The following is a 55,093-nucleotide window of genomic DNA, read 5'->3' on the forward strand; positions in this document are numbered from 1 at the left end:
TCCAGATTAAACGGCTACATTTTTTCCCTTTTGAGGATAACTGCCTGCCCTCTGCATCTGTCTTTATAATAATACATCCTATACTCTATGCAGTTTTCAGGGTGCTTTAGTCTAGAAATGATTAAGAAATCCTTGGCAAGGCGTGATGGCTCATGCCTGTAATCCCAGCACTTTGGGAGGCTGAGGCAGGTGAATTATGAGGTCAAGAGATCGAGACCATCCTCGTCAACATGATGAACCCCTGTCTCTACTAAAAATACAAAAATTAGCTGGGCGTGGTGGTGTGAGCCTGTAGTTCCAGCTACTCGGGAAGCTGAGGCAGGAAAATTGCTTGAACCTGGGAGGTGGAGGTTGCAGTGAGCCAAGATCACACTGAACTCCACCATACTGAGAGAGACTCCTTGCGGCCCCAAGGGCACGGGTGGCTCACGGTAATCCCAGCACTTTGGGAGGCCGAGCAGGTGATCCACAGGAATGTGAGTTCGGAGAGGACTAGCCTTAACCAAGATGGTGAGACCCCTGGCCTCTAATAAAATAAGAAAAATTGGCTGGGCTGCGGTGGTGGCCTGTAATCCCAGTCATCTGAGGTTGGCGGCAGGAGAATTACTTTGAACCTGGGAGGTGGAGGCTGCAGCATTCCCGAGATCATGCCACGTTCCAGCCTGGTGTGACAGGCGGAGATCCTGCCCCAAAAGGAAAAAAAAAACAAATCCTTACATGACAGCCAGATGTGGCAGGGAAATGATGAACACTCGCACTGCATAGGAAAAGCCTGAGAGTCACAGCAGTGAAGTGACTCGGCTTGAGGCCAAAGTGATCTAAAGTGACTAGTCATAGGAGTGCCAACCCCAGCTCATGAAATTCCAAGTGGGATGTTCCTTCTGCTGATACACACTAACGTGTATTGTGCAAAAATAGGTTCTGGTCCTTTAAGATGTAACAATGGGGTTCATAGTTCTGGCATAACATATTCCCTTTTACAACTATGGCAGGAACGAACAGGTACAGTAGTCCCCCCAACCCACAAGGGTGGATTCCAAGACCCCCAGTGGATGTATGAAACCACGGACAGTCTAGAACCCTAGATATGCTGTTTTTTTCTATATGTACACACCTATAAGACAGCTTAGTTTATGACTTAGGCACAGTAAGAGATTAACAACAATAATAATAAAATAAAACGGGGCCAGGCACCGTGGCTCACACCTGTAATCCCAGCACTCTGGGAAGCCGAGGCGGGCGGATCACTTGAACTCAGGAGTTCAAGACCAGCCTGGCCTGTTACCGAGCCAGCTGCTGACTGACTCATGGGCAGGTGGTGTCTCCAGCAGGGATACACAGAGGAAAGGGCGAATCACATCCCGGGTGGGATACAGCGGGACCGCGTGTAATCTCATCACGCTACTCAGAGCGGTGCATGATCTCAAATGTATGAATTATTTCTGGAATTTTCCATTTAATACTTTCAGACCTCAGGTAACTGAAACTACAGAAAGTGAAACCTCGGATAAGTTTGTAAAATGGAGCCCCCTGGACGGCTTCTCTCATTTCTTTTTTTCTTTTCTTCTTTTTTTTTTTTTTTTGGAGACAGGGTCTTGCTCGGTTGCCCAGGCTGGAGTGCAGTGGCACGACCTCGGCTCACTGTAAGCTCCGCCTCCTGGGTTCAAATGGTTCTCCTGCCTCAGCCTCTTGAGTAGCTGGGACTAAGGCAGGTGCCAACATGCCTGGCTAATTTTTTTTGTATTTTTATTATTTTATTTTATTTTTGAGAGAGAGTCTCACTCTGTCACCCAGGCTGGAGTGCAGTGGTGCGATCTTGGCTCACTGCAACCTCCGCCTTCCAGGTTCAAGCAATTCTCCTGCCTCAGCCTCCCATGTAACTGGGACTACAGGTGCCCGCCACCACGCCAAGCTAATTTTTTGTATTTTTAGTACAGGCGGGGTTTCACTGTGTTAGCCAGGATGGTCTCAATCTCCTGACCTCGTGATCCACCCGCCTCAGCCTCCCAAAGTGCTGGGATTACAGGTGTGAGCCATAGCGCCCGGCTTTCTTTTGTATTTTTAGTAGAGACGGGGTTTCACCATGTTGGCCAGGCTAGTCTCAAACTCCTGACCTGAGGTGATCCACCTGCCTCAGCCTCCCAAAGTGCTGGGGTTACAGGCATGAGCTGCCACGTCTGTCAAGGTTGTTCCACTCTTGTCACACACAGCAGAGACAAGGGTTGAGACTTGCCCACTGGGTTTGGCAACTACAGCCTGCAGTGACATCAGGACAGGAGGTGGCGGGGCAGGCATCAGGCTGCAGCGGGTGAAGGAAGAAGTCAGCCCCGGAGCGCTGGAGGCAATCACAGCCTGCCTGCCTCTCCTGGGGCCTCTGCCCTTGCTGTTCACTCCTCCAGGAGGTTCTTTCAACAGGGAACAGTGTGGCTCCTTCCCTCCTCTCCTTCAGGGCTCTATGGAATGTCGCCTCCTCCCAGAGACCTTTCCTGACTGCTCTGAAACAGCCTCCTTGGCAGTCTGCCACGTGACGGGGGCTTTACTCATGCCTCTCACCCCTACCTGATTTCACAATACTTCTCTGGGGCCAGGCGGGGTGATTCACACCTGTAATCCCAGCACTTTGGGAGGTGGAGGCAGGTGGATCACTTGAGGTCAGGAGTTCGAGACCAGCCTGGCCAACATGGTGAAACCTCGTCTCTACCAAAAATACAAAAACTAGCCGGCTGTGGTGGTGGGCACCTGTAGTCCCAGCTACTTGGGAGGCTGAGGCTGGAGAATCGCTTGAACCTGGGAGGCTGAGGTTGCGGTGAGCTGAGATCGTGCCATTTCACTACAGCCTGGGGGACAGAGCGAAACTCTGCCTCAAAACAAAAACAAAAGTAAAAAACAAAAAAACAGTAATTCTCTGGGTGTTTTTGTTTGCCTCTCGGGCAGGCAGGAACCACCTCTGTGCTGTTCACTGTTGTGCCCCTGGGAACACAGGTGAGCGCAACACACATTCGGTGAAGGAAGGCTCAAAGGAAGGAGTGGGTGAAGAGGGTTAATAGTCATCTCTCCGGCTTTAGGTGCCCCTGCAGCCTTGGCAAGGGCATTCCACTTCCTGACCTGTGTTCATTCAAGCAGTCCCCCCGGGAGGTACGCTGGGCGGGGACAGTTCTTCCTGTTGAGAGCCCAAGTGGTGGAGGGGGCCTTCGTCAAGGTCAGAGACAAGCACCCTGTGAGCCAGAGGCCAACCAGTCCCCAAGGTCAGCTGCCTGCCAGGCCATTCTAAAAGCACCAGTTCTTCCAGGAAGCTGTCCCCAGCCTTCCCAGCTGGGAATTAACCTCTGGGCCTCAGTTTCCTCATCTGTGAAATGGAGATGCGAAAAGTGAGTGAGCCTTGATGACAGTAATAATAAAGATGTTTAGTATCGACTCTCTCTCTCTCATATAAAAGTCACGGTCTAGGCCGGGCGCCGTGGCTCATGCTTGTAATCCCAGCACTTTGGGAGGCTGAGGCGGGCGGATCACCAGAGGTCAGGAGTTCGAGACCAGCCTGACCAACATGGAGAAATCCGTCTCTACTAAAAATACAAAAATTAGCTGGGCGTGGTGGCACATGCCTGTAATCCTAGCTACTTGGGAGGCTGAGGCAGGAGAATCACTTGAGCTAGGGAGGCAGAGGTTGCAGTGAGCTGAGATCAAACCACTACACTCCAGTCTGGGCAACAGAGTGAGACTCTGCCTCGGAAAAAAAAAAAAAAAGGGTTTTGTTCTGTTGCCCAGGCTGGAGCGCAGTGGTGTGATCACAGCTCACTCCAGCCTCAATCTCCTGGGCTCAAGCCATCCTCCTGCCTCAGCCTCCCGAGGAGCTGGGGCTGCAGGAGTGGACCACTGTGATTCTGGCAGCACCTATCCATGAAGGCTTCTGTGTTATATGCCAGGTCTAGCCCGAAGCCATTCACCTGGATTAACTCATCTTTCCCCCAAAAACCCTACAAGGTAGACACTATTGTTGGCCTCATTTTACAGGCTGAGAAACGGAAGCATAGAGAGCTGGAGTGACTTGCCCCAGGCCACACAGTTAAGGGGAAGCTTTGTAAATAACAGAGGACCCTGCTGGGGTATTTTTTTTTTCTTAGCCTACCCCAGAAAACAGAAGGAATCCTCACCCTACTTGTCCCAGTCCTGACCAGGTGAGGAAAAATGTCAGCCCTCTCAAGAAAGAGGGCCTCTGGGAAGGGAGAGGCAGCCAGCTCTGACTCCAGCGCCTCCTCCAGGTTGCCGTCCTGGCTTGACTCTGCCCAGCCCAGCCTTCCCTAGAATTCAGTGTGGGCCTTTGGGGCATGGGGGGTTGGGGAGAGCAGGCCTGCAGAGGATGTACTTCCGTGTGCACCAATCCCATGCCCACTTGGGGATGGGGGAGTGTACTGTTAATAAATATCTTCTCTCATATGAGTCGGGGGTCAGGTTCCATTCACTCATGCACATTCTGGGCGGGACTGTTCAGGGCAGCCTCCACATCTCGAATTGACGCCCACATTTCCCTCTCTGGGTGTCAATTTCCTTATCTGGGAGAGGGGGTGATAACAGTGATAACCCCACCCCTAATCTGGAAGGTGAAAGCCCAGGAGAAGGGAGGCAACACTTGGAGCTTGGAGCTTGGAGCTTGGAGCTTGGAGCTTGGAGCTTGGAGCTTGGAGCCGGAGCGGTGCCGGTGCCGGTGCCGGGCCGGGGGTGGGGGCAGAGTCGGGGGCAGTGCTGGGAGGCAGGAAGAAGGCTATTGGGTTACTCTTGAAACAGAAACTTCCAGGAGAAGTTAATAGCCTGGCATGGTGGGGGGTCAGAACCTCCAGAATCTTTGGACCCAGAAGCTTTAGGGGCCTCCCAGCCACCAGGTGATACCATTACCCTCTACATTCTACAAAAATGATCCTGGGGCTGAAAGGGTCCATGTCACCTGCCCGTAGTCACAGGGGGGCCCATCCAGCCACTGCAGATGGGCTTAGAGATTAAAACAGCCCAGGAGGCCGGGCGCGGTGGCTCAAGCCTGTAATCCTAGCACTTTGGGAGGCCAAGACGGGCGGATCACAAGGTCAGGAGATTGAGACCATCCGTGCTAACATGGTGAAACCCCGTCTCTACTAAAAAAAAAAATACAAAAAACTAGCCGGGCGAGGTGGCGGACGCCTGTAGTCCCAGCTACTCGGGAGGCTGAGGCAGGAGAATGGCTTAAACCCGGGAGGCGGAGCTTGCAGTGAGCTGAGATCCGGCCACTGCGCTCCAGCCTGGGCGACAGAGCGAGACTCCGTCTCAAAAAAAAACAAAAAAAAAACAAAAAAAAACCCAAAAAAAAAACAGCCCAGGAGACCAGGCATGGTGGCTCACACCTGTAATCCCAGCACTTTGGGAGGCTGAGGTGAGAGGACCACTTGAGCCCAAGAGGCTGAGGCTGCAGTGAGTTATGATCATGCTACAGACTCCAGCCTGGGTGACAGAGCGAGACCCTGTCTCTAACCACAGCCCCCACCCACCAAAAAAAACCAAAAACCAAAAAACAAAAAAACCCAGGAATTATACGCAAAGGATGCACGTGCTTCTGGTGAGGAAGTCTCTAGGCCCGTGAAGCCGCCCATCGTCCTGACGTACACTTGGGCGGTGCTGAGGCAGGGCTGGGGGAAGGGAGGCTCATGCCGCACACAGGGCTATTTTCTTGGTGGGATGAGGCTTTGCCAAGGCAGTCCTGCTTCCAGGGCCAGGGGTCTCTAAGGCCCAGGGCAGAGTTAAGGAGAGAAGACCTCAAATCTTCAGGAGGACACACAGGGCAGGTGGCCCCCAGCTCCAGCTGGGGCGTTGGTCAGGGAGGGGTGCTGGCAGCGTGAGAAGGGAAGAGGAACCCACTTTTACTCACTCTGCTGGGGCCACGGGTGCTTCCCCAGGAAGACAGGGGCTGCGCAGCCCCAGCTGGGAGTTGAGACCACCTTCTGGGTGACCCCAGCCTTGGCTCAGCCCAGGCCTCCGGTGCTTCTGGGGCTCACGACGCCCACCTGTCCCTGGTTCCTTGTCTTAGCAACTCCTACTCCATTGCCCGCCAATTTTCTTTCTGTTCCCATCTCAGGCTGAGAAGGGGACCACTGCTCCCAGGGCAACCCCCACCCCATTCTGTGCCCCTCCAACCCTGGACCCCACACCTTGGCCCCGATAAGCTCAGTCTCCCATCTGCGTCTTCACAGCCCACCTCACCCCGCCTCTCCCTGCCCAGGAAACTTCAGACTTCACCGCAGCTTCCTGCCTCAGAGGATGTCGGGGCCCGGGTGAGGCCAACAGAGCAGTGGGTGCCACGGCCCCCGCCCCTTCCCCTCTGAGCCCTGAGAGCCCTGTCACCCCATCTGCCCACCCTCCGCTGTGGTGTCCGTAACTACTTCCTCAGGATGGAGACAGCCAGACAGGCCTTCCACCAGGGCTCCTGTGGGCAGGTCTGGGTGTGGAGAAATTCAGCCTCCGAGAGCCACCCCTGTCTCACAGCTCTGGTGGCCACCAGTTGGGAAGACGCCCCTTCCGCCACTGGGTGTAGCCCATTGGGTTCTAGAACTTTCTACAACTACGTTTACTAGACTCATTTCTGGCTTGGCCATTCCTTCACCCTCTTGGCCTTTTGCCTCTCTCTATGTGACCTCCTGGCCATGGCTTTCTGTCATGTTCTCCCGAGAGCCGTCCACCTGCAGGCAGAGATAAATCATCTCCGGCATTCGGATCTATTACCCATTCATTCCATCACCTTCCAAGCCTTGCTCCATGACAAGCACTGGGACCTGGGCTCTCCCTGGTGGCACTCACTGACCAGGGGATTTCCTCCTGTGAGCAGGCCTTCCCCGGTCATGGGGGGACACCCCCTACAGGGAGCAGCCAGATTTCTTCTCCCTGGGTACCCCTCCTTGGTCTGTCAGACTATGAGGCCAACCTCCTCCCATGAGCCCTGCTTCTCTGCTGCTTGGAAGAGACTTGCCAGGGAAGATAGATCTCCCCACTGCAGCAGGGGCTGGGGGCCACTCAGGGCATGGCACTGTAGATTCCAAAGCACAGGATCGAGCTAGGGCTGGGCAGGGATGGTAGAAGGGTCTTTTTAATTTTTTTTAATTTTAATTTTTTGAAACAGGGTCATGCTCTGTTGCCCAGGCTGGAATGCAGTGGCGTGATCTTAACTCACTGCAACTTCTGCCTCCTGGGTTCAAGCAATTCTCCTGTGTCAGCCTTCCAAGTAGCTGGGACTATAGGCGTGTGCCACTATGCCTGGCTAATTTTTGTATTTTTTGTATTTTTAGTAGAGATGGGGTTTCGTCATGTTGCCCAGGCTGGTCTTGAACTCCTGGCTTCAAGCAATCCTCCTGCCTCAGCCTCCCAAAGTGCTAGGAAACGGAGTCTCGCCCTGTCGCCCAGGCTGGAGTGCAATGGCACAATCTCGGCTCACTGCAAGCTCCACCTCCTGGGTTCAAATGATTCTCCTGCCTCAGCCTCCCGAGTAGCTGGGATTACAGGTGCCCGCCATCATGCCCAGCTAATTTTTGGATTTTTAGTAGAGATGGGGTTTCACCATGTCGGGCAGGTTGGTGGACATAATATATTAATCTGATTTAATCCTCATGACCCTCTTAGTGCTCATGACAGATCAGGAAACTGAGGCCCAGACATCCCCAATGATACGTAGCCAATAGAGCTGCGGTCAAAGCCCAGATCTGACTCCAAAGAGGGTGGCAGGAACAGGATGGGACCGTGGATGGGATCCCCATAGTGCCGGTGGTCGCCTGCTCCTGGTAACTGTAGCAGGGGACGCTCCTCCATCCCTCCGGTAGCAGCTCTTTGCACAAGTTCTTCCTACATCACCTTGCAGCTTTCCAGAATCTCCACACCACAATCTACTCTGACATGTTCCTTGAGCATCGCTCTCTGGGCAAGGCCAGAAAGGCCATCCCTGTTCTCATGATGTGGAGGCTGCCCTGAACAGTGAACCCCGGGACCTGATAGGGGTGGCCCTGAGGGCAGAGGAGGAGGAAAGAAAAAGCCTCCTGGCTCTTGCAGGGCAGTGGGCTGCTGTAAATGTCTCCACTCAGGAGCACTTGACTCAAAAAGTGGGGTTAATGACCTTGCCCCTCCCTGGCTCCTGGACAAGAAACATGAAAGTAAAAGTGTCCCAGACCATGACTCTTACTACCCTCTGGGCCACGCCTCGGGAATTCCTCTGATGTCTCAGCTCTCCCAGCTCACCAGGGGCTAGAGACAGGCCCTGTTTTGGGGGTGGCCCTACAGGGCCCACATCCCACAAAGACAGGTTTCTCAGAGACCATGATAGGACCTGCTGAAGTCGGAATGGAGGGGGCTCTGAGCTAGAACAGCCCCTTTTCGGGTCCTCTCCAAGGTCTACCTGGGGGTGGAGGTGTCTGGATTTTGGTTCCATCCTACGTCAGTGTCTGACCTCACCTCACACATACAAGGCTTGGCTGGCAGGAGAGGGCCACCTGGTGACGTGGTTGCCTGCAGGTCACTAAACACTGAGTCACAGAGGTGGGGTGAGGCCTCACCTGGGGATGTCAACCTTTGGTCCCCAATGTTGATGAAGCCCAGAAGGGAGTCAGGGTCCTCCCACTGACTGCGTTTCTCCCGTCCCCACCCCTCACAACACCGACTCCCAAGCAATTGCACATAAATCCGTAGACCACCCACGGGGGGCTGCAGGTGGCAGGCAGAGCCCGGTGTGGGACCCCTGCCCCCAGTGCTCTGTTCCTTCCTCAGTTCATTTTCTACACTGTCTGGTTTTGTCCCAGGGAACTGGGAAAGCACAGAAATAATTGTAGCCACACAATTCCAGAACCACCAACTGCAAGCCGTGGAATCCTGGGAGTTGCAGACACAGAACTCGCATCCACAGGACCCCAGAGCCTCAGGCTGCAGAGCGCAGGCCACAGAGCCCTGGAGCCACAGGCTGATTTGCAGCCAGGAGCGTCCCAGAACCACAGGACCCAGACACACAGCCCAGGCAATCCGAGCACCAGAGGGCTCAAATCTGCAGCCCACAGAGTCTGCAGAGACCACAGCAGGCAGCGCAGCAATCCTGGAACCATGGGAGGCCCAAGAGCAGCCCACTGCTTTCTAGAACCACAAGAGAGGAACGAGCTGTGGGCTCTCAGCACAGAGCTGGGAGGGTGGCCCCGGAGTTCACCTCCTCCTCCACACTCTCCACTTACATATAGGGCTTGGCCTCTAGGGTCGCGCAGCCAGCGCCCCTGAGCGGCCTCCAGGAGTGAAGAGCCGGCCAGGACCCTGGCAAGGCTGCTGGGCGGGGACGCCCGGTGGGGGACGCCCGGGAGGGGAAACCCTTCGGGCGGGCGGACCCCCGGGACCCCGGGGGCGCAGGCGCACTCACCGGCCGTGTCGTAGAGATTCAGGGTGACCTCCTTGCTGCCAACGGTCACGCTGGCCGTGTACTTCTCGAACACCGACGGGGCATAGTGCTGCGGGAGAGGGGGTCGGTTGGTCCTTAGTGGGGCCTGCGGGGGCCAAGGTTCTAGCTAAACCCACTGTCCACCCCTCTCACTCGTCCCGGATCAGCACCCCCTCACCCCGCTGGGCTCTGGAATTCCCGAGGGGCGCCCCGGGGTGGCGGCCGCCTCTCCGTACTCGCGACGCCGGGGACCGAGGGTCAGGGCTCTGGGCTCAGGCTGAGGGGCGTCCATCGCCCCCACCCCAGCCCCGCTGCGGGCCTCACCTCGGGGAAGGAGCCCTGGCTGTACACCATGAGCAGCGAGGTCTTGCCGCAGCCGCCGTCACCCACGATCACGATCTTCAGCTCCTTCCTGCCCGGACCGGGGGCGGCGGTCGGGGCCGGGGCCCCGGGGGCATCCATAGCCCGGAGCCCGCAGCACTGGCGGCTGCGCGCCCGGCACTAGCGGAGCCAAGAGGTCGGGGGCGGGGCGGGGCCGGAACTAGCCCCGCCCACTCAGAGCGGCGCCACCTCCGCCAGGCAGCCTCCCGGCCGACCTCCCAGCCTCAGTTTCCTTTCTGCTAAGGTCCCAGCCCTGGGTGTGGGTATTCAGCTCTCAGTCCCAGGGATACTGCGGCACCGGAGAAACAGGGCTCAGCTGCGAGAGAAGCTCCCACCCCCATCCCACCGCCACCCTCTGCGCGTCACGGCGCGCCCCTCGCCGGCGAGACCCGATCGTGGCTGCCCAGCGACTCCAGGTGCCCCTGATTGGCAGGCTCCGCCTACGGCAGGGACCCTCTGATTGGCCGGCGCAGCCAGACAGGACCTCCCGGATTGGCTGGCTGTGCACCTGGTGCGAGGAGCCCCAGGCCTCGAGCTCCGGGAAGAGCTCAACTTTGCACTGCCCCAGCGGCGTGGCTTGGCGCATGTCCGCCTCTGGCCTCAGTTTCCCCACAGGAGGTAGCTGCGGTGGCACCAGGGAAGATGCTGACGCGAGGGTCGTGTCTGCCCACCTCGCCTGGGCTAGGGACGCCTGCGTGTACGCGGGTTCGGGGTGTGGAACTAGGCTCCGCTTACCCGCACCCCGACCCCGGGCTGCAGGGTGGACGTCCAGCGCCCTCTGCCGGGCAATCGTCTCGGCGCCGGCTGCAGGTTGGCCCCAAACCACGAAGGGCGGGCGCCTCCTTCCGACAGGAGCCAGAGGCGTGAACCACGCAAGACGCCGTCAGGGAGGGGCAGGTTGGAGTAGCTCTAGTTGAAGTCAGCTTGATCCCTCTCCTTGAGCTTTGGAGACTAACCCCACACCCATCAAGAAATGTAAGAAAATGCGTTTCCTTGCCAGCAGCCACATGTCCTTCATCTCAGGAATCCCCCCAACTCTCCCGTCCCATGATGAAAACAGCTTTTGTTGAGCACTTACTGTAGGCAGTGCTATCAGGGCTGCTGGCTGAATCACCTGTAACCCCCACCCCTCGTCTTACCCCTCACCCCGGGCAGGATGACTGCCCTCTGCACCAGCCAGGTGAGTGTACAGGGTGGCAGAGGGACCTCCCTGGAGCTGCTCCACGGCAGATAGGCACGGGAGCATGGCCGAGAGTTGGATCCTACCAGCTGGGGTAGAAGAGCCCATTTCTAACAAAACCTCAACAGCAGCATAGTTGGGGGCAAGTGACCTTCCGTAGTTTCCGCAGATAGGGGCTGGCAGGACTCAAGATCTTTTTGCTGGCGACCCCACCCCAAAGACTCCCAGTTTTCAAGATCCCGGCAAGGCTCATGTAAACCTCACTTTCGTGGAGGAAAACCGCCAACCTGGCAGTTCCATGGTCAAGGTTCTCAGCCGCTGCAAGGAAGGCACGGTCTGACCACCAGAGGGCAGCAGCGACCGCCCACAGAATCCCAAGACCACGGCAGAGCTGGGAAGGGGAGGCCAGAAGGCACCCCAGATTCTCAGTGGACGCCCTCTCCGGGCACTGGGCAAAGGGGAGTCTCTTGGGTCAAGCACCCCCTAGACAAATGCACAGCAACTCATCCACTCCTTTTTCGCAACACGTTTATTGAGAGGCAGTTATGCTCCAGCTTTCCAGGAGGTCAGGTTGGGAGAGGGGAACCCTTTACAGAAGGCTGAGTGCTGGCTGGCACACTGGGCTTGGCAGCACTGGAGGGCAGGCAGGAAAAGTAGGGTGGGTAACCCGGCCTGACAAACGCACGGCAGCTAGAAAACCTCTTCAGGTTCTGGGGTGGCTGGGCCATGAGAGGGGAGGCCAGGCAGGGCTGTCAAGGTAACCGGGTTCAGATCATGGAGGAGTTGCCTGCCAGGCTCCATAGGACTGGGGGACAGAAGGAGAGGAGCACAGCCACCAGCCGGGCCCTGAGGTCCCCAGGGTGACCAGGGAGGAGCTGTGACTGGCTGGGGAGGCAGGGCTGGGGCCGAGGTTCCCTAGGACCACAGGAGGTAGCCAAGGCATTCCAGGTGGTGGAGGAAGGGGACCAGAAGCTGGTGAGTGCGTCACTCGAGCCCAAAGGGGGGCTCCTGACTGTCCTCAAAAGCCTCAGACCTCAGTGTCCACTTTTTCCATCCAAGAAATGGGGCTGTGAATCTCTGCTTATGACAGCACAAGCTGGCACGAAAGTGGAGGCGGGAAATGAGAGCAAGTGTGCTTTCCCAGCCCGGCCTGGGCCCAGGCAGAACAGCCGATACTGGCCCCAGTCTGCCTACCCACCCCTGCTGGCCAGGAGGCTGGCAGAACCCCAGTCCCACCTGCCTGGAGCGCGTTTGATTTGGACTCGACTGTTGTGGTGATGGAAGGGGCTGGATCTGTAGCTAAAAATACCTCGGAGCTAGGCCAGCTGCTCGGAGCTTCCTCGGAGGCTGGGCCCCGCTGGGCCCGCTGAGGAACTGGGCACGCCCACCCAGGAGGCAGCTCCCTTACCTGCTAGAGGTTGAGGACCCGTGTCACTCCCCTTCCAGTCACCAGGAATTCCTGGAGAGTTTGAGAAGGCAAGAAAGATTCTTTAAGCTGGTTCTTCACACAAGGGCTCTTGGGTCACTGAAGCCTGGGGGAGCGGCCGAATGGTATTTGTGGGGGGGGGTCAGCTCATCGGTGTCCACACCGGGGCCTACACCATAGTGCGGCCAACAGGGAAACCGAGCCCCGGAGAGCTGCAGGGGCCTAGCCACTGCTGTGTTGTCAGAGCAAAGCCCAGCCAGCCCCAGTGAGGCTGTGGCACCCACTTCCCTGGGTGCCTGAGAACCCTGCAGAGGGGCCACCCACATGAGGCAGGAGACACTGAGCCTTCAGGGATGAAGCTACTCCCTGAGGTCCCCGGGACGGGAGCTGGCCTGGCAAGTACATCTACCAAGCCCGAGCAGTCCCCCGGCCTTGGCTGCCCATGAGCACTTGGGGACGGGCCAGAGGCAAGGCCACTCCTTGAGTGCTAAAAGTTCCCCTCACAAAAGCCAGACTCAGCAACAACTCAGAACGTTATTGTCTGCCGGGCGCGGTGGCTCACGCCTGGAATCCAGCACTTCGGGAGGCCGAGGCGGGCGGATCACCTGAGGTCAGTTCGAGACCAGCCTGACCAACATGGAGAAACCCTGTCTCTACTAAAAATACAAAATTAGCCGGGCATGGTGGCACATGCCTGTAATCCCAGCTACTCTGAGGCTGAGGCTAAGAATCGCTTGAACTCTGGAGGCGGAGGCTGCGGTGAGCCCAGATGCACCATTGCCTGGTCAACAAGAGTGAAACTCTATCTCAAAAAAAAAAAAAAAAATTATTGCCTATTGCCAGACCTGCTCCTCCCAGCACTCAGGTGCAGGAGTTTGCTGGAGGTCACATGCCAGCTAGAGACCCACTGGGCCAGGCGACTTGAGATGGTGGGGCTGCCTCACTGCACAGCCTAGGCAGAGGCTGTGTCTCCACCCAGAGGGTCCGAAAGGTCACGTTCCGCACTAGGGTTCCGGGCGGAGGGACCGGAAGAGGCGGGGACGCCAGCGACTCAGTAGTAAAGCAAGTCCTGCCACCTCCTGGCCGGCCCTTCCGCTGGCGTGGCCCTCTCTCTGCAGGCCTCAGGGCCAGGCGCCAGGAGCAGCCCCGCCCTACGTTCGCTGGGTGACCGGTGGGCGGGGCGCCCTCGAGGGACCAGCAGGAACAGCAGCAAGAGGACAAACTGCCCCACCCTCCCTGCCCCAGGAGGTGATGGTGGGGGGACAAAGAAAAGGGACCAAAGCACAGGGAGAGGGGTACAGTCCAGCCAGGTGGGTCCCGACACCGCGCTGAGAACCACATCCAGACCACAGCTGAGCACCCAACAGCTCCCTGATTGGATCCAGGGAGAGGAGAAACTGGCTGGAGCCCTCCAGGGTGCAGCTGGGAGACAGACGTAAGTCAATTACTTAATTATCCAAAGCAGGTGGGGAGTAAAGACCCCACCCAGAGAGCAGCGAAGACTCTGCAGAGCCAAATGTAAAACAGGTTTCACGGAGTATAGAAGAGGCTTTTGAGACATTAACAATGTGAACCTCAATTTTTATCAGGTGCTTTCGCCCTCTTGCTGTACTTGTGCAGAGGGGAGTCTGGGCAGGAACACCCTTCCCTCCCAGCTGGACCCAGGACAGCTCATCGGGGATTGAAGACCCAGCCCTGGCCCTCAGAGGAGGAGCCAACAGCACCACGCCGGTTACTTCCAACCAGACAGTCCTGGGCAGGGATGCCAGCAGACAGCTGGCACGGGAGGAAGCCCAAAATAACCCAGACAGCTGGGGTGAGGGGGTGCCATGGGCACAGGCGCTGGCTGCCAAGTCAAGCCACCTGGAACCCCATCCTGGCTCTACTGGTGGTGGCCTTGTGACCTTGGGCGAGTCACTTCTCCCCGGATCATGGGTGTGTGACCCAAATCTTGACCCCACCATGGAACAGCCTGTGCGGCTGGGGAAAGGCCTCTACCTCCAGCTGGACTCAACCACTCGAGAGGAGAACCGCATGGGCTGCCTTCCCGGGGAGCGGGAACGCTAGATTCCCCTTTGCCCTGAGGCAGGGACACGTGCTTCCGCAGGTGGACTGGTGGGGCGGGGGAGCTCTGAGGCAGCCCAGCGCCCACCCCCTGCAGCCACTCCCAGCAATAACCACAATCACAAGGAAGGCCAACTAAAAGTTTGGGAGGGCCTCCTTAAGGCACTTAATCCTCCCACCCACCCTTTCCAGCAGGCATCCTTATCATTTTAAAGGGGGACACTCACCCAAGGTCACCAGCACTATCGAGATCCTAGCTCACGGCGAACTATCTCCCTTAGCACCAAGATACCTTTAGCAAGGTCTCCCTGTTTATCCCCACAGGTCCCTAGAGCTCAGTGTAGCCCTCACAGCAGGAGTAGGGCACACCTCCCAAATAGGGGAGTGGTGTGATCTGGAGCACCTGGACGCAAATGGTTCATCAACGCAATCACAAAGCAGAGATCACATGGGGGGGTCCGAGACCAAGGGCCGCCATCTCCAGCTGTGGAGCTTCTCAAACACTGAGATGGGAAACTATTCAGTATGTGAAGTCGGCTAGTGTTAGAATGAAATCAATTACTATGTGCCAAGCGTGGAACTTGGCACTTCTGCGTCAAAACCCCAGGTGTTACCAGGCTGGGGTCTCAAAACGTGTTCTGACCACAGCATCAGCCTCACCTGGGAACTTGTTAGAAATGCCAGTCCTCAGGACTCACCCACTGAATCAGACACTCAGGCACCAGGCCCGGTGGTCCATTTTCAATGAGTCCCCCTTCGGGTGTGATTCTGATGCCGGTTCCAGACTAAGAATCACTGATCTAGCCCTGTTTTTGGAAATGGAGAAACAGGCTTGGAGGCTATGCCGCTTACGCAAGGCCATAGCTGTTCAATGGCTCGCCAGGTTTCAAATCCAGCTTTGTCCGGTTCTAAACACAAGGCTTATATACAGGCCTGCCCATCTGGGGACTGGAGAAGAAAACAAGAATCCCAGGAAGGTGGTGAAGCGTCAAGGAAGGCCCTTTCATAAAGAAAGCTGGCTGGGACCCCGGATCTCTGTTCTTTGCCTCCCTAGCAGCCAGACATCCGAGGATGGCTCACACTGTCACCCCAAATGCCCCACGGGGACGGCTGGGAGGCCACAGCACAGTTGGGCTTTCTGGCAGTGACCTGTGTCTTTTAGAAGTAGGAGGCACCCAGGGCCCTCCCCCCGCCGAAAAACACACAACTGGGAAATACTTGCAAGTGGAGCCTCTCGTATGCTGCTAAATTCGGCAGAGAATTGCACGCCCCAAATGCCTGACAACAGAAGCTGACAGGCGGGGATGGATGGCCCTGGCGGCCCAGCAGGCGGCCCTAAGCGCTCGCAGCTGGGGGGGCGGGGCCGCAGAACCAGCCCGGCGGGTTTGGGGTTCCGCCCTCCCTGGGCTGCAGGCCAGAGCCCCCCAAATCTCCCTCACGGTCTGGGCAAGGACTCACACCTACCTTAATGGGAGGACTGTCAGGGTCAAACTAGGCCTGCCCCTGCCGTCGACAGAAGGAAAAATTGTCCATTCGGGGGGTGCCCGGCTGTCGCCCCTTCTCTGGCCCAGAACCTGGAGGGGAGGAAGGTGGAGGGCGGATCAGGGCGTGGCGGGAGAGAGATGTGACCGGCCGAAGGCACAGTGGACGGGGGCTCCGGGGCTGAAAGGGAGCCCCCCAGACATCGCCCCACCCCCAGCGGCCCGGGCGGCCGGGGGCGGCTGAGTCAGACGGTTCAGCCCGGGCCCGGGCGGCGGCTCATCTGCATTTCCAAAGGCCCGCCCCGCCCGCACTCTCCCCGGGAAGGGCCGGAGATCTGAGGCTTCGCCCGGAGCCCCGCGCCTCGGCGGATCCGGGGGGCCCCCCTCCGTTTTCCCAGGCTTCCCCCACCTCCTGCCTGGAGACCTGGGCAGGAGAGCTGCGCCCTGGGCGACCCAACGGGGCGTCTCTGGCCACCCCGAGGGCCTCACGACCTGAGTGGGGACAAAGGGGGCGACCCCCCGTCCCGCGCCGGTTCGGATCTCAAAGGGCGACTGGGAGGTCGGGCCCGGGCGCCCAGAGCAGGGTGGGCAGCGGGGGCGGCCTGGGGTCAGGGCCAGGCCGGGCCGCGGCTTCCGGAGGAGTCGGTGGGACCCGGGGCGGCCTCGAGGCCCTGCCGACCCCGTGGCCCTCGGCTGCGGGCGCCCGCGCGGGACAAAGAGGAAAGGGGGAAGCGGCCCGGGCGAGGCCTCCTGGTGCCCGCGTGGGCCTCCGGGTCGCCCAGCCCCCCTCCCCCGGCCGCTTCTCCCGCCTGGCGCGCGGCGGCCGCCACCGCCCCAGCCACGGGCAGCGCGCGAAATGGCGCCCGTCAGGCCGCCGCGCCGGGCTGAGGCGAGCGCGGGAGACGCGGCGCGCGACGCCCCCGAGGCCCACGGCCTCCGAAACGGCTCCCGAGACCGGGTCGCCACCGCTGCGCTCCGCGGGCTCTCGGGGCCCGACCTGGCCGCGGGCCCGCCTCCTGCTCCGGGCTCCCCACGACCGGGGGGACGGAGGGAAGGAGGAAGGAGGGAGAGCCGCCGCCATTAGCACCGCAGCCCTGCCCGGCCGGGCCCGCCCGCCAGTCCAGCCCAGCCCAGCCGCGACGGGCTCGAAGCCTGTAAAGAAAACTGGTGTTTGGGAGGAGGAGCGAGCGCGGCCAGGAGGACAGGAGCGCCGGGCTGCAGGCGGAGATGCTGCGTCATGGTGCCAACATGGACGCCGGCCTTTTGTCCTCCTTCGCGTTGCCAGCGCAGGCGCACCCCGGAGCTCCGAGAAGCCGGCTTCGGGGTGCGGAATCCTCACGATCGAAAGGGAAAGAGGACCAAAGGCTGGGCAATGAGGCTCCCTCGTCTTTTAAGCCCCCCGTCTCCAAAGCACTTCAATTTCTTCTCCCCATCCAGGCTCAGACCTGGGAAGAGCGAGGGGGGCGAAGGCAGGCGGCTCCATGAGCCCCCGAGGGTCGCTGCGGAGCCCCTCTTCTCGCCCTTGGGGCAGAAGAGGCACAGGGGTCCAAAGAGCCCTCCGTGTCCCAACCCCCCGCCCACTGCCCGCTCCGGCTGCCAAATACAATGCTCCAGAATCCTCCTTCTCCCCTCAGCTCCCAAACACTCGCAGCCCTTGCTTGGCCTGCAAAAGGGTTTCCTCGAAGGGGCAAAAGGCACTTTTATTTTTCTTACTTACCCGCTCAGCCCGGTGCCATGGAGTCTAGAAGATCAAGCTGGGCGGTGGTTTTGGAGACGTTATTGTAAAAACATATATATTTTTTGATTTAGTTGGGAAATTTGGGAGTTATGGTGGTGTCTTTGTTCTTGTTACCTTTTTGTAAGTTACACCCTCACGTTCTGCTCCTTCCACTTCTGCAAACTTTCCAGGGTTGGGTAGGCAAAAAGGCAGCTTCGCTGAGGACTGTTTACTGCTCTGGATATAGCAATGGTGTGATCGTCATTAAGAGACAAAAGGCGAAAATACACAGTCAAATCAAACAAAAGGCAAAAGACACACCAGCCGCCCAACCACCATAGAAAATACCCCCCACTTAACGTTGAACGTGTTTGCTGGAACCAGTTAGGACTTGTTTTCCAGTTTTAATCTAGTTTCCTGTGACGGCTTTAGTCTCTCGACACAAAGAGAAGGTCTTCCTTTCCCTCACCCACCAGCTCCCCCCAACCCCCAACCCCAAAGACGAGAAAAACAGGGCTGTTTTTCTTCAAATAGATCGATTTTCAAAGAAAGTGTACAAGCTACGGGGAAGAAAGCTGACTAGCATTTAGTGCTGTAAGCATTTTCAAAAGCATAAAGCTAGAACCTTAGCTTTATAAAAGCAAGATCGTCTCAAAGCATCTTAACTGGCTTATATTAGACAAGAGAGACAAAGACATACATGCAGATGAAGGTTCGGAAAATTAAGGACATCTCAGCAACATTAACATAAAAACTGTACTGCGTCAGGACAGAATGGATTGGGTACTTACAATGTAAAAGGATTTTTAAAAACTAAGAGTAACAACTGCTCACAATTTTTTGTTGCTGCCATTTCGCTAGTCCTAAAGCTATATACATTTAAAACATTACCTTGTTAAAAAGAGAGAAGGAGTTAATAAGATGGCCAGGTTTAAGTGTTTAATAGAGGAAACTAGATATATTTAAAAATTTATTGTTCAGTCAAGAGAATACAGATTAAGACAGCTCCAAGCTCCCCCCACCCACCCAAAGAACAAAAAGGAAAAAAATATGTCATTTACTTAGGTTTTTTTGGAATTCAAAACTGTTAACTGCTGACATGAATGGTGTGCTATGACCTAGTTATACAAGACAAAGATGGATTCCAAGTCATAAGGAAAAATCCAGATCTTTTTAAAAAGTCTTCTCCAGTCTTCCAACTGTGAGTCCTTGGGCCTGTTGACAAATGTTAAACACACTGAGACGTCCTGAACTGGATGGTAGAGTCAAAGGAAAAACATTCCCCATTTGCAACAAAGGAAAAACCCACTTGGCCATTTAATTCCATTGCAGAAAAATGGCTTCCCTCATCTGTTGGCCTCTCCTTCGTGTCTGATGAAGGATGTTTTGAGATCAGCGTCTAATAACTCAAGCCCTATAGAAGCCGCGCGCTGATTGGCTGCCGCGCCCTGCCGCCCTGCTCCAGCCAATTACCTACCCACGGCCAAATTACAAACCCCGAAAAGAGCCCCAATATGAGCTACACCAGCTCCGAGCCCCGGCGAGGCGGCTGCTGCGCCTCGGCCGCCAGAGAGGAGCGGCAGAGGGGGCTGCAAACGCGTCCTCGCGAAGCCCGGGAGCCTCGGAGTTGAACTCACAAAATGGAAGCCGCGCGCTGATTGGCCGCCGCCACTCCCGGACCTTTAATAAAGAAAGGGGAAGGAAAAGATAAATGCAAAAAAGGGGGACTCTCTCCTCCGCGGGTGGCTGGAGGAAGGGGGGGAAGCATGTGTTCAGGACAATTACAGGGCGATCCCCTCCAAAAATAAAAACAGAAGAAGGCTTCTATCGCCCAGGTCCAGGCGAGGGCTACATCCTCCCAGGAATGCGAATGCTAACGTGGTGAACCCTGGTCTCCCCTCCCCAGCTCAGCTCCGGGGAGGGGGTCGCGGGCCGGAGGAGGAAGCTGGAGCGCAGATACCTCGATTGCAACTCCTCTGAGTCGACGCCGGCCTCCCCGCGCGGTTCCCAGCGTCCACACACACCCTCGGCCCCCTAGACCCCAGCCCTCTCCCCGGGTCCCCGCGCGCCCGCCTCCGGCCCGGGCAGTTTGGAAACAGTTTTGCAGGCCCGGGACGCACGCCGCGGCGGCCGCGGCTCGGAGGGTAGTCCCGGCAGCGGGAGGTAGAGCCCGGGGAGACCCCCTCCCCCGCCAGCCAAGACCCCCACCCCAGTCCCAGAAGAATAAATAAATTAAAAGGCCTTCCCCCGGGGAGGGGGAGGCAGTGTGGGAGCGCGCGAGTGAGGGGTGGGGGGCCGCTGGGGCCCGGGGCTTTGGCGGCGCAGCTGCCGCCGCCGGGAGAGTGCCTGGGGAAGCGGCGAGGAAGGAGAGGGGAGGAGGAAGAGGAGGAGGAGGAGGAAGAGGAGGAGGGTGAGCGCTCGGGTCGGGCTCCTTAGCGGTGTATTGTGGGATGTGCGGCTACTGGGAGCCGAGCCTCCGCCGCCAGCCGCCTCCCGGGCAGCAGCAGCGGCGGCGGCAGCTCCGGGCCCGGCAGCCGCGGCGGCGGCGCCCAGCCCCGGTCGGCGCCCCGGCCTCAAACTCCCGCGGGGACACCATGCTGGCTGGCGGCGCGGGGCCGCCCGGCGAGGGACAAGCGCGGCTCGGGGGGAGGGAGAGGCGGCCGGCGGCCAGGCGCGGCGAGCCCCGGCCCCGGCCCTGGCCCGAGCGGGCGGGCGGGCGGTGGCGGCGCGCCGCCGCCGCCGAGCCACCGCGAGCCCGCACCAGCCGGGCCGAGCGGCGAGCGAGCGCCACGCCGGGCGGCCGGGCGGGCACCATGGGCCGGAGCCCGCGTCCTCCGGGCGCCCCGGGCCCCGCCAGCCCGCCCCGAGGACCCCCGGGAGCCCCTCGCAGCCGCTCCGAGACGGTGGCCGAGCGGGCGGGCGCATGTGGGAGGGGTTGGTGCCTGCGCTCCATTCTTGTTTTGGGGGGAGCCAGCGAGACAGCTCCTTTCGGGGCGCTGGCAGGTGGGAGGGTGGGGCCGTGATTTGGTTCTTTCGCGTGTGTGTAGAAGCGGCCGCCGCCGCCGCGGCGGAGACGACAACAACTTGCTGGTTTTCAGGTTGGGTTAACGGCATGGAGAACAGTCACCCCCCCCACCACCACCACCAGCAGCCCCCGCCGCAGCCCGGCCCTTCGGGCGAGAGGAGGAACCACCATTGGAGAAGTTACAAGTTGATGATTGACCCGGCTCTGAAAAAGGGGCATCATAAACTGTACCGCTACGATGGGCAGCATTTCAGCCTGGCGGTGAGTAGCCGGCGTGCCCCCCCAGCCGTGTCCCCCGCCGCGTCCGGGGGAGACGCGCCTAGCGGCTGGGGACCCCCCGCCCGACCCCCCGGCCAACTGTCAGACGGGGCCCCAGCCCTGGAGTTTGACAAGTGCCTGGAGAAAGGGGTCTGCCCCTGGGGAGGGCGACCAGCCCTCCCATCCCGGCCCCCCAATTTCTCCCTACAGATGTCCAGCAACCGCCCGGTGGAAATTGTCGAAGATCCCCGGGTCGTCGGGATCTGGACCAAAAACAAGGAGCTGGAGCTGTCGGTGCCCAAATTCAAAGTAGGACCCCTCCCCACTGCCCCGCCGTCCCTCCCCCACCTCCCCGAGTTCGAAAATAACGCCAGTCCTGACCGAGCCCGGCCGGATTCCCAGTTCCCGCCGTCCGGGGCCAGGGAAGTTTTGGCGGGGAGGGGTAGAGCGCTGGCGAGAGGGTGTCCCCTCTCAGCTACTGTAAACAAAATAACACTGGGTGAAACTGTAATCACGGCGTAGATACAGTGTCCTGCACGCCCCGCGGGGGGCTCCAGTCCGCCCGGGGGCTTGGCCCCGAGACTCCCCCCTCTCGCCAGCCCCCTAAAAGACAACTTCCTAAGCCCGAGGGGTCACCCCTGACCCGGCAGCAGGAAGAGGAGGCCAGAATGGGGGGTGGGGAAAGAGAAACTGTTTCTTTTTCCCCTTTCCTTCCGAACCCAGAGGACTTCCACGTTCCAAACGATTTAATCCTCCGCTTCCCGGGCCCGCCCGCGTGCATTTTTCTCCCCCCCCAAAATTTTTTTTTTTTTTTTTAGTTTTTTTTACCCTTTATTGTTTTCAACGGGCGGGCGAGTTGCGGGGGCGGGGGGGAATGTTGTGTTTTCCCTTAGGTTTAAACGTTCTCCAAACTCCCTTCCCCCTCGGCCCCTGCCAGATCGATGAGTTCTACGTGGGCCCGGTGCCTCCGAAGCAGGTGACATTTGCCAAGCTGAATGATAACATCCGCGAAAACTTCCTGAGGGACATGTGCAAGAAGTATGGGGAGGTGGAGGAGGTGGAGATTTTGTACAACCCGAAGACCAAGAAGCACCTGGGCATCGCCAAGGTGGTCTTTGCCACTGTCCGGGGAGCCAAGGATGCCGTTCAGCACTTGCACAGCACTTCCGTCATGGGCAATATTATCCACGTGGAGCTGGACACCAAAGGTGAGCCCGGCAGGGGAGGAGCGCGGGGAGACCTGTCAGGCCGACCCTTTCCCTCCCCGTCCCTCCTGCAGCGTGGGGAGGACCACCCCCACTCTTCCTTGGAATCCCCCCCACCCCCGACGCCCCACAACCTTATTTATTTTCTTAGCCCCCTCCTGAGGGTAGAGTCGCGTGGAGCTAAATGTGTTGTCTGTTGCTAGGAGACAGTCTGTAATTTACCAACTGTGCCGGTCCTTGGCCACCGCACCCCTAGGGACCACCCAGAGGCTTCCCCACCGCTGACACCCCCGCAGGCCCCCTCTCTGAGCCCTGGTGGCCTGGGTTTAGACAGTCCCCAGCGTTGCCTGTGTTAGGGGAAGAGGCAGAGTTTGTTTACTTGTGGGGGACTGAGGGAGTGCCACTAGGATGCCTTTAAATACATCGAGAGAAGGTCTGGAAACTAAAAAGAGAGTCCTCTAAGGATCCAGGGCGTCCCCCGCTCCCTTGCCGCCCCTTCCCCCCTGGAAGTGGCAGCCAATCTGGGGCCGGGAGTGTTGTTTCATTGATAAGGTTCCCGATAGAGCCGCCAGGGAAGAGCAGAGCCGGGAAGAGCCGGGTGGGCGGCTCTGGGTGCTCAAGGGTTGACACTGTGTCTTTCCTCCGCTCTCTTAAAGAGACCGCAGCACCTCCCCTGCTCTGGAATCAGCTGGGTGCTCTCTGGAGCTGGCTGGGGAGGCCATACCTTTCACCCTGTGGGTCTTTGGTGGCCCCTGCAGGACCAAGGGGCTTGTAGGACTCCAGGGCATTCCCCAAAGTGTGCCTGAGGCCTCTTTAGGGCAGCTCCCATCAATAAAAGAAGGTGCTGAGCGCTTTGAGGGCCAACCGGCTAAGTGGGGAGATGCCATTCAGTCCCCAGCCCACCCGGGTCCCCTGGGAAACCCTGCTTGGGAGGGCAAAAGTGCAGCTTCCAGGAATTTTGTGAGCATGGGGTTCAGGGGCAACTGGGACACACCAAACCCAAGGCAGGAAAATCAGAACTTTTCTTTTTTTGCGTTTAATGATTAAAATGTATTGACCCAGCTGTAAGCCGGTGCCGGGGGTGGTGGTGATTATTCCACGCACACTTGCCGAGCCTGTGCCTGGTTCTGTTTCTCCTCTCAGGGCACAGCCCTCTTTTTTGTCCAGTCCACAGTCCCTTCCGCCTCTTTCCCTAGCTTCTCAGTCTCTGGGGTTGGGGGGCAGTGAGGACCTTGGGTGGTTGCAGCATGATTTCTTCCTGATAATCGAATTGAATGTGGCACCCCCTTCCCTATCACGTGCCCACATTTTAAGGAGCAGCCAGGTCTCAACAAAATTTCATTTTTGCAAAACAAACAAACAAAAAACACAGAAGCCCTCAGAGACTGCCAACTAAGTTTGTATTTCAAGAAAGAGACCAGTAAAGTGTAGCTCCAGGAACGTGTCTTTTTTGCATATGTAAGCAGCTGCCTCTGAGGCTCTATAAATATCGATAACCCCCGGGCCCTGGTCTATAAAAGCCTCCTTCTGCTGAGGGGTGGAGGGTTCAAGCCCAAGGTTGTCCCCAGGCCACCCTGGGGCCCTCAGCCTGGTCAGGGCCTGTGGAGTTCATAGTAATGTGCTACTAGAGTGTGTTGCAAACTCTGCTGCCCACCTGGCCCCAGATATTTAACAAACTGGGCTTCCCCTCCTCTCACTGCAAACCCCTGGGTATTGAGCAGAAAGGGGAAGATGTGGCTCTTTGGGCACCATGGCCCAGGTAATGCAGGGGTTGGGGGGCTTGGTGTCGCGGGTGGCAGTTCTGGGTTTGGCTTTGGGGGAGTCTCAGCCCCAGGAGGCATTAGCTTCTGGATCTCAGGATCAGAAAAATGGTGCAGCTCAGCAGCTTTCTTAAAGAGGTGGGAACCCTGAGTGAGGTGCAGAGGGGTGGGAACTCAGGGCCACACAGCCTCCCTAGGACTGGGGTCTGGGGCACGAGGGACCCACCGGGGTGCCACACAGGTTGGAATCCCTGTGGGGGCTCCTCTATCCTGGAACCTCACTGAGTCCCCTCTTTCCTGCTCATCCACAGGGGAAACCCGAATGCGGTTCTATGAACTGTTGGTCACTGGCCGATATACCCCCCAGACTCTCCCAGTGGGCGAGCTGGACGCTGTCTCTCCAATCGTGAATGAGACCCTGCAGGTGGGTTTATGGCCGTCAGTCTGCCCCATTGCCAGCTCTTTGATGTGCCCCCCTCCTCTGGAAAGCCTCACCAACTCTCTGATAGGACCCCCAGCCTACCCCCACCTCACTGTCTCCAGCTTTGGAGACCAAGGCCTAGGAGGGTGTGAAACCCAGCCACACCCCCCACAATTGGGAGCAGGGCCTAGAGCCCCATTTTCCCAAGCTCTCCTGCAGTGGGGCTCTGAGGGATTGGTTCTGTTTCCTGTGGCTTCTCCCCTCCCAGCACAGGCTGTGATTCCCACAGACCCAGAGCTTGCCCGGGCCCGCTTTTCCACGTTGATGCCAAACATTGCTGTTTGTTAGTGGGTCCTTAGTGTCTGGTGTCCTGGGCATGCCACTACCCCTAAACCCAGAAACCAGAGTTCATGCTCTGCCTTCCGGAGCAAGACTGACTCCTTCCAGACCACTGCCTCCCAGGACCCAGGGACGGTTCTCGCATGGGGCGAGTCTCATGCCAGCTCCTCTCTGGCATCAAGCTGACTAGCTGCCACTGGCCTGTTTATCACTTTATTTTTATTTTATTTACTTTTTTGAGACGGAGTCTCGCTCTGTCCCCAGGCTGGAGTGCAGTGGCAGGCTCTTGGCTCACTGCAACCTTTGCCCCCGGGGCTCAAGTGATTCTCTTGCCTCAGCCTCTTGAGTAGCTGGGATTACAGGCACCCACCACCACACCTGGCTAATTTTTGTATTTTGGTTTAGTAGAGATGGGGTTTCACCATGTTGACCCAGGCTGGTCTTGAACTCCTGACCTCAAGTGATCCACCCGCCTCGGCTTCCCAAAGTGCTGGGATTACAGGCATGAGCCACCGTGCCTGGCCTCTGTTTATCACTTTAAATCCTAAAACACTGGGTGGCTAGGAGGATAAAGCCCTTGGCCATCCTCTCGTGCACAAGATTTTAGTTCTTGGTCATAATCCTGCCTGGAAAGTCTTTGATTTCTGACAGCCTGAGGCAAAAAGAAAATCCCAGCCTAAACCAAGATGTTATGGTCTTCTCTTTTATCTGTCTCCTCTGGGATTAGGAAAAACCCTCAAGGTTCCCTGAACATATTTCGCTACCCCTAAGATTAGAGAAAAAGTTAGTACCATCATGACACTCCTTCTCAATCTCCCCTTCTTCCATTCCTTATGCTGCCGTTCTAGAGCAGTTGGGCTCTGAGCTCCCCAGCAGCCAGAGTGAGAAGGGAAAACAGCCCTGTTCCATTGCACGTTTTCCCCCAGTGGTCTCACATCTCTGTTTCTCCTTAGCTGTCAGATGCCCTGAAGCGCCTCAAGGATGGAGGCCTATCTGCAGGCTGTGGCTCCGGCTCCTCCTCTGTCACCCCCAATAGTGGTGGGACACCCTTCTCCCAGGACACTGCTTACTCCAGCTGCCGCCTGGACACACCCAACTCCTATGGACAGGGCACTCCGCTCACACCGCGCCTGGGCACCCCTTTCTCACAGGACTCTAGCTACTCCAGCCGCCAGCCCACACCCTCATACCTCTTCAGCCAGGACCCGGCAGTCACCTTCAAGGCCCGGCGCCATGAGAGCAAGTTCACCGACGCCTACAACCGCCGCCATGAACATCATTATGTCCACAATTCTCCCGCGGTCACTGCGGTGGCTGGGGCCACAGCCGCCTTCCGGGGTTCCTCAGACCTCCCGTTCGGAGCAGTCAGCGGCACTGGGGGCAGCAGTGGCCCCCCCTTCAAGGCCCAACCACAGGATTCGGCCACATTTGCCCACACTCCACCACCCGCCCAGGCAACCTCTGCTCCTGGATTCAAGTCTGCTTTCTCTCCATATCAGACCCCAGTGGCCCACTTCCCTCCACCCCCAGAAGAGCCCACAGCCACAGCCACAGCCACCTTTGGGGCCCGCGACAGCGGGGAGTTCCGGAGGGCACCGGCGCCCCCACCCCTGCCACCTGCTGAGCCTCTGGCCAAGGAGAGGCCAGGCACGCCACCCGGCCCTCCGCCCCCCGACACCAACAGCATGGAGCTGGGGGGCCGGCCCACCTTCGGCTGGAGCCCTGAGCCCTGTGACAGCCCCGGCACGCCCACGCTGGAGTCATCCCCTGCAGGGCCAGAGAAGCCCCACGACAGCCTGGACTCGCGCATTGAGATGCTGCTGAAGGAGCAGCGCACCAAGCTGCTCTTCCTGCGGGAGCCAGACTCGGACACTGAGCTGCAGATGGAGGGCAGCCCCATCTCCTCCTCCTCCTCCCAGCTCTCCCCACTGGCCCCCTTTGGCACCAACTCCCAGCCAGGCTTCCGAGGCCCCACGCCCCCCTCCTCACGCCCCTCCAGCACCGGCCTGGAGGACATCAGCCCAACACCCCTGCCAGACTCCGATGAGGACGAGGAGCTCGACTTGGGCCTTGGGCCTCGGCCTCCACCCGAGCCAGGCCCCCCGGACCCTGCTGGGCTTCTGGGCCAGACAGCTGAGGTGGCCTTGGACCTGGTTGGAGACAGAACGCCGACCTCAGAGAAGATGGATGAGGTACCACCGTGTCTGTCCATCTGTCTGGGACTGGTTTTGTCTATCTTGTATGACCCTTTCCCCCCTCAAGCATTTAGCATGACTAGCTAAGATGCAGAAGCAATGGGGCTAGGAAAGCCAATGTAACAGGTGGAACTTAGAGAATAAAAAGGGGATGCAAAAAACACCAAGGGCTGTGATTGAGCAATTGGTTTGGCAGTGAGCTCCCTAGCAGCCATGGAGAGAAGGAAAGCATGGCCTAGTTCTGATGCTCTCCTTGTTAGGTAAGAAGTCAGCTTCTCCTAGGGATAAATTCTGGCTTGAGCCTCTTTGGTAGGAGTTTGCTGAGGTTTCAGAGAGTATGAGCTGTGGGGATGGCTCTTGGTCCCCTTGTCTGTTGCATGACTTGGGAATAATCAGGGAGAGTCTTGGCAGGCAGAGGGGAGGAGAGAAATTGGCCAGAGTACTGTGCTGACCTAAGTGGGGTGAAGCCCCGGAGCACTGTCTCCTAGAGTCTGGTGCCCTTTGAGGAGGGAGAAACCATGGCAGACAGGGAGGGTGCTGAAGTTTCCCTCCTTCTCCCACTGGCTCCAGGGAGGAAGGAGTTAAGAGCTAACTTGGGGTGGGGGTGGGGCGCCATTTTGCGAGAAACAGGCAAAGTTGACCATCCCCCACCCTCTCCTCAGGTCTTGGGGTCTCACTGCCTAAACCGCCAGCCTTAGGTAGTCCTGTCCAGGGATTGGGTTGGGGTGAAGGTGCCACGTGCCACGTTCCCTTGGGAGGGTGCTGGGTCATCCTCCTTGCTCCACTCCTCCTCCTCGGTCCAGTCACCTGCTTTGGAGCCGCAGCCCCGGTGGGCATGGGCAGCCAGGGGCTTAGACAGAGCTCTGTGTCCCTGTGGGCGGAGGGGAGGAGGACTGCCCCCTTCTTGGGCCCTTTGATTAGGCGGGTCTGGCTGCCTCAGGGAGGAACGAGAGGAACTTGGCTTGCCTGGGAGGGTGCCGCAGGTGGCTGGGGCTCCAGGGGGCCTCCAGGCAGTTCTGGGGAAGTGGTTTCTGGCATCAAGGGGTCCAGGCAGGGGGCCTTGGCAGGGGGCGTTGACAGGTGTGCAGCTGTAGGGGGGCCGCCGGCCCTGGCATCCTCCTTCTCCGCTTCGTCCAGGCTGCCTGGGGTGAGGAGTGTTTACCATGCTGACCATGGTCCAGGGCTGAGAGGCCCGGAGTGGCTGGAGCGAAAGGCACTCAGAGGCCCCGGGAGCGGGGGTCTGGGACTGCCCGGCCGCCAGCGCAGGCAGCCGCCGAGTCCTGGGAAGCTTCAGGCCGGCCCGCGGGCGCCCCCTGCTGGCACCGGGGACTAGTACCTGGGCTTCTTGCGGCTGAGCGCAGTGCGGGGAGCTGGACCCTGTCCCAGCCTAGGCTGAGGTTGAGGTGGGGGAGCGGCGCAGGCGGGGCCAGTCGGGGGTGCAGGGGGAGCTTTTCTACTAAACAGTGGCTGGTCGTTAAAAGTTCAGGCTCAAGTCCTTGAGTCCCGCTAAGCCACCTACTGGTTATGTGACCCTGGGGAAGGCACTTTGCCTTTCTGAGTCTCAGTTTCGTCATCTGCCAAATGGGCCTCTGAGAGTCCCTGCAGCACAGGGCCTCAGCTTAAGTGAGGTGCCGCACGGGATGCTCCAGACACCGCCAGGCCTGCTGGGCTCCCGGTGCTCAGCAAATTCCTGCCACTTCTCACCCCGGGACTGCTGGGCGGAGGGAGGGGCAGGGCCGGCCAGGGCTGGAGTGCAGGATCCGCCTCCCTGTGATTGGCTGGCGGCGGCGGCGGCGGCGGCGGCGGCGGCGGCCCTGGTTAACCCTCTGCGTGCCGTGGCGCGCTGTGCTCGGCGCTGTCCAGGACTGATCTGGGGAGTGCTCTTTGAGGATCCACCCGAGCCTGCCTGTCTCTTCTTGATGTGCATGGGGATCCTGAGAAGCAGAATGTGTGCGTGCATATGTGTGTATGTGTGTGTGTGCACACAGAGGGGACCCAGTAAAGTCCAGAGCTTCCTGCCGCTGCCTGAGTTTTAGTAGTCCCCCTCCTCCTACTCTCGCACCTGCAGTTGCCTTCTGAGGCCTTCCTCACCTGTAGTCTGACCTCTGATCCTGCAATTTGTACACATTTCACCTCCACCCCCATTCCCCCTCACTGGGCAGGTCCCGGGCTCCAGCTCTTCTTCTGACTGGCTGTGCCGTGGGCTCTGAGTGTGTTTACTAACTGTCAAAGGGGGTCAGAGCAGAGACCCCACCCCCCCCCCCCCCCTGTGAGGTTATCTTTGGGATAAGAAATGAAACAGCCGTCTGCAGCGCTTAGCCCCACGCGGGCCCATACTGAGTGTGCAGTCACGAGACTAGGTGAAAGGAGTAATCAAGGAAAAATAAATAACAACATACTTCCTGTTTATGGGCCTTAGTGCTGCTAAATCCCCTGCTCCAATGTCACCTTTTCTGCCTGGCCGTCTGCTGTAGAGTGAGGACAGCAGGCTCACCGAGAGCACAGGCCGTGGAACCACTTCCTGGTTCAAATCCCAGCTCCATCTCTTCTTGGCTGTGTGGCCTTGGGCAGGTTACTTAAATTCTCTGTGCCCCAGTTTCCTTGTGGGGCAAAAATAGAGTTGAAAATAGGGCTGTTCTGAGGTTTAGCTGAGTTAATAAATGTGGAGTGTTTAGAAAGGCCCTGGCACATAAGAGATGCTGTGGAAGTGGCAACTATTTCTGCATACAAGTTGCAACAGAATCTCTGAAATTGCAACAGTGTCATCCTCTGTGCCCCACCCCTCTCCTTGCCTTCTTTCTCTCCCTCACGTTTCGCATCTTCACCCTCATCATCCTTTGTCTCTTCCTGCTGGCTCTGCTCCCTGAGAGTAAGATGTTTGTCTGCCTCTTCATCTCTGTGTCCCCAGCACCTAGACCAGTGCCTGGCACACAGGTACTGAGCAAATGTTTGTTGAATTGGAATGAATGAATGAATTCTAGTGCTAACTCCACGCGGCAGGGACTGTCATGCCCATTTTGCAAATGAAGAAGCTGAGGCTTGGAGAGGCTGAATGGCTTGCACTGGGTCACACAGCTGGGAGTGCCACTGATTGCTAGTCTTGAAGAGGGGACTCCGAGAGCCACTTGGCCTTCCAGACTCACCTTATTGTCTCTCCTTGCTCTCTCTGCAGGGCCAGCAGTCCTCAGGCGAGGACATGGAGATCTCGGATGACGAGATGCCCTCAGCCCCCATCACCAGCGCCGATTGCCCCAAGCCCATGGTGGTGACCCCAGGAGCGGCAGCTGTGGCAGCCCCTTCCGTGCTGGCCCCAACCCTGCCGCTGCCCCCGCCACCCGGCTTCCCCCCGCTCCCCCCACCCCCACCACCACCCCCACCGCAGCCTGGCTTCCCCATGCCCCCACCGCTGCCCCCACCCCCACCCCCACCCCCTCCAGCCCACCCTGCTGTGACAGTGCCCCCACCACCCCTGCCAGCGCCACCTGGAGTCCCGCCCCCTCCCATCCTGCCACCACTGCCCCCCTTTCCGCCGGGCCTGTTCCCTGTGATGCAGGTGGACATGAGCCACGTGCTGGGTGGCCAGTGGGGTGGCATGCCCATGTCCTTCCAGATGCAAACGCAGGTGCTCAGTCGGCTGATGACGGGCCAGGGTGCCTGCCCCTACCCGCCCTTCATGGCCGCTGCAGCCGCTGCTGCCTCAGCTGGGCTCCAGTTCGTCAACCTGCCGCCCTACCGGGGCCCCTTCTCCCTGAGCAACTCCGGCCCAGGCCGCGGGCAGCACTGGCCACCACTGCCCAAATTTGACCCATCAGTGCCTCCACCAGGCTACATGCCGCGCCAGGAGGACCCGCACAAAGCCACGGTGGATGGCGTCCTGCTGGTGGTCCTCAAAGAGCTCAAGGCCATCATGAAGCGTGACCTGAATCGCAAGATGGTGGAAGTGGTGGCTTTCCGGGCCTTCGACGAGTGGTGGGACAAGAAGGAGCGGATGGCCAAGGTGGGTGGGTGGGTGTGGATGGGGGCAGGACCCCAGCTGGGCACCTCCTGTTTCCCTGAGACTGTTAACTGGAAACACTGCCATTGACCCCAGTATGGGAGCTGCAGTTCATGTGGCTACTTTCAAAGTTCCGCAAACTGTGCTCCGCTTTAGCAGCCGCTGGATGCATGTGGCTCTTTGAATTTAAATTAATGGTCAGGCATGGTGGCTTACACCTTTAATCCCAGCACTTTGGGAGGCTGAGGTGGGAGGATTGCTTGAGCCTAGGAGTTCAAGACCAGCCTAGGCAGTATAGCAAGAGCCCATCTCTAAAAATAAATGTGTAAATTAATTTAATTAATTAATTAAAAAAGAGTAAAATTAAAACTCCTCCTTTGTCCCGCCACATTTCAAGTGCTCAGGAGCCACAGGTGCCTAGTGGCCGCACACAGGACACCTGGTGCAGGCTGTCCCCACCATCGCAGACAGCTCACAGCTGCGACACCCTTTGAACTTGACTCCCCTCACCTCCCCTCATGCCGCCTTTTAGACGGAGCCCTGCCTTGGCTTGGACCACTTTTTTCCTTTTTTTTTTTTTTTTTGAGACGGTCTCGCTGTGTCATCCAGGCCGGAGTGTAGTGGTGCAATCATAGCTCACTGCACCCTCAACCTCCCTGTGCTCAAGGGATCCTCCCACCTCAGCCTCAAGTAGCTGGGACTACAAGCATGCGCCACTGCACCCAGCTAATTTTTGTGTTTTTCTGTAGAGACAGACTTTCACCATGTTGCCCGGCCTGTTTTTGAACTCCTAGGCTCAAGTGATTCTCTGCCTTTTGGGCTGGGATTATATGTGTCAGCCACTGCTCCTGGCCTACTTACTATTTTCTTTTTTTTTTTTGGAGATGGAGTCTCACTGTGTCACCCTGGCTGGAGTGCAATGGCGTGATCTCAGCCCTCTGCAGCCTCCACCTCCTGGGTTCAAGCGATTCTCCTGCCTCAGTGTCCTGAGTAGCTGGGACTATAGGCACCCACCACCATGTCTGGCTAGTTTTTGTATTTTTAGTAAAGACGGGCTTTCACCATGTTGGCCAGGCTGGTCTCGAACTCCTGACCTCAAGTTATCCACGTGCTTCAGCCTACCAAAGTGCTGGGATTACAGGTGTGAGCCACCGCGCCTGGCTTCTTTTTTTCTTTTTAACATATTATTTGCCTATTTGTAATCTTACAAATAATCTAAAATGACTTCCTTTCTCTATAAGAGAGAACTTTTTCTTGAGTACTTTAAACTCCCCTCAATCACTACACTCCACACCATTCCCCCTGCTCCCCTCCCCCCAAGGGGTGACCATGGTTATGAGTTTGAGTGTCCCCTGGAGCCAGCTTTGGGAAATGCTTGCTCTCTGCCACACAGGTAAGCGACCCCATGTCAGAGCCTGTTTGTCGTCGTATAACTGGGTAGTAAAATTAGAATGAACCGTCTGAAGTCACTGATACACAGCTCTTTATGGTTCAACCAATTTATACTGACCCTACAGTAACAGCTAATAGCTATTCCATTCACAATTTGAATAAAAAGAGCCACCAGACCTCATGTGCCCTGCACCTTGCAAAGCTCTTCATGTGGCTCGTTTTGTTAATTCTCACAGCATCCCTTTGAAGGCAGAGCATTTCAGAACCGCAGGGGCAACCCCTTAGGGAGCAGTGACATAAAGCCAGCGGGTCCTGTTTTTAATACATGGGAAGAGAGAGTGGGGATAGTGTAAATCTTACCTTGTGAAGGTGGTGGTGCAGCTGTGGCACAGATGTGTCTCTATGGTGTCGTTTTTGGATTGTCTGCAAAGTACAAAGGCCACTGTTGTAAGGAAGGCAGCTGCATTAGTCCTATTTTACAGGGGAGGACGTTGAGGATCTGTGAGGTAGAGCGGTGCTCTGGAGCCTCCTGGGTAACGGCATAGTGTGGCCAGGTGTGTAGGGAATGAGGACGCAGTTACCTGTGGTGGCTGTTACTGCCGAGCGGAAGGTAGCCCTGGGAGGGCTCCCTGCAAGGTTTGCTGGTGCCAGAAGCGGTAACGGGCCTCTCCTATCTCCACCCCAGGCCTCACTGACCCCGGTGAAGTCCGGCGAGCACAAGGACGAGGACAGGCCGAAGCCCAAGGACCGCATCGCCTCATGCCTGTTGGAGTCATGGGGCAAGGGTGAGGGCCTGGGCTACGAGGGCCTGGGCCTTGGCATTGGGCTTCGTGGGGCCATTCGCCTGCCCTCCTTCAAGGTTAAGAGGAAGGAGCCACCAGACACCACCTCATCTGGCGACCAGAAGCGGCTGCGGCCCTCGACCTCTGTGGATGAGGAAGATGAAGGTTGGTGCTCTGGGTGTTGGGGTCCCCTTCTTCTGCATCCCCCCAGCCCAGCTCTGACTTCCCTCCCTCCCTGCAGAGTCTGAGCGAGAGCGAGACCGGGACATGGCAGACACCCCCTGTGAGCTCGCCAAGCGGGATCCCAAGGGCGTGGGTGTGCGGCGGCGGCCGGCGCGGCCTCTGGAGCTGGACAGTGGCGGGGAGGAGGACGAGAAGGAGTCCTTGTCGGCGTCCTCCTCCTCATCAGCGTCATCATCCTCGGGGTCCTCAACCACCTCACCCTCGTCTTCGGCCTCCGACAAGGAGGAGGAACAGGAGAGCACCGAGGAGGAGGAAGAGGAGGCAGAGGAGGAGGAGGAGGAAGGCCCCAGGAGCCAGCTCTCCTCCTCCTCAACCTCATCCACATCAGATAAGGTACCTAACAGGCCAGGAAGCCTCAGGGGGCTGGGCCAGGCAACGAGGGCCAGGCCCTTCGGCTCACCTGTCCCCACCCTTCCCTCTCCTCCAGGATGACGACGATGATGACAGTGATGACCGGGACGAGTCTGAGAATGATGACGAAGACACAGCCCTGTCAGAGGCGAGTGAGAAGGACGAAGGGGACTCGGATGAAGGTGAGCAGGGAGGCCGCAGCTGTCTGGCCCTCCTGGGGTCCCTCTTTCCCCAGGGCAGAGCCTGAGGAATTGTCAGAAATACTTTTGAGCCAAAATGTTGTGCTTTTGAGACGTTACCTTGTTAAAACACACACATAGGGTGGCGTATGGTTCCATCTTCAGGGAGTGTCCTGAACAGAATGGCATGTCCATAGAGACAGAAAGCAGGTCTGTGCTCCTTAGGGCTAGAGAGCCTGGCGTTCAGCGGGGCGTGCTCAGCCTGCGTGACTTCTTTTTCAGCTGATGAAAATACTTAGGAACCAGATGTACTAAATGCTGCTGGAATTATCACTTTAAAACGAGCAGTTGGCCAGGCGCAGTGGCTCACACCTGTAATCCCAGCACTTTGGGAGGCCTAGGCTGGTGGATCACCTGAGGAGTAGAGTTCAAGACCAGCCTGGCCAACATGAAACCCGTCTCTACTAAAAATACAAAAATTAGCCGAAGTGGGCTGAGCCTGTAGTCAGCAGCTACTGGGAGGCTGAGGCAGGAGAATGGCATGAACCTGGGAGGTGGGCTTGCAGTGAGCAGTGCGCCACACACACACTCCAGCCTAGGCGACAGAAACTCCGTCTCAAAAAACAAAAAACAACAACAAAAAGCCGAGCAGTTTTTCTGTTATGTTAATTTTACCTCAGTTTTATTTTTTAATTATTATTTATTTATTTATTTTTTTTTGAGATGGAGCACTTGTGTGCGCTTGAGACTTTAGTGCCACCACGCCGATACCACCTCAGCCTCCAAGCAACCTGGAGACTGCTCCTCTAGTTTTAACTTTTAGTAGAAGATGAGGCCTCACCGTGTCCAGGATGGTGGTCACCGATCTCCTGACCTGCGTGATCCGCCCGTCTAGGCCTCCCAAAGTGCTGGGATTACAGGCTTGAGCCACCGCGCCCGGCTACCTCAGTTTTTAAAAGTGACTACTGGTGGCTGGGTGTGGTTCACTCCTGTAATCCCAGCACTTTGGGAGCCGAGGCAAATGGATCATCTGAGGTCAGGAGTTTGAGACCAGCCTGGCCAACATGGTGAAACCCCGTCTCTACTAAAAGTACAAAATTAGCCGGGCGTGGTGGCGCATGCCTGTAATCCCAGCTACTTGGGAGGCTGAGGCAGGAGAATCACTTGAACACAGGAAGTGGAGGTTACAGTGAGCTGAGATCGTGCCACTGCACTCTAGCCTGGGCAACAAGAGTAAAACTCCATCTCAAAAAAAAACAAAAACAAAAAACTACTAGTGAATACACTCCCCACACACATATCTGAGGGTCATGTTCAACCTGGGTGCCGCCAGTTTGAGGCCATTGGTGAGGGGTCTGGGTGGGGCAGGGGCACAGTGGGTCCTCAGCAGCCCCTCCTCTGTGTCCCCCATCTAGAGGAGACAGTGAGCATTGTAACCTCCAAGGCTGAAGCCACGTCATCCAGCGAGAGTTCCGAGTCTTCTGAGTTTGAGTCAAGCTCCGAGTCCTCACCCTCATCCTCAGAGGATGAAGAGGAGGTAGCGACCAGGGAAGAGGAGGAAGAAGAAGAGGAGGAGGCGGCGATGGTGGCAGAGGAAAGCATGGCTTCTGCAGGCCCTGAGGACTTTGAGCAGGACGGGGCGGAAGCTTCTCTGGCCCTGGGGGCACCAGCAGTGGACTCGTTGGGCATGGAAGAGGAGGTGGACATCAAGACTGAGGCTGCGGCCCCTGAGGAGCGGCCCCCCATGCTGGATGAGCCCCCGTTGCCTGTGGGTGTTGAAGAGCCAGTGGACTCCAGGGAGCCCCCTGAGGAGCCAGGCCTGAGCCAGGAAGGGGCCATGTTGCTGTCTCCAGAGCCCCCTGCCAGGGAGGTGGAGGCCCGACCCCCATTGTCCCCTGAGCGAGCTCCAGGTAACACTTGCAACCCCTTGGGAGGGTGGTGGGAGGGAGGCAGGAAGTCCTCACAGTCAGAATCAGCCCAGGCTTCCTTGGGTAGATCGCTGACCGTCCCCAGCCTCAGTTTCCCCTGTAAAATGAGATCAGTCAGTTGTGCCTCCCTTGAGCGAGATGAGGTGTTGGGTGCCAGCACGGAGCCTGGCACTGAGTAGATCAACCCAAAGGGGAACCACTGCTATTTTTCAGTACTCACTGCCAGCGTTTCCCTAGTGGCTTGGTCCTTGGACCATCATTCCCATGAGATGCTCCCCAAAAGGAGGATGGGTGTCCATGGTTACATTAGTGACAGGTGGGTGCTGGGCCAGGTGAGGGCTGCGGGCGTCGCCCCCTCCAGCATTGTGATGAAGCTGCACAGAGCACACGAGAGGCTCTAACTGCATGGCCAGTAGAACTTCACACAGTGATGGCGGCATTCTGGAGCTGTGCTGTCCAGCACTGTAGCCTTCAGACACAGTGTTGTTACCACACTCTTGAAACATGGCCAGTGGCACAGTGGAACTAAGTTTGTAATAGTGTTCAATTTATTTTGGCTTACATAGCTGCATGTGGTTAGCACCTACCTTTTTTTATGAGATGGAGTCTTGCTCTGTTGCCCAGGCTGGAGTGCAGTGGCGCGATCTCGGCTCACTGCAAGCTCCGCTTCCCAGGTTCATGCCATTCTCCTGCCTCAGCCTCCTGAGTAGCTGGGACTACAGGCGCCCGCCACCACGCCCGGCTAATTTTTTGTATTTTTGGTAGAGATGGGGTTTCACGGTGTTGGCCAGGATGGTCTCGATCTCCTGACTTTGTGATCTGCCCGCCTCAGCCTCCCAAAATGCTGGGATTGCAGGCTTGAGCCACCGCGCCTGGCCTAGCACCTACCTTTAATAAGTCCCTCAGGAAAGGATTACAGCTGCTCCTGTTGTACATTGAACATATGGCTAGCGCCCACTGACATGCAGTTTTCAATCAAACATGGACAGGAAAGACCGGTGGGATGCTAAACCCACCTATATGGAGGGCGACCGCCTGCCTATCCATGGGTTCTGCAAGACGGACTACAAGCTTTGAGTATGTGCAGATTTTGGTATACCAGGGAGTGCTGGAACCAATTCCCTGTGTGTATTGAGGGACGACTGTGTTTTGTTTTGTTTATTCCACCATTAACCACAGTCTTTGAGCATTGACTCAATGTTAAGCCTCCATTGTGTCCCTGCTATTATTTTGAGCAGTAGCAATATAACAGTGGACCAAATAGACAAAAATATCTGCTCCCACGGAGCAGGGGAACAGATGACAACAGATCAATTAGAAAATGAAAAACAGGTGGCAGGCTCTTGTAATCCCAGCTACTTGGGAGGCTAAGGAAGAATTGCTTGAACCTGGGTGGCAGAGGTTGCAGTGACCCGAGATCGTGCCACACTGCACTTCAGCCTGGGCTATAGAGTGAGATTCTGTCTCAAAAAAAAAGAAAGGAAAAAAGAAAAAGAAATGGGCCTGGCACGGTGTCTCACACTTGTAATCCCAGCACTGTGGGAAGCCGAGGTGGGCAGATCAGCTGAGGTCAGGAGTTTGAGACCAGCCTGGCCAACATGGCCAAACCCCGTCTGTACTAAAAATACAAAAAATTAGCAGGGCGTTGTGGCACTGCCTGTAACCCCAGCGGCTCAGGAGGCTGAGGAAGGAGAATAGCTTGGACCTGGGAGGCAGAGGTAGCTTGCAGTGAGCCGAGATTGCTCTCCAGCCTGTGCAACAGAGTGAGACTCTGTCTCAAAAATAAAATAAAATAAAATGATATAAAAATATAAAATGAAAAAAATGTATTTTGTGGTCAGGCATGGTGACTCACATCTGTAATTCCAGCACTTTGGGAGGCCAAGGCTGGTGGATCACTTGAGACCAGGGGTTCAAGACCAGCCTAGGCAGCATAGTGAGAACCCATCCCCACAAAACATTTCAAAATTAGCTGGGTGTGGTGGCACATGCCTGTAGTCCCAGCTACTCAGGAGCCTTAGGCAGGAGGAGCCCTTGAGCCCTGGCGGTTTAGGCTACAATGACTAAACCATCATGCCACTGCATTCCACCCGTCTCAAAAATAAAAAGTAAATTAGTTAAAAAATTAAGAAGTGTATCCCGTGACAGTGGAGGTAAGTGCTAGGAAAAAAATCCTTGAAGGCTCCGACAAGTCCTGCAGAAAAGAGACTTGTTTAATTTTATTCAGTCATAGAGCAGATTTTCTTGGGCCACAGGGACTTCAGACTTTGTTCTGAAGACACAGTGTGAAAGGCTGGGATACATGTCTCCTGCATCTGTGATTTAGCCTACCAACATAGATAAAGGATATACTGTGTGCCTAACACTGGGTTGGGCCCTGAGCAGTCCTTGAGAGGTTTAGCTGGAGATGGACAGGTCCTGTGCTCAGACTCAGCTGTGAGCTGGCCAGGTATGGAGCACAGAGTAAGGCACTGAGAGACGTTTGGATTGAATGGTAACTGTCTCGTGTTTGCTCCCCTCTCTGCAGAGCATGACCTGCAAGTGGAGCCAGAGCCCCCTATGATGCTCCCCTTGCCCCTGCAACCACCATTGCCGCCCCCACGACCACCCCGGCCACCCAGCCCCCCGCCGGAGCCCGAGACCACAGACGCCTCACATCCATCTGTCCCTCCGGAGCACCCTGCTGAAGACCACCCCCCACATACTCCAGGCCTCTGTGGCAGCCTGGCCAAGTCGCAGAGCACAGAGACGGTGCCAGCCACACCAGGCGGGGAGCCCCCGCTATCAGGGGGCAGCAGTGGCCTGTCCTTGAGCTCTCCGCAAGTGCCCGGCAGCCCCTTCTCCTACCCAGCCCCGTCCCCTGGCTTGAACAGTGGGGGCCTCCCTCGGACACCTGGCCGGGACTTCAGCTTCACACCCACCTTCTCCGAGCCCAGTGGGCCGTTGCTTCTGCCCGTCTGCCCCCTCCCCACTGGCCGACGTGATGAACGCTCCGGGCCCCTGGCCTCCCCGGTGCTCCTGGAGACGGGCCTGCCCCTCCCTCTGCCCCTGCCCCTGCCCTTGCCCTTGGCATTACCCGCTGTCTTGCGGGCCCAGGCTCGTACCCCCACCCCGCTGCCGCCCTTGCTGCCCGCCCCCCTGGCCTCTTGCCCACCCCCAATGAAGAGAAAGCCGGGCCGGCCCCGGCGATCCCCACCATCTATGCTCTCCTTGGATGGGCCCTTGGTCCGGCCACCAGCAGGGGCCGCCCTTGGAAGGGAACTCCTGCTCCTGCCGGGCCAGCCGCAGACCCCCGTCTTCCCCAGCACTCACGACCCCCGGACAGTGACCCTGGATTTCCGGAACGCGGGGATCCCAGCCCCTCCACCACCCCTTCCCCCCCAGCCACCCCCACCCCCACCTCCCCCACCTGTAGAGCCCACCAAGCTGCCCTTTAAGGAGCTAGACAACCAGTGGCCCTCCGAGGCCATCCCTCCAGGCCCCCGTGGGCGTGATGAGGTCACTGAGGAGTACATGGAGTTGGCCAAGAGTCGGGGGCCATGGCGCCGGCCACCTAAGAAGCGCCATGAGGACCTGGTGCCACCTGCGGGCTCGCCCGAACTCTCGCCACCCCAGCCCCTCTTCCGGCCCCGCTCGGAGTTTGAGGAGATGACCATCCTGTATGACATCTGGAACGGTGGCATCGACGAGGAGGACATCCGCTTCCTATGTGTCACTTACGAGCGACTGCTGCAGCAGGACAATGGCATGGACTGGCTTAACGACACGCTCTGGGTCTACCATCCCTATATCCTGCCAGCATGTGGGGCTCTGCACCTTCTGGGATGCAGGAAGTCCCCACTCACCTCTCTAGGCCCCACCTCCCAGTCTGTAGCAGCCCACGGTGCCTGTGAAGGTGACAGAACGCACCACCGTCACTTCCCATGCCAGGCTCCAGAGTGAATCATCATTGGCACGTTTTAAGGACTCCTCTGCCAGGCCCATGTTACCCCCAGAGTTAGCAGGTCTTGGGGCCACATGTAACAACAGTGCTGTGCAGCTTAACAGCACACAAGGGCTGAGGGCTTCCTTGTCCCCTTCATAACCTCCCAGTAGCCTGGTGAGATAAGGGTATGATTCCCATTTTACTAAGGCTCAGAGAGGTTCAGTGACCTGTCCAAAGTCACACAGCTACAAGTGGCAGAGTTGAGATTTGAACCCAGGCAAACCTGGCTCTAGAGTCCAGGCTTTTCACCACCAGGCTTTCATGAGGCTTGGTTGTTCGCATAGGTCTATGAGGCTAGACCCCTCGTTATCCCTGTTGTATTAGACTGATTTGTGAGCACTCAGTTTGTGTCAAGAGCTCTGCTCAATGCCGGGCACCATGGCTCATGGCTGTAATCCCAGCACTATGGGAGGCTGAGGCGAGTGGATCACTTGAGGCCAGAAGTTTGAGACCAGCCTGGCCAACGTGGCGAAACCCCATCTCTACTAAAAATACAAAAGTTAGCCGGGTGTGGTAGCACATGCCTATTAATTCCAGCTACTCTGGAGGCTGAGGCAGGAGAATTGCTTGAACCCGGGAGGCATAGGTTGCAGTAAGCCAAGATCGCACCATTGCACTCCAGCCTGGGCGACAGAGCGAGACTCTGTCTCAAAAAACACAAAACTCTGCTAAGGACCATAAGCATATTTCATCACTTACAGAGGCATCACTGTCACCCCAATTCACAGATGGGAAACAGCAGAAAATGGTTAACACACCCAGCACTTTGGGAGGCCAAGGTGGACAGATCACTTGGTCTCTGGAGGTCGAGGCCGGCCTGGGAAACGTAGCAAAACCCCATCACTACAAAATAATCCAGAAATTAGCTGGCTGTGGTGGTGCATGCCTGTAGTTCCAGCTGCTCAGGAGGCTGAAGCTACAGTAAGCTGAGATTGTACCACTGCACTCGAGCCTGGGCAACAGGAGACCATGTCTCAAAAAAAAAAGACACCCAGAGCCATGCAACTAGGTATTGACCGTCAGCAGGGTTGGTCAGCGGGCAGCCGTGTGGAGGTGGCATGGGAGTGGGCAGTAGAACTGGACATCGCTGTCCCCGGAGGGTGGTCTGAGGATGGGCGGGACCAGTCTATGAAGGGACCAGGAGGGACTCTCTGAGAATGTCCATGTGGCCCTTGACCCACACCCACCCACCAGCCTCTCTTCAGCTAAGAAAAAGAAACGGGACGATGGCATTCGTGAGCACGTGACAGGCTGTGCCCGCAGCGAGGGCTTCTACACCATCGACAAGAAGGACAAGCTCAGATACCTCAACAGCAGCCGTGCCAGCACCGATGAGCCCCCTGCAGACACCCAGGTACTGCCAGGGCTCCTGGACACATCAGCCGGCTGGGCCATGGGGATCCAGGGCACTCGTGGAGGGGTGCCGGGCAGAGGGAGGAGTTGTGAGGCCAGAGGAGCTGGCACACAGTGTGCAAGTGGAAGGGGAGAGGCGGGTGGGCAGGGCCTAGGAGAAGGAAGGAATCTGCCTTAGTCCCATGGGCCTTGGAGCACCTCCCAAGGGTTTAATCAGGGATGTGACGGAGCTCTGTTTCCACAAGTTCGTTCATTTTTTGTTTGTTTTTTGCTTGGCTCTTTTTGAGACAAAGCCTTGCTCTGTCACCCAGGCTGGAGTGCAGTGGCACGATCTCAGCTCACTGCAACCTCTGCCTCCTGGATTCAAATGATTCTCCTGCCTCAGCCTCCCGAGTAGCTGGGATTACAGGTGCCGGTCACCATGCCTGGCTAAATTTTTTGTATTTTTAGTAGAAATGGGAGTTCGCCATATTGGGCAGGTTGGTCTTGAACTCCTGACCTCAAGTAATCTGCCTGCCTTGGTCTCCCAAACTGCTGGGATTATAAGCACGAGCCACATTGCCTGGCCTCATTCATTCTTTTTTAATCTAGCAAATATCTGTTGAGTACATGCTGCGTACCAGGCACTGTTCTGGGTCTATAGCAGTGAACACCACCAAATCTTTTTCCTCATGGAATTTAATTATTTATTTTTATTTTTAAATTAAAAAAAATTGAGACGGGGTCTCACTGTGTAGCCCAGGCTGATCTGGAACTCCTGGGTTCAAGTGATCCTCCTGCCTCAGCCTCCCAAAGTTCTGGGATTATAGGCGTGAGCCACGGTGCCCGGCTGGAGTTTATATTTTAGTGGGGACTTGTGGGAAATAATCAAGTGAACAAAGAAGCACGTAATGCCAGGCAGGGAAAACGTGATGGAGAAAACAGGAGAGGGGTTAGGGATTTCCAAGTCAAAGGGGAGTCAGAGGGTCAGACCCAAGCAAAGTGCGGGAAGGCGCCATGCAGATGCCAAAGAGACCACAGAAGTGAAAAAGCAACTTTCATAAGAAGTTAAAACCAGAGAGGGGCTCACTGACCGCAGCAGGCCTCCCTAGGACAGCAGCGGTGCAAAGGCCCTGAGGCAGTGGGGCTCCTTGGTGTGAGGAGGGGAAAGGAGAGGCCACTTGTGGTGCGAAAGACAGCTCAGGCCACTAGGGTGGGGGGGACTGTGGTAGTGAGTGACCTGTCTCCTGGGGTGACAGGCAGCAGCGGGAGGTTCTGAGAGGAGCTGGGGTGGTATGGAGCTGGCACAGAGGTCCCGAGGACAGACTGTGTTCGGGTTGCTGCAGTTTCCAGACTGGACATGCGGACGTGCTGGATGTGAGGAGACGTGGATGCCTGTGGAAGAATATGAGGAAGTGGGATGGACAGGACTGGGGCTGGCCTGGGTACAGGAGACAGGGATGGGCGGGGGGTGACAGCCCAGGGTGTGGCTGGGGTGGGGGGTGCTGGGAAGCTGGACATTGGACCTGAGATGGGGAGGCTGATACGCTGTCACCACGAGGCAACTTGAGTTCTGCGGATTCTGAAAACACCCAGGCAGAGAGGTCTTGATGGGCACGTGGGTATGGCGGAACTTAGGATGGGGATCTCCAGCCTGGCGACCTAAGTGTGGGCATCGCCAGGAGAGAAGTGGTGACTGAAGGTCACAACAGGGTGACCTCACCTGGGAGGGCACATGGGGCAGAGGCCTGGGATGCTCCAAAGGTTAATGGGTGGGGCAGAGGCCAAGAGCAGGACGTGACACGAGGGTTTCGGAAGGATCCTCAATTTCAAATGCTTGGGGGTCGGAGGGGTCTGGGTGAGAGCCAAGCGGGGGGGTCAGGGTAGACAAAGCTTTGGGCTGAAATGGGGAAAAGACAGCGCCAGGCAAGGGTGAGTCTCGTTGTGAAGATAGGAGCGTGAGCACACTCAGATACTGATGGGATGGAGGAGGCAGGGAAGCAGTGACAATTAGGGACAGGCAGGTGTGGATAAGCCCAGAGAAAGGAGCCCAGGATGCTGAGGATGACAGACATCCAGAGCTTAGGGTGGGACAGCCGAGGACACGACCAGCCCTGCTGAGCCCCTGCACACCGTCCTCTGCAGGGCATGAGCATCCCAGCACAGCCCCATGCCTCCACCCGGGCAGGCTCGGAGCGGCGTTCGGAGCAGCGTCGCCTGTTGTCCTCCTTCACTGGCAGCTGTGACAGCGACCTGCTCAAGTTCAACCAGCTCAAGGTGAGGCGGGGCTTCACCCAGATCCCGGGGTGGCGGCAGGACCTGAGACCGGGGCTTACCTCTCCCTGTCTTCCCTCCTGCAGTTCCGGAAGAAAAAGCTCAAGTTCTGCAAGAGCCACATTCACGACTGGGGCTTGTTCGCCATGGAGCCCATCGCGGCTGACGAGATGGTCATCGAGTACGTGGGCCAGAATATCCGTCAGGTAGGCACTGCCCGGCAGGGTGGGCATGGGGCCGGGCATGGGGCTGGCCCAGCCAGACTGACACCCTTTTGTGGTCAGGTGATCGCAGACATGCGGGAGAAGCGTTATGAGGACGAGGGCATCGGGAGCAGCTACATGTTCCGGGTGGACCACGACACCATCATCGACGCCACCAAATGCGGCAACTTTGCGCGCTTCATCAACCACAGCTGCAACGTGAGTGCCCAGCCGGGGGTGGCCCTGCCCCTGCCCCTGGCCCTGCTTCTGTGCCAGGAGGGCCTGGAAGCCCCGGCACGGCAGTGCCATCAGCTTGGCCTCCTTTCCAAGCTCAGGTTGGTCAAAGGTTATAGAGAGAGGAGGACATGTGAGGTCTACCAGGAGCTCTACTCCTCTGAGCTTCAGTTTCTCATCTGTGAAATGGGCATAGTGAGGCTTCTGTGGCATGTAGAGGACTCAAATAAGTGGTTGGTTCAGTTCATTGGTAATTACAGAGTTGTTTCTCCAACGTTAGCCTTTTCTCCCTGCCTTCATTGGTCGGGCTCAGCCCTGCTCGGGCCGAGCTGTCCACCAGCACTTTCTGCAGGGGGGAGAGGGAGGTGCACTACATGCATCTGTGCTGTGGGTTAGCCACATGTGTGGTGTTGAGCACTGGAAATGTGCCCAGTGCATCTGGGGACCTGAGTTTTAAATTTTATTTCATTGTGATGAATTTAAACTTAATTAGCTTGTGACGACCGTATCGGGTGGTGCAGGCCTAGAGGGGAGGGACACTGATAACAGGGATTTGAGTGCTGAAGGATGAGCGCAGGAAGCTCCGAGCAGGAGGGAGGCATGTTCCGGGCTGGATGCCCCTGACTTTGGGCTCGAGTCTTGGCATCGCAGCTTAGTGAGTTGCTTGATGTCTCTGTGCCTTAGTTTCCTTGTCTGTAAAACAGGGACAATAACAGTCACTCCTTGTAGGTTGTTAGGAGGGCCACATAGATGGGTCACTGCCTGTGGGCCCTTTGAGTCCTGGCCAAGTCGGTCCTCAGTGCCTGCTGGCTCTCTCTGTTGTGACTTGATCCTTGCCTGGGTGGTAGGGACTTTCCTGTGAATATCCAAGGAGATCTGAGGGGTGAGAGGGAATTGCCCAGGGGAGGCGGTGCTGGGGCAAGGGGAACTGTGTGTTCAAAGGCCCTGGGGCAGTGGGAAGAACACCTGTTTGAGAGACAGCAAGGGAGGCAGTGGGCATCGGGTAGGGTAAGAGGACGGGGTGGGCTGGGCTGTGGGTGGTCAAGCTGAGGAACTGTTTCTCTGAGAGCCACGGTCGCTGGAAGGTTGGCGCTATCGGGCGACAGGTTCTGCTGTCCCTTTGGAAGCATTTCCCTGGCTGCTGGGGCAGGAGTGGGTTTTTTCAGGGGTGAGAGTGGCTGAGGGGGCTGTAGCAGGTGGGTGAGCAGTAATAAGGGCCTGAGCGTGGCTGGTGACCCCAGAAGTGGAGATCAGTAGACACAACCAAGAGGTCCTTCTGGGACTGAACTCACCAGCCCTGGTGGGGGCCAGATCTGGACTGAAGAAGGCAGGGAGGCAGATGCTCTGGGGCCTGGGTGCGTGGTGCAGCAGCTCCCCAGAGCAGGAGCAGATCATGCTTTAGGTGTGAGCTTTCTAAGTCAAAGACGGTCCCGGGGCTGCCACCAGCAGACAGCAGGTAGTTGCATTTATGGGCTTGGAGCCCTTTACCTTTTCTGTGAAGGGCCAGATAATAAATATTTTTGGCTTGATGGCTCAGATGCTCTCTATGGCAACTACTGAACTTGGCTATTTTAACAAAAGCAGCCACAAATTATATGCAAATGAATGGGAGAATGGATATGGCTACGTGCCAGTAAAACTTTATTTACAAAAACAGGCAGCTAGGGGCTATGGTTTGCTGACCCTTTGTCTAGAGTTCAGAAGTGAGATGTGAGCTAAACATAGACATACATTTGGGAGCACTTGCACTATGAATGGAAATGAAAGGCCTGGGAAATAATTTTTATCGTCATGATTTAATATCAGAGGCAAGGGGTCACCCCTGGGGGTCGGGGGGAGCAAAGGTCCAGAGCAGAGCAGTGGGTTGGGGAATCTCATGGCAATGTCAGGCCTTAAGCACAGGCCTGGTTGGGTTTGAGGGGTCTGCAGTGGCGGGGGACCCTAGGGGGCCTGGGGCTCACTCTCCCCCAACCTTGCTTGCAGCCCAACTGCTATGCCAAGGTGATCACAGTGGAGTCACAGAAGAAGATAGTCATCTACTCGAAGCAGCACATCAACGTCAACGAGGAGATCACCTATGACTACAAGTTCCCCATTGAGGACGTCAAGATCCCCTGCCTCTGCGGCTCCGAGAACTGCCGGGGCACCCTCAACTAAGCTCCCGCGCCAGACTCGAAGGATGTCGCCGCAGCCCTGGGACTCCCGAGCGTGGAGCCCCCCGGCCCCGGGGCCCGGCCCCCCCCGCCCGCCCCCATTTCAGGTGCTGTCCTCTACCCAGCGGCCATTCAGGGCCTGGCGCCCCACACTACCCCCTGGAGCCCCTGGCTCCGGCCCCTCTGCGGGAAAGGGCTTCTCTGTCGTTCAGCCCACGTCTCTCTCATTTTTACAAACGCCCCTTTCAGGATTTCTGTTTAACTCCAGCATCAGCTTCTCTCTCTCTGTCTCTCCTCCCCTCTCTCTGTTCTCTGTCTCTTCTCCCTCCCACCATCACCCCGGCCTCTTCCTGTGAATGCTGCTATGTTGTTTTGTCCTCTTATTTTTTTTCCTCATCGTGAGAAAAGACATTTTAACCGTTGAAATGTGAAGGTGGAATCAGAGGGGCCCCGCGGGGGGTCTGCAGAGGCCTCAGTGTGGCTGTGCGTGGCCCGTGTCCTGGAAGCCACCTGGGCCTGGACGCAGGGCCGGGTGCTGTGGGAAGGACAGAGAGGCCCCCACGGCCTTGACCTCAGAACACTAAGCCCTGAAAGTCCCCCTCACTGCCCGTGGGCACAGTGAGGAGACCCCAACACCTTTCCCAACCCGAGCCCCAGCCTATTCCTTCCCCAGAGGCCTGGGGCACCGCTGACCCGGCGACCCTGGTGGAGCTAAGCTCGTCCCTGGCAGGGGTCTCCACGCGGCTCTCCCTGCCACCTCACACCCCAGCACCCCCTAAACCTTGGGTTCAATGTTTACTTTCTCATTCGGATGCCAGCAACGAGGGAGCCTCTCGGAGGCCCCAGTGCAGGTGAGGGGCGCTGAGAAGGCGGGCGGCCACTCTCTTCTGCCCTTGCCTTCACCCTGGGTGGGAGGGGGCTCCCAAGGGTGGGCGGGTCCCCCGTCCCGCCATTACGGGTTGTCAGACCGTCTGCGTGTGGCATTTTTTGGCTTATAAGCTTCACCCAGTCACCCCCGACCCACACCCCATGTCCCCCTGCCGGCAGCCCCTCCCCCCAAGAAGGCCAGAGGATATTTATTTTCGGAGGGAGCAGATTCCTTCTCCTAGAGAAAGGAAAAATCTTGGAAAAGATTTTAAAACTCAGATCTAAGTCTTTGACAGTTTTTTTTTTTTCCCTTTTGACCCCCTTCCTATCCTCTTCAGTTTATTCCTATGCATTTTTTTTTCTTGTGCGTGTATAAAATCAAAACGAAGGGGAAAAAGGTTTTTGAAGTTCAGAACCAACTTCTGTACATAGAGGCTGCCGCAAAGGACTTTCTCTTGGGAACATTGTTTCTTGTAGAAACATGCGGGAAGACATTTTTTGCTCATTTCTTTGTACTTCCAAAAAAAAAAAAAGACAAAAGCAAGTCCCCCCGTACCCCAGAAAGCAGAGAAGGCGTGTAAATAATTTCTGGAAAGTGACTGTTGTGACCCGGAGTCCTCATCAAGACGAGCGCGCTCCATGTGGGAGCTGCTCCCACCCTGCAGACGCGGGCGGCCGGAGCCTCTGGTATCTCAGCTTGTGTCAAGCTTGTTATCATGTAAATTCTGTACAAAGAATTGTTATTTTTCTCTTTTTTTGTCGTTGGTGGTTTTGTTGTGTGTGTTTTTTTTTTTTTAATTCCTTTCCCCCAGGCCCTCTCTATTTGAGACTGTGCCTGCCGGTTTCAAGATCAAGGAAATTGGTGGCATTAAGACACAGATGGGGTACCTGGGCACAGCGGCGAACTTCTCTTCCGTTTGCGGTTTTCTGCCTAATTGTGCAACTGAGGAAATAATTTATTTTTCACATGAGGAAATGCGTAGCTTGTAGAGATGGCTGATTCAAGTTACATGTACAGCCCCCAAGGGGCTGTCTCCATTCTGTCCCCTTCCATAAAAGAAGTGGGGCGATGCGAGAATACCAGGGAAGGGACCCTTGCCTCGCCCCTCCCCCTGGCCTCACCTTGCCCCCAGCCATCGTGCCCAGTGTAAACCTCGGCTGGCCTTCACTAAGGGGACTAGACCTGCCTCTCCCAGGACCCCCTGCCCCAGCCCCAGAGTGGTTTGCAATAATCAAGGTATGTGTCGAGTCATTCTTCTTTCAACTCCCTCATTTTTCATTGAACAAATCTCTGCTTTTCAAGAGTTGGGGGTTTCTGCTATTTTTTGTTTTCTCTCCCTCACCCTGCAAAGAAGAGAACCAATAAGTTTTAGGGATGTTTCTGTGTATAGACTCCATCATCCATATGTAACTTGTTTTGAAGAGAAGTGTTTCCGTTGTGAGTGTGTCTTGCTGTAAATATTTGTTCATATTTTTGTGAATTCAATACTATGTACCATTGTATTATAGTAACTTTTATAAAGCAAACCATAAATATACTGACTTTTCTTACAGATACGCCATCTCTCTTGCTCTCCTCTCTCCCTCTATTCTTTCTTTCTGTTGGGAGCACATCCTGCTTCCGTGGAGGGTGGAGTGCTCCACTCAGACACTCAAATCAGCAGGGTTTTTTGTTTTTGTTTTTGAGACAGGGTCTCGCTCTGTCACCCCAAGCTGGAGTGTAGTGGTGCAATCATGGCTCACTGCAGCCTTGACTTCCTGGGCTCAGGTGATCCTCCCATCTCAACTTCCTGAGTAGCTGGCACTACAGGCGCACACCACCATGCCTAGCTAATTTTTAAGAAATTTTTTGTAGAGACGGGGTCTCCCTGTGTTGCCCAGACTGGTCTCAAACTGCTGGGCTCAATCTATCCTCCCACCTCAGCCTCCCAAAGTAGTGGGATTACAGATGTGAGCCACCATGCCCAGCCTGAACTTGTAGGTGGGTTTTGTGAACTGGGCCAAATTATAGTCACCACTAGACCTTGCACAGCTTTTAAGTTTGATTTCTAGATGTTTTCTTAAAACCTCAGGTTTTTGACTCATGAGGTCTGCAATGAAGGAAATAAGATCAGGTATCCTTTTACTATCACTAGAAGAATGTAGGTGGTTCCTTAGAAATGTTTAACACTTAAGGAGAGGCCCTCCTGTCCCCCCTACCCCGGTCTGCATTTGAGGGAGGAAAAAGGGCTGATAAAATAGTACAAGTTGAGAAGAATTAAATCTATCCTGTACTCACGGCATTTCAGAGATACTGTGCCCCAGTCTCAGCTCTGCCTGACCCCGTAGAGGGGTGACAAAGGGCTTGTAGTTGGCATCCACAGTAAATGTCTCCAAGAAGGTAAGATGTAAAACCTTAGCAAAAAGCAATATGCCTGAAAAGACACTGTACCTCACTTTTTACTGGAGAAATGTGAATTATCCCATGATACCATTTCCCCCTGTCAGGTTGGCAAATATTAGAAGGTGGAGGAAACCCAGTTTGGGGGAGCAGTAGGCAGGGGAACTCTCATGCATCATTAGTGGAAGCCAAAAATCACTGCAACTTTTAGGATGGAAAATACCTATTAGTAATCATTATTTAAAATGCACAGGACTGGCGCGGTGGCTCATACCTGTGATCACAACACTTTGGGAGGCCTAGGCGGCAGATCACCTGAGGTCAGGAGTTCGAGCCAGCCTAACCAGCATGGTAAAACCCCATCTCTACTAAAAATACAAAAATGAGCCGGGTGTGGTGGTGCACGCCTGTAATTCCAGCTACTTGGGAGGCTGAGGTGGGAGAATCGCTTGAGCCCAGGAGGCGGAGGTTGCAGTGAGCTGAGATCACGCCACTGCACTCCAGCTTGGGTGAGAGAGTGAGACTCCGTCTCAAAATGATCAAATGCACCCAAAGTCTTGGCTTCAGTGTTCCACTGTGAGGAATTGAGCCTGACAGATACAGTGGGCAACAATATGAACAAGAGTGTTCTTCGCAGCCTCATTTGTGGTATCAACGAAAGGAAGGGAGGGTAAATTGTCCGTTCATGGTGGGCTGCTTTTAGGAATTGTGCATCCAGACAGGTGGACACTCCCGTAAGTTGATTCATGGGAATAGAGGACTGAGGTCCAGGCTGAGCCAGCAAAGATAAGGAAGCGTCTGGCCATTAATTCAATCAACCAATATTTATTGAGTACCTTGTCTGTGCCAGGCACTCCTCTAGGCTTGGGGATAGGAATGAAGGAAACACTGTTCTTGAGGGCAAGCCAGGCAAATGTGAAAAGTAAATGCTATGGTAAGGAGAAAAAAGCTAAGAGAAGGGGCGGGGTGTAGTTGGAGGAATATACAATTTTATTCTTATTTATTTTAGAGACAAGGTCTAGTTCTGTCACCCAGTCTGGAGTGCGGCGGCATGATCATAGTTTACTGCAGCCTCGATCTGCTGAGTTCAAGTGATCCCCCCACTTCAACCTCCTAAGTATCAGGGAAGACAGGCACACTTTACCATGCCAGCTAATTTTAAAAATTTCTTGGCCGGGCACAGTGAAACCCAGCCTGTAATCCCAGCACTGGGAGGCCGAGGATAGGCGGGATCACGAGGTCAAGATCAGCCATCTGGCTAACACAGTGAAACCCTGTCTCTACTAAAAGTACCAAAAAAACTAGCCCGGAGGAGGCTGAGGTGGCCTGTAGTCCCAGCTACTCAGGAGGCTGAGGCAGAGAATGGCGCGTAAGCCAGGGCCCGGAGCTTGCAGTGAGCTGAGATCCGACCGCACCAGCCTGGGCAACAGAGACTCCGTCTCAAAAATTCTTTCTTTTCTTTTTTTTCTTGAGACAGGATTTGCTGTTATGAGCTGGAAGTCTATCAACGCAATTGTCGCAACCGCTACCACAGTTCAGCATTAGCCTGCCTCCAGCCTCCCGGTGAGGTTACTTTGGGATACAGGCATGTGCCACCATGCCTGGCTAATTTTGTATTTTTAGTAGAGATGGGATTTCTCCACATGTTGATCATGCTGGAACTCTGACCTCCAGGGGGATCTGCTCGCCTCTGCTTCCCAAAGTGCTGGGATTACAGGCGTGACCACTGTGCCTGGTCTTTTTTCTTTTTTTTTCTTTTTTTTTTTTTTTGAGACAGAGTCTTGCTCTGTCTCGCCCAGGCCTGGAGTGCAGTGGTGCAATCTTGGCTCACTGCAACCTCTGCCTCCTGGGTTCAAGCCATTCTCCTACCTCAAACCTCTCCCAGGTAGCTGGGACTACGAACTACACCTGCCTGTAGTATGTAGGCTAATTTTTTTTTTTTTAGTAGAGATGGGGTTTCACCATGCTGCCCAGGCTGGTCTCCAACTCCTGACCTCAGTGATGCCCGCCTCGACCTCTCCCAAGTGCTGGGATTCTGGGCAGCCACCTGGCCTTTTAAAATTTTTTTTGAGACAGAGTCAGTCTCTGTTGCCCAGGCTGGAATGCAATGGCATGGTTTCGGCTCACTGCAACCTCTGCTTCCCAGGTTCAAGGGATTCTCATGCTTCAGCCTTGTGAGTAGCTGGGACTACAGCTGTGTGCCACCACACCCGGCTAGTTTTTTATTATTAGAACAGATGAAACCCTATCTCTTATTTTATTTTATTTTAATTTATTTATTTTAATTTATTTATTTTATTTTATTTTATGTTATTTTATGAGACAGAGTCTGGCTCTGTTGCCCAGGCTGGAGTGCAGTGGCGCGTTCTCGGTTACAGCAACCTCTGCCTCCTGGGTTCAAGCTGTTCTCCTGCCTCAGCCTCCTGAGTAGCTGGGATTACAGGCAAATGCCACCACATCCGGCTAATGTTTGTATTTTTAGTAGAGACGGGGTTTCACCATGTCGGCCAGGCTGGTCTCAAACTCCTAACCTCAAGTGATCTGCCCGCCTCGGCCTTTCAAAGTGCTGGAATTACAGGCATGAGCCACCTGTATCTGGCCAATTTTTAAATTTTTATAGAAATGGGGTCTCACTGTGTTTCCCAAGCTGGTCTTGAACTCCTGGGCTCAAGCAATCCTCTGGCCTTGACCTCCCAAAGTGCCAGGATTATAGGTGTGAGCCACTGCGCCTGTCTTCATCTTCTCTCTTGAACCTGCTCTCCTGTCATATTTTCTACCTTGGTCAACAACACTTCTGTTCTCTGCCTCCAACCACCGCTGCCTGCCACTGATCACCTAAGCTCAAAGGCCAGGGATCCTGGATTTAAACCTTCCCTTTCCCTCCCTTACCTACCAAATCTGATGCTTCTTCCCTATTCCTCAAATCCATCCACCTCTTCCTCTGCTCCTCAGTACCAAGAGATAAATCCTTTCTTCATTGGCTCTATTGTTGGGGCCAAAATGGGAGCCCCTCTCCAGCTTCTCAGGAGGCTGAGGCAGGAGAAAGGATCACTTGTGGCCAGGAGTTCGAGGCCAGCCTGGGAAACATGGAGAAACCCTGTCTCTACTAAAAATACAAAAATTAGCCAGGCATGGTGGCATATGCCTATGGTCCCAGCTATTAGGGAGGCTGAGGTAGGAGGATCGCTGAAGCTGGGGACGTCAAGGCTGCAGTGAGCTGTGATCATGCCACTGCTCTCCAGCCTCAGTGACAGAGACCTCAGACAGAGTGAGGTTCCAGACAAACTTGGGTTCCCTTGTGGGCAAGAACCACTCCCCCAAAAAATAAGAATATTCACATAGCATTGACTTTGTGCCAGCCTCTGTTTGAAACATCTTTGATACTAAACTCCCAACAGGGCTGGAAGGAGGGTATTATTATAATTCCCACTTAACATAGGAAACTGAAGCACTGAGAGGTCAAGTAGCTTGCCATAGGTCACACAGCTATCAAGTGGCTATCTGAGAGGTTAACTCAGGCAGTCGGGCTCTCTAGTATGTGCTCAGCTAATGGGTGTCTGCTCTGCATGCTTTATTTATTCATTTATTTATTTATTTATTTATTTATGAGATAGAGTTTCGCTGTTTTTGCCCAGGCTGGAGTGCAGTGGTGCGATCTCACTGCAACCTCTGCCTCCTGGGTTCAAGTGATTCTCTTGCCTCAGCCTCCCGAGTTGCTGGGATTACAGGTGTGCACCAACAGGCCCAGGTAATTTTGTATTTTTAGTAGAGACAGGGTTTCACCATGTTGACCAGGCTGGTCTCCAACCCCCAACCTCAGGTGATCCGCCCACCTTGACCTCCCAATTTTTTTTTTTGAGATGGAGTCTCACTCTGCCACCCAGGCTAGAGTGCAGAGGCATGATCTCGGCTCACTGCAAGCTCCACCTCCCAGGTTCAAGGGATTCTCCTGCCTCAGCCTCCTGAGTAGCTGGAATTACAGGCAACTGCCTCCATGCCTGGCTAATTTTTGTATTTTTAGTAGAGGTGAGGTTTCACCCTGTTGGGCAGGCGGGTCTCTAACTCCTGACCTCAAGTGATCCACCTGCCTTAGCCTCCCAAAGTGCTGGGATTACAGGCGTGAGCCACCGCACCTGGCCATATGTGCCCAACTTTCTAAAATGTTGTCTCAAATTTGTTTGAAACCATGCAGGCAAAATGAAGTAGGTCTATGAGCCACATTTGGTCTGTAAGCCACTAGTTTGCATCCTTCTGGGTTATACAATTTCCCTTCTTCACATAAGTCACGGGAGAATAGAGGGGGAGTATTTTTTTGCACAGAATCCTTTGGGTTCTCTCTGATCTCTTTATTTCTGAAGTTCGTGATCCCAGAAGTCCTGATTTCTTCTATAATCTGAAAAAAATTCCCAACTCCCACCATTATACCAACTCAGAGTATTTTTTTTCTTCTTTTGAGCTCTGCTGCCTCCTAGTTCTGAGTTGACTTATCCTCACGGAGGGTTCTCAAGCTTTAGAAGCAGAAAGAGGCCAGGCACAGTGGCTCACGCCTATAATCCCAGCACTTTGGGAGACTGAGATGGGCGGATCACCTGAGATCAGGAGTTCAAGACCAGCCTGGCCAATATAGTGAGATCCCATCTCCTGAAAAATAAAAACAAAATTAGCAGGGCACGGTGGTGCATGCCTGTAGTCCCAGCTACTTGGGAGGCTGAGGTAGGAGGATCACCTGAGCCCAGGAGGTGGAGGTTGCAGTGAGCTGAGATCATACTACTGCACTCCAGCCTGAGCACCAGAGTAAGACTCTGTCTCAAAAAAAAAAAGAAAAGAAAAGAAAAAGAAAAAAAGGCCAAATTTGCCCCCTACCAACTCTTTCCTGGTTTTGAAGAAAGAATTTCCTTCCTAGGGTTTTAGGACCCACCTACTTCATTCTTTTACAAGGATCACTCACACTTGTGTGAGTATGAACAAGCCCCTTTTCAAAAAAAGTCCTCACTGCAGGCAAGGCTGGGGCAGTGCAGTTGCATGGGTGGGCCATGGGCACTGCCCTGCTGAGGGGAGGGACTGGGATCCCAGACCCCTTCTACCTGCTTTATCTCTGAGACCAGGAACCAAGGGACCATGTCCTACAGTTGTTGAGCAGGGATGCTGCCCCTAGAGTACCTTGTCTAACACTCTCCCCTCTCCTGTGTTCAGAGGTTTGGGCTCTGGGTAGCAAAACTGAAGACAGCTCATCTTTAGAGATCATCGGCCCGGCACAGTGGCTCACGCCTGTAATCCCAGCACTTCGGGAGGCCAAGACAGGCAGATCACGAGGTCAGGAGATCGAGACCATTCTGGCTAACAAGGTGAAACCCCGTCTCCACTAAAAATACAAAAAGTTAGCTGGGCATGGTGGCGGGCGCCTGTAGCCCCAGCTACTCGGGAGGCTGAGGCAGGAGAATGGCGTGAACGCTGGAGGTGGAGCTTGCAGTGGAGCCGAGATCGGGCCACTGCACTCCAGCCTGGGGGACAAAGCAAGACTCCCCGTCTCAAAAAAAAAAAAAAAAAAAAAAGAGATTATCAAGCCAGCAGACAAGATGCTGAAAAACTCTGACCCCACCTCAGGGCCTTTCCCTGTTTACTCTTCCTGGAATTCTCTTCCCGAGCATCGTCCCATGGCTGGCTCCCAAATGTCACCTTCTCAGAGAGGTCTTCCCTTGATCAAAATTACCTCCCCTGCGATCTTCACCTCCACATAATTTCATCAACTGCCTTTTTTTTTTTTTTTTTTTTTTGAGACAGGGTCTCACTCTTGCCCAGGGTGGAGTGCAGTGTCATGATCAGGGCTCACTGCAGCCTCGACCTCTGTCCATCAGTCGATCCTCCCACCTCAGCCTCCTGAGTAGCTGGGTCCACAGGTGCGCGCCACCACGCCCAGCTAATTTTTATT

General features: G+C 56.0%; 2 protein-coding genes and 1 pseudogene across 4 annotated transcripts in view; 1 reads left to right on the forward strand and 2 right to left on the reverse strand.

Moving 5' to 3' along the window:
- The window catches only part of RHOF (ras homolog family member F, filopodia associated), a 17,977-nt gene extending 6,942 nt beyond the window's left edge, over positions 1-11,035 (reverse strand). Inside the window, exons 1-2 of one of the 2 annotated variants that reach the window (XM_003907293.5) lie at positions 9,740-11,035; positions 9,398-9,485 (exon numbers count right to left, since the gene is read on the reverse strand). In XM_003907293.5, coding sequence (XP_003907342.2) covers positions 9,398-9,485; positions 9,740-9,877 — 226 coding nt within the window. In that variant the 5' untranslated portion in view covers positions 9,878-11,035. Of the gene's footprint in view, positions 1-9,397; positions 9,522-9,739 lie in introns of both variants that reach the window. The other variant, XM_021923054.2, reaches the window with a different exon arrangement.
- A 452-nt stretch (positions 11,036-11,487) lies between these two features.
- On the reverse strand, positions 11,488-15,924 carry LOC103876124 (annotated as a pseudogene). The gene has a single exon (XR_635215.2). The product of XR_635215.2 is annotated as an uncharacterized LOC103876124 (transcript).
- Positions 15,925-20,021: 4,097 nt separating this feature from the next.
- SETD1B (SET domain containing 1B, histone lysine methyltransferase) lies at positions 20,022-48,341 on the forward strand. The gene is made up of 17 exons (XM_031650840.1): positions 20,022-20,074; positions 20,763-20,950; positions 21,158-21,256; positions 21,885-22,155; positions 24,224-24,336; positions 25,626-26,864; positions 30,040-30,864; positions 32,939-33,200; positions 33,277-33,611; positions 33,706-33,811; positions 35,224-35,718; positions 38,264-39,523; positions 40,909-41,075; positions 43,199-43,330; positions 43,414-43,533; positions 43,612-43,749; positions 45,748-48,341. Exons 2-17 carry the CDS (start codon positions 20,777-20,779, stop codon positions 45,919-45,921), a joined length of 5,910 nt encoding a protein of 1,969 aa, XP_031506700.1. The 5' UTR covers positions 20,022-20,074; positions 20,763-20,776; the 3' UTR covers positions 45,922-48,341.
- The last annotated feature ends 6,752 nt before the right edge of the window (positions 48,342-55,093 follow it).

This window comes from Papio anubis, chromosome 9, assembly GCF_008728515.1.
Source record: "Papio anubis isolate 15944 chromosome 9, Panubis1.0, whole genome shotgun sequence".
NCBI lineage: Eukaryota > Metazoa > Chordata > Mammalia > Primates > Cercopithecidae > Papio > Papio anubis.

What these genes read in the sequence shown, in the direction of transcription:
- SETD1B (XM_031650840.1), top strand. Translation starts at nt 20,777, where the DNA reads ATGGAGAACAGTCACCCCCCCCACCACCACCACCAGCAGCCCCCGCCG. An exon ending in TCAAGTTCAACCAGCTCAAG is followed by an intron (nt 43,331 to 43,413) that starts GTGAGGCGGGGC and finishes TCCCTCCTGCAG; the next exon opens with TTCCGGAAGAAAAAGCTCAA. An exon ending in TGGGCCAGAATATCCGTCAG is followed by an intron (nt 43,534 to 43,611) that starts GTAGGCACTGCC and finishes TTTTGTGGTCAG; the next exon opens with GTGATCGCAGACATGCGGGA.